The sequence below is a fragment of the Tenrec ecaudatus genome, chromosome 16, assembly GCF_050624435.1.
Source record: "Tenrec ecaudatus isolate mTenEca1 chromosome 16, mTenEca1.hap1, whole genome shotgun sequence".
In the NCBI taxonomy this organism is placed as follows: domain Eukaryota; kingdom Metazoa; phylum Chordata; class Mammalia; order Afrosoricida; family Tenrecidae; genus Tenrec; species Tenrec ecaudatus.
Window position 1 is genome coordinate 25,770,145 of NC_134545.1, and position 66,737 is coordinate 25,836,881.

The 66,737-nt window shown below is 52.3% G+C and overlaps 2 protein-coding genes, 1 non-coding gene and 2 pseudogenes across 3 annotated transcripts in view; all 5 read left to right on the forward strand.

Annotated features, from left to right (window-relative positions):
- The first annotated feature begins 1,826 nt into the window (after positions 1-1,826).
- Positions 1,827-52,820, forward strand: AP1B1 (adaptor related protein complex 1 subunit beta 1). Its single transcript, XM_075533823.1, has 21 exons — positions 1,827-1,985; positions 24,221-24,283; positions 27,424-27,529; positions 29,648-29,783; positions 30,390-30,635; positions 31,588-31,778; positions 33,108-33,329; positions 34,817-34,937; positions 35,312-35,407; positions 36,326-36,441; positions 36,783-36,948; positions 43,213-43,311; positions 43,439-43,698; positions 44,191-44,392; positions 45,565-45,705; positions 48,197-48,342; positions 49,394-49,523; positions 49,769-49,853; positions 50,476-50,562; positions 50,671-50,825; positions 51,978-52,820. Exons 2-21 carry the CDS (start codon positions 24,247-24,249, stop codon positions 52,050-52,052), a joined length of 2,817 nt encoding a protein of 938 aa, XP_075389938.1. The 5' UTR covers positions 1,827-1,985; positions 24,221-24,246; the 3' UTR covers positions 52,053-52,820.
- Positions 38,208-38,341, forward strand: LOC142429938 (U1 spliceosomal RNA; annotated as a pseudogene).
- LOC142430137 (small nucleolar RNA SNORD125) lies at positions 48,528-48,624 on the forward strand. Its single transcript, XR_012780604.1, has one exon. It is a non-coding gene; the product is annotated as a small nucleolar RNA SNORD125 (small nucleolar RNA).
- Positions 52,821-56,166: 3,346 nt separating the features above from the next.
- Positions 56,167-56,307, forward strand: LOC142430153 (U1 spliceosomal RNA; annotated as a pseudogene).
- A 9,762-nt stretch (positions 56,308-66,069) lies between these two features.
- Positions 66,070-66,737, forward strand: part of RASL10A (RAS like family 10 member A) — a 2,039-nt gene continuing 1,371 nt past the window's right edge. Inside the window, exon 1 of the mRNA XM_075534092.1 lies at positions 66,070-66,282. Within this exon, the coding sequence (XP_075390207.1) occupies positions 66,070-66,282 (213 nt within the window). The remainder of the gene's footprint in view (positions 66,283-66,737) is intronic.

The following is a 66,737-nucleotide window of genomic DNA, read 5'->3' on the forward strand; positions in this document are numbered from 1 at the left end:
CGAATTGGAGAGCATTGTAGTCATTCTGGTGTTCATTGTTATGAATTTCCCATTTCCCCCAACCCTTCCCTGCCGTACTCCCAAGAGACAGTTAATCCAGTTACTATCTCTATAGGTTTACACATCCTGGATTTCATATACAGAAAACATTTAAAAAAGAAAACTATTCTTTAAAAATGTACAACAAAGTAAAATAGAAAGACCTCAATCGAAAAGAAGACTGGAAATATTAAAAAGTAGAACAAATTTTAAATGGGTCCAAAGGAAGATGAAATGATATCACATTTTAACCTAACTGTGCCTGCCATAATCAACTATACAGTGCTCTCTGTCTGATACCAAGGATATTCACAACCCCCACCTATGGTCAAAGCAGATAAACTGGAAGCTGAATCCATGTGGGGACCCTGCAAATGGATTTGGGGTTTCCACTGTCATTCCTAGCCTTCTGCAAACCAGCTGTTTGCAATTTAAATGCTGCTAAATTCCCTCCTTTCTAGTTGGATTTTATTATTTACAATCTTGGGAATATACAGACTAATGTGCCTTTTCTATGTGCACTTACACTGGTGCCTGACTTAGATGGTTCCTTGTTTGAAGACACTAACTCTTTACATGAGTAGAAAGCCTCATCTTTCTCCCCAGAAGTGGGTGGTGGTTTCTAACTGCTGACCTTGCAGTTAGCTCAGTAGTCACCCACTTAGCCACCAGGGCTCCTTCTACAAGAATAGAGGTTAGGAATTACAAAACATACTTTGGCTGGCATTAGTTGATCAATAACATCATTTTACACCTTTAATAAACCTCAATTTCTTTTTACTTTTAACTTCGAAATGATTATAGGCTTAAAGGATAACTTCCTTTAAGCTTGTAATCATTTGTATATCCCCTACAGGAGCTCTAGTGGTGTAGTGGTTGTATGTTGGGCTTCAATCCACAGGAGAAAGACTGAGCTTTCTAGTCTTGTAAACAATTACAGTCTCAGAATCTCACAGGGGGTCACTATTGACTCCGTGGTAGTGAGTTTGGTTATGTATCCTTCATGATGAAGACCCCCAAAGGTCAAACCTAGAAAGCTGACATTGGTCTAATACTGTCAACTGAACTAGAGACCTTATAGAAATTTCAAATTCACTTTTGAAGTAGACAGGAAATAAGAAAGAGTAGTTTTATATTACATGCCAGGTGTGCTGCTCGCAAGGTTCCACTAGACCTAAAAAAAGGGGGAAATAAGACTTTATGAACTTCTCCTTAGATGAAAATGTCTCACTGCCATCCAATCAGTTCCAACGCACAGCACAGCATAAGATGGCACAGCATGGCAGAACTGCCCCTTGTGGGTCTGTCAGACGAAATCTTTTCTGAAAGTAGAAAACCTCGTCTTTTGCCCTCACAGGGGCTAGGGGTTTTGCACTGAAGACTAAGGTTAGCGGCAGAACGCTAACCCACTACAATTCCAGGCTTTCTAGTGTAAGGCTCTGGTTCCTCCCCAGGGACGCAAATTCTCTAAGGACTGCAATGGGCGGCAACCTAGTAAAAACTGGACTCGATTTACAGTTTTAGCTTTGCTTCTTCCTTTCACTAGTTAAGTGATCTATCGGGACCTCCGTTCCCTCATCGGTAATCCAGGAAGAAAGCGATTCCAGAATCGATCCGTCTCCTTCACGCCACATTACTGGGCGAGCTGGCCGCGGAGCAGCGCCACGACAGCAGCGGAGCTTCACACCCACGGCCCCGCCCCTTTCTCGGCCCCGCCTTCGCGCGCCACCCACCGCCCGGATAGCACGCTTGACCCCGCCCCCAGAGCTTGCGTCCACCGGAAGTGCCCGCACGCGGGCAGCTCACTTCCGCCCGGCAGGTGACAGCCGCGGGTCTCAGAGCGGCCAGCGGCAGGGACGCGCCGGGCGAGCGGGAGGCGGAGGCCGCGGACATTTTGCTGCCGAGCCGAGACGAGCTGTGGCGCCAGGAGCCAGTCGGTCTTGCCGGTGAGGAAGCGGGCAGCCCGGCGCGCCCGGAGAATGGGGTCGGGGGTCTGAGGTGAAGGGTTTGCGAGGTCAGAGGTCACGGGGAGGACAGGGCACTCGTGGAGACGCGAGGGGCCTCCCCCGGCCGTACGAGGCCGAAGGGCTGCAGGTTCATTCATTCGCGCCCCTTGGCCGCCAGCCCGCAGCGCGGCCCCCGAGGCCCGCAGCCGGACGGGGCCTCCAGACTCCAGCCGGAGGGGCCCACGCCCGGCTGGAGGGGAAGCGCCTCTCTGGGCCCCGGCTGTTCTCCCTGATCCCCATGACCAGCCTCAGGCCCCCTCAGTTCAGGGCCTTATCTCCTTGCCACGGCTTGAAAGGAGAAAAAATAAATAAATAGAAAGGAAGGCATGGCCCTGTGCCTCCTCCTGGGCATTTGGACATTTGGCTCTGGTGGCGCTTCAGGGACAACTGGACCGAGTGAAGACCCCACTGTCCTAATGCTAAGTTACCGAATGGTCGCCGGGATCACTGGAGGATCACCGTTGGTTATTGACCCCAATCCTGTGCCAGGGTCTGTGCTACGATGTCACATTCCAACCTATAGAGCGACTGTCGTTCTCTTTTTGTTGGTGAGGAAATTGAGGCACAGCGGTTAAATCAGGCAGGTAATACCAAAACTCCCATGGAGGCTTTCAGGGGCCTTTGAAGAGAGGTCAGAGCAGGGCTGGGGGGCAGGGGCAGCTTGATCCTTTCAGCTGCCATTTCATTTATTTTGGATTACTGTGACAACAACATGCGTCTGTGTCGCCTTCTTGCTTCTCACCCGACCTGTCATGGGATATGCTTTTCTGCCCCTGATCCACTCACCTTAGGATGAGTCCTACACCTTCCAGGGCAAGAGTGGAAGTTTTCCCTGACAGTTTAAGAACTGTGAGACATAAAACCGCCTACCCGGGGAACTAATTTAAGAAAATTAGGAGCATCTCTTATGGGTGGTTGAGCTGCTCGCCTCTCGGAACAGAGAGAGAAGCCAAGTAGACCTTTACAGGATCCTTGGGCCCTAGGTTGTAGAAGAATGTTGTTTGGCTAAAGGGTTGTACCTCTTTGAAAAGTGTGCCAGTCCCATGGCTTCTGGCCTGGGAGATAAAGAGGTGGTTGGGGACCAGAGCATAAGGCTCTGAGTCTGAGTCTTAGTTTTTATCGATTTGTAGTTATTCACTTACTTCAGTTCTACCTAAGTTTTCCCGGCAGTGCAGGAGAGAGGCCTGCTGCCTCCCTTTCCACGCCTGGGTGGTGTGAACCTTGCTGAGCCTGCAAAGAATTCCATCTTCTGCTTCTGAAGAAAGTTGTAATATAAATATTACTATAGTGCCTTTGCGGGGGGCGGGGGGTTGCTTTGTTTTGTTTTAGCCTCCCGGACCTGTTCCCCTAACTCCACAAAATTCCCAGAAACTTAATATTGACATTTTATCCTATCCTTCCAAGAGAGAGTTAGAGATGAAGCGATTTGCCAGGTGGTAGGAATATGAGCAGAACACCAAGCATCCGATTCCCTGCCCTGAACGGAGCCCACTGGACTCTCCTGATCTCTTAAACCCTGCCATGAGGCACAGAATCATCCCATCTTTTACATTGGTTGGCTTGGGCACCTCCTGACTCTTATGCCTTGGCCCTGGGTGCCATCCTCATCTCAGCTGCTCATTGCACATGTGATGTAAACTTAGGCCTTATTCTTTCACTCTCAAATAATCCTGCCCTCTTACCCCCACTGGTAGCTGTTGGGGGTTAAATGAGGGTGTCTGTGCAATGTGCCCAGCACAGAGCCTGCTGTTGTGATCAGTGTCTAGCCCAGGCCAGTTGATGCTGGGGGGTGGGGGTCAGGTGGGGTGCTGTGCTTGAGGAAGGCTGCCAACCCTGGTTGGTGGGGCGTTACTTCCTCTACAAACAGAGACCTCTGTGTATTCAGGACTTCTTCTTGGACCCTACTTGTTTCACTTCCTCAAAGTCTCTCCCAACAAGTGCCATCTGTTGGCCTGCTGGCTGTGGGCTTGGACGTTAATCTTTTTCTAGTCATCGTCTTGCATGCCTGACTGCTGACTTCCCCCAAAAAAACCATTGCTGGCACCAAAGCCTCGGTGGGCAAGCCAAGAGCAGGCGCTCTCTGAGTGTGTGTTTCTGAAACCGAGGGGGGTCCACTCCTTGATGGTGCTTCCTTTTCTGAACAGGTCTTTTTTGCCTAAGATCCAGCAACCCCACCCGGCTGCCCTAAAATAAATTTATCTGCACCCCCGCCCCCCCCCCCATAAAGTTTCCAAAGCTGGGAGTCTTTTCGGGAACAAGAAATGCCTCATCTTTCTTCCTCAGTGCAGCTGATGGGTTCAAACTGCTGACCTTAGAGTTAGCAGCCCAACACACAACCTGCTACGTGTCAGGGCTCATTTTGCTCAAGATAGGTGGTGATAAATTATCATCGCCCAGAGCTGATCTTTCTGTTCTCTGTCTCTTCACACAGAAGGGAACAGACTCCATTGAGATTTTCACATAGGGAGGTGGAGAACTCTCTTTTTGAAAGAAAAAAAAATCCTACTTGAAAAGCCCCCAGTGGCTCTTCATTACACTCAGGTGCAAACTTAGGCTTCTTAGTGTGGCATTCAGACCTTTTGGGAAGTCAGGCCTCTGTACTCTTCTGCCCCACATTTCCACCTCCTCCTAAGGCTCAAATTTAGCTGCTTGCTTCTTCTGCAAGCACCACCTTCATTCCGCTGTTTTTGTGCTGTTTCCTGTGCCTGGACATTGTGTCCTGTCTTCCCCACTCCTGCTAACTACCCCAACTTTTGCTGGACCACTACTAGTGCTTGCTATTTGATCTTCACTCTCCCTTGAAGGCCGAGGTGGCCCTCCATGAGGCCCTGTGACTCCAATCACAATGAATATGATGGTTTATTTGACTGTCTTCCAAGTAATCTACACCAAAAGCCACTGCCATCAAGTCCACCCTAACTCCTAGCGGCCCTCTATAGGGGTTCTGAAACTGTTAGTCTTTATCGGAGCAGATCGTCTCCTTGTTCTCCAGGTTAGCAAGCCAGCACGTACTCCACAGTGCCACGAGGACACCTTGACTTTTCGAGTAAACACCTCTAATTCCTGCGGGCTTGGCATGGACCTGTCTGTTTCTCTGGCATCTAGTGAAAGGTCTGGCACATGGTAGGTGCTCAGTGAATATTTGGTGAATGAATGAATACTGCACTGGATTGTGATCATTCCCTGGTCCATAAGGAATCCAAAGCACTTTGCACATGGTCCCTTGTCTGTCTTCCTCGTAGATTACTGACTGGAGAACTAGCCAGTCACCAGAGTCTTCCAGGGTCTCCAGAGACTTAGGCAAGGACCTCTGGTGGCACAGTGGGGTACGTATAGAGCTGCTAACTGCAAGGTTAGTGGTTTAGACCTACCTGCTTCTCTGTGGGAGAAAGGTGAGGCTGTCTGCTCCTGTAAAAATTTTTCAAGTCTTGGAAACCCAAAGGGGTGGTTCTTCTGTGTCCTATTGGGTCGCCCTGATTTACAGTCAACTGACTGGCAGTATTTGAGTTTGAGCTCTAAGAGCCTTGAGCCAGGCATGTGGTAAGCTCTCTGTAGTAATCATAGTGGCATTGATGAATACTTCTTACACAGAGCACTTTTAGGCACTTGCATACATTGACTCATTGTGGCTTTGCACACTTCGGAGGCAGGTACTGTGTTAATTCTCATTGTATACTTGTGATCTGGTCTTGCCCATTATGTTGTGTAGACCCTCAGTAAGGCCCTTTGGCCACTGCTGTGGCCACCCCCTTCCCAATTCTTTGTTCTTTGCTTACCTCCTGTTTCATAATGAAGCTGGACAGTGAGGGGGCACTGCCTTATGGTTCCAGGAGTTGGACTCCCAAACCTAACCTCATGCTTTCTGGGCCTTTACCCTTGGACTTCACTGCTGACCTCTATCTTGAGGGTCTCCCTGAAGTCTGGAGGCCGCCTCTAGTAAAGTGAGAACATGCTACCCAGAGTTCACATTCCAGATGTTAGTCCCTGCTTCTTCAAAGCCCTACCTCCTCTGGACTCTGAGCTGGAAGGTGGCAGATTTGAATATCAGATCTCAAAAGGTCAAAAACCCAAGACATTAATGTTTCCAGCCCCTGCACAGCCATGCTCTGGGTGGCTTGTGGACTTTACAATACTTAATTACTTTTAGAATCTTAAGTACACTGAGAGTGGAATGAAGGACTTTGATCCAAACCACCTCTTGGGTCTGCTTCTGAAGACTACACTCTCTGACCTCAGAGATCTGGGTGGCTGGGTGTCAAGGTATTTAGGAAGAAACTTAGTCCAGAATTTATTCACTCATTCATTCATGCATTCATTCATTCATTCATTATTTAGAGCCCTAAGTGTGATGATAAGTAAATAAGCCAAACATAGTTTATGCTCTTAGGGAGTTTATTATATTTTAACAGAGGAGAAAGATAAAAAAGAAATAGAAGAAATGGTTATAAAAATGTGTAATCTATGAAAGAAGCCAACAAGTATAGCAGCAGAGCCTGTTACAAACCTAAATCCGATTTAGAGATTCTAGTGCTCAGAATCCTACAGTGGCTCTCGGCTCCCTCAGTGACAGCCAGTCTTACCTTGATCTCTAAGGCCTGCTGCTCTCTGGCCTCTTAACTCACTGTCCCACGTAAGGAGGGGTGTAGGCAATCAGAGCAATTTTTTTATAACGGTTTATAAAACAAGTTTTTCCCAGAGGAGAGGTTAGCACAAGTCATTCAAGGATTTATTTGCATCTTCGATTTACCAGTTAATGAGCTGAGACTCTAGGACTGAATGAAACATAAAATCCATGTCTGTCTGGGAGTTGCATTATGGAAGCAGAAGATATTTGACAATATGAGTAAGCTTTGGTGTGTCCGTCATAAGTAGGAGTCGGAAAGATCAGCAGTGTGGGCCCACCAGTGGTGTGTGCTCATAGAGATTTCAGCCTCGGAAACACTATGGAGCAATCCTACCCTTCCCTATAGAGTTGCTGTGAGTCAATCACTGTGACGCCCCAACAACCGGTGATAAATGCGTCAGAAGGAAACAACGGGCAGAGAGGAGGGAAGAGGTGGGGATTGGTTGGCTTGTAAATAAAGTGGTCAGGAAATTCTTTATGAGAAGGTGACATTTCAGTCATGTCATAAAAAGAGTAAGGGACCAAGCCATGGGACTCTCTAAAGTCTATCTGAAGGACTAGCTAAATTGAATAGCTCATGCAAAGGCCCTGAGGCAGAAGTGTAGGGGTACTAGAGCTGTAGAGGGACATGGAAGGGGGCGGTGTTTGAGAACAGGGTATGCGTTTCTTAAGGACCAGATGGCCATGCCACCATGGCAGGGAGTCAGGCTTTGGGGCTGAATCAGATGGGAAACTGCTGGGAAATTTTTGAGCAGAGGCGTGACACTGTCCCCACCTAGACTGTAATGTGAGCAGGCATTGGCTATGGTTGAGAGTGGGTTGTCCAGAACAGCATGGAAGTAGGGAGGCTCTTGTAATCCTCTCAACAGGCGATCAATCACTGGTGGTGATGGAGCTGGTGTGAAGCCACTTTATGGACCGAGAATTCATTTTAAAGGTAGATCCACTAGAATTTGCTGATAAATTAGATGTGGGCTGTGAGAGACAGTATGTTGTCAAGGGCGCCACTGAGGTTTTGGCCTTGAGAACCTTGGAAGATTGTGGTGGCAGGAACTAGATACAGGCTAGCAGGAGGTTACATTTGCACTGTCTGTTAGCCACACAGACGAGCATGAGTGTGTCATCAGGCAATTTAGGCGTCTGAACTGGGGGTCCAGGGCAGAGATTGGTATAAGCGAGGCAGAGTTGTGAGTTGCCAGTCATGGTCCTGGGTGAGACCCCAAAGATGCAAGTGGGGAGCAGCAGAGAAGAGGTATAAGGCACTCTCCAGGGTGGAGAAGAGGGGGAACCAGCAAAGAAGAGGGACCAAAAGACTGTGGCATCCTGAATCCAAGTGAAGAGCACGTTTCAAGGGGAAGTGAGCCATCAGCGGGGTCAGTGTGTGAACTGTCACTTGACAAGGTCACTGGTCTTCTGCCAGCAGGGCTCTAACACACCGTGACACCAAGGCCATCCTTGAATCTCATCCAAATCCTTACCTTCAGCCAGGCAGGTGGTCTCCTAGACTCCTGCACACTCAAGCTTGTGTGAGTCTTGCGTTTCGTCTCCAACTCTTTGTTTGTAAATGAGTTATCAGGAGGATTTCATAAAGGGGCGACAAATCACACACAGGACAATGCTCATGATTATGGGGTTTATTAAGGGAAATTAACAGTTTATACAATTAGGTGGGAAATGCTCAGGATACAGTTTTTCAGTTCTGATAGTCTCTTCTGCTGTGCCTGCAGGCTGGCCTCTCCCTGACTCTCAGCCCCTTGTCCAGGTTGATGCCCAGCTCAGGCAGTGTTACAAAGCTCTTTGGGGGCTGCTAATAAATGCCCAGAGGGCATACCACTCTGCTATTAGCCTCCACCCAAAGGCACTCAGCTCCAGCTTCATGGATTAGCAACCCCAGCTCTCCACCCATTAAATGCCCAGAGGCACCCGACTCCACAAGTCAGCCCCGAAGCCCTCAGCTCTGCGTGCAGTGCTCTGTGAGCTGGGAAGGGTGCTGCTCTGTGTCATGCTGCTCCTTGCCTCTGGCACGCACTCCTCCAGTGTAAAAACTCTCGCGGGCATCGCGGGATCCAAAGGACACTCCACTCCTGGCAATTCTCTCTTGCTGGTACTGAGAATCCCCCTTCCTGCTTTCGAGATGTCATACCCAGGAAGATGGCCATCACACACAGTGTACTCGGTGAACAGTCTCCGGGTCTTCCTCCACTTTCTTTCCTAGTCCCTTTAGGAAAACAAAGGTGATCTGGGGGGAGGAACAAAAGCTGTGTTCAGAAGAGCCCTGTGACATAGCACTATACTGCTAATTCCTATTCTATTCCTTTGAAGTCGGGAGTGCTGCATTTGACTCATGCAGGGAGCCCTGGAGGTGCAGTGGTGAAACACTTGCTCAGCTACTAGCCAGCTCAAACTCACCAGCTACTCCTCGGGAGAAAAGACCCAGCCATCTCTGCTTCAGTAAAGATTTCAGCCCAGGTCGACACCGTCACCTAACCTGGCTGTGAGTCGGACTCAGGTCACCAGCACACAACAACCTTTAATGGATAGCTTGTTCTTTCATTATAGAACCAGAAGAAGGCTCTTGGAGAGCAGAGTCTTGAGGCTCCTGGTTCTGTGGTCTTTGGCCTCGTCCTCCTCTTGAGTAATCTACGTACTGCTCAGAAGCCTTCCTTTATTGTCAGGTCCAGAGGAACTTTTCTTTTCTTGGTGGCAAGCTTCCGACATACTGCTGCCTGTAGACTTGTTGCGAGGAGGCATATGGTTCTAGAAGTAGGTTCTAGAGACTTCTTGGTGCTGATACCTGAACATTCCACCCCCTCCCCCATGGCAGGCCTTCACCTGCTAGAGGGCCTCAGCTTGATTTTGACTAATTGGTGTTCACCCAAGTCCCAGGAGGTCCCTAACTCAACATGCTGACTCAGACTTTAGACTTTCCCCAGGCACCTTACAAACCTGACATTCCTGTCCAAACTGGAAGGGCTGGCTGCAGCTACCCAGTAATCCAAAATATGACGGACTCAGCTGGGTTATTGTGGCAACCTGTTTCCCATGCCCAAAGCCGGTGTGTGTGTGTGTGTGTGTGTGGTGAGAGAGAGAGAGAAGCATTGCCATGCTGGGCACAGTGGGATGGGAAGTATCAGCGCTTTACTTTCTAGCTGTGTGGCTCCAGACAAATGGCTCTCTTCATTTCTCTGAGCTTCAGTTTCCTCGTCCAGGAACTTGAGATTTTATGAAATCCCTTACGGACTCTTGTGAAGATTGAATTGAAAGCTCTTTACATATTGGAAGAAACGCCTGTCCAGCCACTCCCAGAAACTTAGCTATAGCACAGTTCTACACTCAGGGCTCCAGGAATTGGTGTTGGCTCGGTATCGGTTGGTTTAAAATCTACATAGCACTCTCTTTGCCTTTACCATGGCCTCTGCCATGCGTGTTCCAGGTTTTTTGCCAAGCCTGAAGAAGAGCACAGCTCTTGATTGAAGTGACTTGGAAGAGCTTGTCTGTCTTAGTCAGTGACCATGTTTCCTCAGGTGGACGTCTACAGGCTGGTTTCGTATCTGCTGACTCACTCACCTTTTCACTGCCAAGTTACCCTTACCTGTTACCCTGTCTGCAGAGTGCATTGGAGTATTTCCCTGTGTGACCTTTTTTTGTCTTGGAGGAAGTATGGCTGGAACACATACTTTGGACATGATGTCAGGAAAGACCAGTCCCTGGTGAAGGACATCATGCTTGGTAAAGGGGAGGGGCAGTGGAAAAGAGCAAGGCCCTCAAGGAGATGAATTGATACTGTGGCTACAAGAATGGGTTTGGGCACACGAACAATTATAAGGATGGTGCAGGACTGGGCAGTGTTTTGTTCTGTTTTGCATAAGGCAGCTAGGAACTGGCACTTAATCATTGGCGCCTAACAACAAAAACTACAACAGGTAGGCGAAACCGATATCTACGGTACACTCAGCTAAATTTATAATCCTTTAAAAATTTAATAAATAATTTTGGGGGGGCTTTTACAGTTCTTATAATAATCCATACATCCATTGTATCAAGCATTTGTACATATGTTGCCATCATCCTTTTCAAAACATAATCTTTCTGCTTGAGCCCTTGCTATCAGTTCCTCATTTTTTCCTCCCTCACACTCCCCCCTCATAGAACCCTTTTTAAAACATCAAGTTTAATTTTTTGTTCTTCACCCCATTGCTGTCTCTATTCCTGATCTGCATATGACCTTTGACTTATCTCGGAGGCCCAGTCCACTGATCCACCATCTTATGTAACTAGCTTGGCTTTTGCCCCAGGCTACTCCAGAAGCAGCTTTTCTTCCCAGCTGCTGTCTTCTTTCTTGGCCAAGCTTCCACGGTCTCCCCCTTGCACCTCTTGAATCCTGATGGGGCCCCTTTTCTGTGCTAGCACTGGTGCCTTTCTCTGCTCAGCTGGTGGCAAAGCATGGAGTGCCCTGGCACCGCTCACTTTCCCGAGACTAGAAAAGTCCTCTCTTTGGCCCTTGGCAGACTGCTTGAGGAATTACACCCCCTGTTGCTTGGCTTCATGTTGTTTCCCTCCCCACTGAATGAGGTCTTGGGGAACTGGCAGCCTCCTGAATTTGTTCTCCCTTTTGTCCCCTTGGAAATGTCTTAGGACATACTCTTAGACCGTCCTGCAGTACTTTATCTTATTTGGCACCTGAGGGAGTACACCCAAGGGTGGGGAAGTTCCCCGTCTTGCTCAGTCTCTGAGCCCAAGAGATGGGAGGGGCTTTGCCTGCCATTTGGACAGACTTTCATTGTGTTTCATGGGACCATGAGGTGTCGGATAGGAGGTTGTTCCTGGGTGGAGCAGAGATATGGTCTTAGTGGAAGGAGCTGGACTCTAGGCTCCCTACCCTTACTTTATTCGGAGTACATCCACCTTGATCTGTTCTACCCAGTTAGAAGGAAGGGAGGAATTTGAAAAGCCACTGACTGTCCTGGTTGAGTTCTCTTGTTTGAGACCATAAGGTCCAGTGATGGGTGGGAGTATCTTGCCCAGGGTCACACAGTTGTTGATAGCAAAGTTAGTGTCCAGGGCAGCCTCCTTTGACACTGAATCCACTGGCTGTATTTGTTGCGATTTTTTTGCAGAGCCTTATGCCACTCCTGGTCCCTCTAGTCGTCACTGTCTAGCACTTATCAGGGGGACTTCTTGTCCTGCTAAGTTATGGAGACTTAGCTTTGTAACTTCCCTGGGAATCAGGAGTTTTATTCATTTTGCTGGTGAACATTTGGTGAGCTCCTAAAATGTGCCAGGCATAGCGCCAGACACTGGCTGTGTACAGTGTCACGCAGGCTGATCCCAAGTTAGAGGTAGGAGGAGGGCTGTAGAAAAGTCCCGGGTAAGAATGCAGTGTTGAAGGTTGAGGGGCCTTTACTAGTGCTAACCCCACTTCCCCGGACTCGGTTCCACCGCATAACAACCATGTAGGACTGAGCCCAGCGACCCCATTAGGGCTTGCAAGGCTGTCCTCTTTCCATACGCAGACTGCCTCATCTCTCGCCTATGGACCAGCTGGGTGCATTTGAATCCTCAACATGTCAGTTGTGGTACCCATACAGTGGGTGGTCAGTGATAGTTCATTTACAATAGTTGGGAGTTGTGTTTCTCTTAGGAGGAAGCCTTTGGTCTATTTAATTTTCTATGAGCTCTCTACATTCTTTACCATTTTCCTATTGGTAGACCTTTGTACGTATTAAGGAAAATAAACATTTGTCAGTGATTTTGGTGCTTAGCATATATCATTGGAGTTCTAGTGTAGGGTTTTTTTTAAGCCACACGGGGAAAATTTGACTCATATAATTGAATTCATCCATCATTTAAGAATTCTAAATTGTTTTGTTTACCCAGCAAGGTGCTATTTCCGCTAGCTTATGAAGTGCTCCATTCTCCGACTTTGCATCTTTTTCTTGGGTTTCATTTCTCTAAGAAATCCTGATGGTCAGCATTGGGCTACTAACTGGAAGGCGGTGGTTCCAACCCGCCTGTCGATCTGTGGGAGAAAGACGAAGCCGTCTGCTCCCATAGAAACTCTGGCACCGCTCTCCCTTTTCCTCTTGGGCCCTTCTTCTTCATATGTGGGCTGCTACTCCGTAGAAGGGTACGGGATCGAATGCCTGGGTCCTGGAAAACTTGGCAACAGTGAAAGGATTTTGAGTGTGCCAAGGCCAAAAATGAATTAAAAAGCCAGACACATGATGAAACTGGGGTGTTTCTGGCTGCACTTGCCGGTGTTACAGATTTCTCAGGTAAAAAGGGGTCTCAAGTAGAAAAGTTTTAAGGAGCCCTGCTCTAGGGTATATCAGTCGGAATCAACTCAGTGGCCATGAGGTGAGATTTCGTTAGGAATTTTAAAGAAGGTTTAATGTTGGCATGATTTGCTCAGCTCTCAAGTCTATGGTTGGTCAGCATCTGCATCAAGATGGCCATCATCCCAGGCAAGTTCCCTGCACCCCCTTCCAGCCCATTCTCCCCAGCAGCAGCAGCCCCTGATCTGACAGCTGTTGCCTTAGGTCAGTGTTTGCCTCTTCTGTGAATTCTAGTGCTCTTCCTATAAGGCTGTTCACATTCACAGGTGTGCCTGCCACAGCACCCCCTGTCCACCTCAGAAAAAAAGATGAAACAAATAGCGCAAGCAGGTTGTGATCACCCTATTGCGAGTTGAGTTACAAAGCAAACCACAGCCCCGTCCAGCTCCCCTTCCTCAAGTCATTGCTACTGCAGTGCAGCCTGGGAGCGCCAGAATGTGTGTGAGACGGGGCCTGTCAGAGAAGGTAAATGTGAATGTTTCCCCTACTAGAGAGTGAAGCACCTGAGACCCTGGAAAGCAAGGTAGTTCCGCCATACTCACAAGGTTTCCCTGTGTTATCTCTGTCATCCCGAATGCTGAGATCTTGCAGGAACACGGAAATCTGTGTAGTGCTTGTTTTCTTACTGTATTTTTATAGATTTAAATGCATTTAACTAGCTGAAATGCAGATTTTCCAGCTCTCTTGTTCATGAAATTAGACTTAGAAATGTGAACCCCTCTCCCAATTTGAATAGTGTTGAGGGCTGTTTTGTTGTTGTTGTTGTTGTTTCCTTAAAGCCGAACCCTCCCTTTGGGGCCACCCTGAAATCTAGCCTGTGAAGTGCAGTGGCAGTGGGGAGCAGGCATGGCGCCGAGGGCTGGGGCACCAGTCATGGTGCTCTGAGCGTGGAGGTGGGGAGTGGACGTCAAGTAGATTCGGCAACACCAGCTCCACCGAGTCAAAGCCAGTGGCTCTAGCTGTGCCCTGCCTGTCGTGTGCAGTTTGGCTGTACCATCCTCAGCTGGAGGTACTTGGCCTGTAAGTCCTGAAATGGATAGGGGTCCCAACCCAGAACAGTGTTTCCTTAGCAAAGGTGCCATGTCACACTAGCCCGAGCTATTCCCGAGCCCTCCTATAGCCCTCTGGTGATAAAATCCCCTCTAATAGCTGCTTTTTATGCACCAGACCTTTCCAAACATGGACCCTGGCTTTCAAATGTGGCTCATGTACTTGCCCGGATTAGTCACAGAATAAGGTCTTATTCCCCTGGGCCCTGTGGGAACGGACACCTCAGAGTGGCATGGAAGCTACCCATCTTTCCTGTGCCGCCTGTAAGGTGGCCCTCCTCTCAGGCTGGCCTGCAGAGAGAATGGAAAAACTCTCCTGCACAGACACCCAAGCGACTACTAGAGATCTGGGGCTGCTCGAGGGGACTGGAACAAAGGACAGAGGGCGTCTTGGTGCAGGGGGTCTTTGACTACAAAGGAGCGAGCCCTGCACATGCGCTTGTTTTCACTCTATGCCCTGGGATGATGACTCTCCATAAACAATTCACTTCTGCTTTCCCTTCCTCCTCCACACCTGTGTCTCCAGTGCTGGCTGGCGATGGTTTCTGCAGTGTCAGAGCCCACAGGCCTCTGCAGAAGGCATTGTAGGGAAAAGGCACAGCCAACACTGAGCAGCAAGTTAAGCTTGTGAATCTGTGGCTTCCTCGCGCCTGTAAGGGGAAGAGTGTCTTGAGAAGTGCAGTACTGCAGCAGCATGGACAGCCAACCTCCTCTGCCCTCCCCTTCCTTCAGCTGCCTACAACACCAGTCTGCCTGCAATGCAATGTGTCTCTGGAATCCAGGGCCCTGAGGGTCGTGTTTTGTGGAAGACAGCTTCTTTGTTGTCTGGGCAGCCTTGCTTATGGATGAATTTCTGGGCAGCTCTGAGGTCAGGCATCTAAGTCATTGCTATTTTTGTTTTCCTTTCCTTCTAGATTTAACACTAAAGAGGCTTCTTTATTAGTTTCTGTAATTCCTTAAACCTATGATTTTTGCCCCCTTTACTGTGGCAATCCTCAAGGTCGGCAGTTCCGACCATTCCGAGGAAGAAAGATGGGGTTTTCTATTCCTGTAAACAGTCTCAAAAATCCACAGGAGCAATTCTACCCTGCCCTATAGTGTTGGCATCAACTCGATGGCAGTAAGTGAATGACTGTGGTGACTATGCACTGGGGCTACCAAGAAAGGTCAGCAGTTCAAAATCACTAGCTGCTCCACAGGAGAAAGATGAGACTTTTTAATCCCAGGAAAAGCTACAGTCTCAGAAATCCACAAGAGCAATTCTGCCCTGTCCTGTAGGGTTCCTATGGGTAGGAATTGACTTGATGGCAGTGAGTTTACCGTGGAGGTAAATTGGCTATAAGTATTAGGCTGCTAATTGCAAGGTCAGGGGTTCAAACCTACTAGCTACTCTGCTGGAGACAACTAAGGGTGCCTGCTCCCGTGAATGTTCTGTTTCAGAAAACGGAACCGTTCTACCTACAGGGTGACCTTGAGCCCTACAAGATTGCTGTGAGTCACAATCAAACTGACAGCTGGAGTGTTTGTTTAGTTGTCCTGCCAGTCATCCCTCTACTCAGACTGGACATGTAACTGTGAGAAAGAGCGTACTTTGATATTTTGGTTATCTTCCACGACTGTAAGGAGCCCTGGTGATGCCATGGGATAAGTGTTCAAACCCACCAGCCGCTCTCTGGCTTTCCCCGTGAAGAATGGCAGTCTGAAAACCCTTTGTAGAGCATTGCTATATGTCTGTGTCGGAATTGACTCACTGGCAGGGGGTTTCCAAGTTTGTGACTCCTGAATTCATGTCCTGTCCCAGGGTGTCATCCCTGCTTTTTCTTAGAGCCCCCAAGAACTAGGTTGGTGAGACCTCACTGAGAAAATTGCTTGATGTGTCTTTTAAAAAAACCAACCCATTTTTTAAAACGCAAATAAATCCATGTTGGAAACAAATGTGAAATAGTTGCGTAACAAAGCTGTCTGGTGGCCAGGCAGTGCCCTGGGAGTTTCAGTGGCTCCTTTTCATTTCTTTCAAGGACTATTAATTGAGCACTTGCCATTTGCCAAACCCTGGGCCCAGTGTGGAGGGGCAGAGAGGGGAGCCAGCCGTCCCTCCCTTTGTGACTCACACTGAGAGGCCCATGCAGCCATCAGATGTGACCTCCTTGCTGACTTTCTCTTGGCTCCCATTAGAACAGCGCCCTGGTCCCTTTTCAACTGTGCAAAGCAAAAGGAAAGTGGGATTGTGCCTTTCTTTTGCAAGTCCTTTATTCTTTTCTTCTACCGAATCCACAAAGGATTGGAGCAGCTCAGCGTCTGAACACACTGGCTTCCTACTGATTTCTATGCAAACTCGGTGGGCAGCTCTCAGCTTGGGAACATCCCAGGGCTGTCCTGTCAGGACTACAAGCATCCTGCCCGCTTCCTTTGCAAAGACTTCTGAAATGAGTCCTCTCACTTGTCCCACCAGTAGCTCATGTCACCACAGGACATTGGAAAAGCATGCTGATGGGTGACACATTGAGTCCCACAGAAGCCATAGAAGGGACAGAGTGGGCGGAGCTCTTCGTTTGAATTTCTCCTTTGTGGGGTTGTATATGGTATTCTATTTTAGCTGGAACTTCTGGAAGGCAGCACACTTTGGGGACTGAGTTGTTAGCCACCTCCCCTCTCAGGTAGCGGAAGCAGAGGTCCCTCAGCCCTAGACCAAGCTCTGAGTTCAGACAGACCTGGCTGGTCGCCTGGCCACTATAAGCCGGTGACCTTGGACAAGTTGTTTCACATCCTTGAGCCTTGGTTGCCTCGTCAATAATATGAGGTTAAAGGCACTTAACTCATTGGTAAGATTAGAGACCATGCATTAAATGAGGTCATGTGTATAAATGCCTTGGCTTCTCAATAGTTGTTAAAGCAGTCCCCCTGGGGCCTCTGCCACATGTCCAGAGTACTAGGCTCCTGGTGACATTTTTATCTGCCATCTGTTGCCCAGGAGGACCATCCTATGGCTCTCACTCATTTCTGACTCACAGCAGTCCCATGTCTCTCAAAGCAAAACTGCGCACAGAGCTTCCTTGGCTGTGATCTCAACAGAAGCAGATCGTCAGGCCTTTATCTGCAACACCACTGGGTGAATTCAAACTGGCAACTTTGAGGTTAGCAGCAGTCAGCAGCCCTTGTGCCACCTAGGGAATCTAAGAGGGGTACAGTAAAACTCAAAACTCAGTCACTGCCATTGCGGCAGTTCTGACTCATAGTTACCTTACGGGACAAGGTAGAATGGCCCTTCTGGGTTTCTAACACTAACTCTTTATGAGAGTAGACAGGCCTGAGGTTTACAGTGGGTGCTCAATAAGTGTTCATAGGCCATAGGAGTGTACCTACTCCTGAGGTCTTAGAACAGCACGGCTTACTGTGGGCGTTGCCCTGGGTGACCCCAAGAGGTCCCTTGAGGAAGTGGGGCAGGCGGGTTTGGGAAGCACTTTAGCATCTGCAGGGTATGCAGTTTTCACTGGGTCTCCAGAAGGAGAGGCTTCTTAGGAAAGCTTTGCAAGCTCAAATGGCGTCACTTGATGAAGCAGTGACCAGTAATTTACAGAAGACACTTTCCCCCATTGCTCCCAGGCCCCCCAAAATAACCTACCAAATCATCCCCCCCAAACACCTGCAACCTCAAATAATGCTAACACACAGGGGTCACAGCTCGGGTTCACAGCCAGGGCAGCTTGGTGCTGAGATGGAAGAAGGAGCTGCTGGGTCCCAGGCTGCCTCTTCAATGGGTCTCTGCAAAGCAAATGCTGAACGCTGGGCTGGCTTTTCATGAAAGCAAAATTCCTCCTCAGCTTTCTTCATTTAGCGAAAACAGTACTAATGAGAAACTAGAGAAGACACTTACATGGCTTTTTGCTTTTTGAGATATTTTCGTGGGTTTTTCAGTGAAATTTTAAGTTCTCCACAATGTGTGGACATTCCTACTTCTGAGAATGTGGTTACCCCATCGCTCCCTGACTTTTAAAACCCAGCATTTGCCCAACTCATTTGACGATACCCACGTAGGGAGCCCTGGTGGCACAGTGGTGTGGGTAGCTGCTGGTCCACAGGAGGAAGATGTGTTTCTGCGAAGCCCCATGGGCAGTTCTAGGCTGCCCTGTCAGGTCATTGTGAATCGAGGCAGGACTCCTTCCAGGCACCTCCTTGAGGCTCTGAAGGCTCTGCAACAAGTTAACCTGTGTAACACCTGGGTCAGGGTGGGCTTCATGAAGAGGCTGTTACCCTTCTACTCAGGGGGCGTTTCAAAATGTTTGAGGAAAAGTGGGATGAAAAGGTAATGGACTTTTTCCACATGCTTTTTGAAGCCCCTTTATGCCTGTAGCACTCTCCCTGTTTCTCTACCGATGTTTATCTCCGGTTGAGTCCTGTTAGAAGCAGAGGTACAGTAAAACTTTTAAACAGATGTCATCAGGCCAGGATTTTTGTAGATGTGATTCCTACAAGTAGAACTGCGGAGTCAAAGGCGCTTCCCATTCAAACACTGGGCAAGCGCAGCAGACCCAGGAGAGTGCACAGCGGCAGCACCTTTCCTTGGTCCTCACCCTTCTCTTAGCACAAGCACACTGACAGTAAAGACAAGTCTGAAGTAAGGGTGGCTGGCCACATCCTCGTGCTTCAAATGACACAGTCCTTAAAATCTGATGCGAGAGCATCGCAGTGAGGAAGAGGCAACACCAATGGGAAGAAGGGGTCATGAAAATTACTTTGTGCTTTGTGCCTTTGGGAGAAGTAACAGATTCATGGTAACTCTACATATGGTTTTTTTCCCCTGAGCATTGCCTTTTTTTGTTTGTTTTTTAAGATCATTTTATTGGGCTCTTACAGCTCTTAAAACAATCCAGACATCAATTGTATCAAGCATATTTGCACATATGTTGCCATCATTATTTTCTAAACATTTACTTTCTATTTGACCTCATGGTATCTGCTCCTCTTTTTACCCCCTCTCCTTCCCTGGTGATCCCTTAATAAATTATAAATTATTATTAATTTCATATCTTTTTGGCGGGGGGCAGAGCCATCCAGGTTTATTCTCCAGACAGACAGCATCAGCAGGTACAACGACAGGCTTCGCTGCAGCACATACATTCACAAGGCATCATCAACCTGCACAGCCTGTGGTGTGTTCACTGTAACAACACCCCATCCCTCTAATTTCTTTCTTTTTTTCAATTTAATCATATTATTGGGAGCTCGTACAACTCTTAGCACAATCCATATATACATGTATTGTGTCAAGCACATTTGTATATTTGTTGCCATCATCATTCTCAAAACATTTGCTTTCTACTTGAGCCCTTGGTATCAGCTCCTCATTATTCCCCTCCCTTCCCGCTCCCTCCTCCCTCATGAACCCTTGATAATTCATAAATTATTATTTTGTCATATCTTACAATGACTGATGTCTCCCTTCACCCACTTTTCTGTTGTCCATCCCCCAGGGAGGAGGTTATATGTAGATCCTTGTAATCGGTTCCCCCTTTTACACCCACCCTCCCTCCACTCGAGCTAAGTTCTTTTTTTTTTTTAATCATTTTATTAGGGGCTCGTACAACTCTTATCACAATCCATACATACATCAATTGTGTAAAGCACATTTGTACATTCATTGCCCTCATCATTCTCAAAACATTTACTCTCCTGTTAAGCCCCTGGTATCAGCTCCTCATTTTTCCCCTCTCTCGCCACTCCCCACCTCCTTCATGAACCCTTGATAATTTATAAATTATTGCTTTGTCACATCTTGTACTGTTTGACATCTCCCTTTACCCACTTTTCTGTTGTCTGTCCCCCAGGGTGGAGGTTATATGTAGATCCTTATAATCAGTTCCCCTTTTCCACCCCACCCTCCGGGTATCGCCACTCACACCACTGGTCCTAAAGGGATCATCTGCCCTGGATTCCCTGTGTTTCCAGTTCCTATCTGTACCAGTGTACATCCTCTGATCTAGCGGAATTAGTAAGGTAGAATTGGGATCATGATAGTGGGGATGGGGGTAAGCATTTAGGAATTAGAGGAAAGTTGTATGTTTCATTGTTGCTACACTGCATCCTGACTGGCTCTTCTCCTCCTCCCGACCCTTCAACCCTTCTGTAAGGGGATGTCCAATTGCCTACAGATGGGCTTTGGGTCTCCTCTCTGCACTCCCCCTCATTCACAATGATATGATTGTTGTTTTGATGATTCCTTGTACCTGATTCCTTTGACACCTCGTGATCGCACAGGCTGGTGTCCTTCTTCCATGTGGGCTTTGTTGCTTCTGAGCTACCTGGCCGTTTATTTACCTTCAAGCCTTTAAGACCCTAGACAGTATATCTTTTGATAGCTGGACACCATCAGCTTTCTTTACCACATTTGCTTATGACCCCATTTGTCTTCAGTGGTTGTATCAGGGAGGTGAGCACACAATGATATGATTTTTTTGTTCTTTGATGCCTGATAACTGATCCCTTCAGCACCTCGTGAGCACGCAGGCTGGTGTGCTTCTTCCATGTGGGCTTTGTTGCTTCTGAGCTAGATGGCCGCTTGTTTACCTTCAAGCCTTTAAGACCCCAGACGCTATATCTTTTGATAGTGGGGCACCATCAGCTTTCTTCACATTTTCTTATGAACCCGCTTTGTCTTCAGCGAGAGTGTCAGGAAGGTGAGCATCATGGAATGGCAGTTTAATAGAACAAAATATTCTTGTATTGAGGGAGTACTTGAGTGGACGCCCAATATCCATCTGCTGCCTAATACTAAATCTATACATGTATGCTCATAAATCTATTTTCACATCCTCATAAATAAATATATTTACATATGTACATGCTTGTATTTAGACCTCTATAAAAGACCTCCTAGCTCTTTCCTCTATTTCCTTTTACTTTCCTCTTGTCCCACTATCAGGTTCAGCCTTCATTAGGGTTTCAGTAATTCCTCTCAGTTACATTACCCTTGGTCACACCCTACCAGGCCTCCTACACCCTCCTCACCACCAATTTGGATCACTGGTTGTTCTCTTGTCCCTCAGTTTGTTAACACCACTACCTTTACCCCCAACTCCCCCTCTCCCATGTGCCCCCTGGAACTGTCGGTCCATTGTTTTCGCCTCCAGATTGTTCATCCAGCCTATCTTATTTAGACAGGCCTGCGGAGATAATAACATGCACAAAAACAAGATAGAGCAAAACCAAACAACAACAACACCAACATACCAATGACAAAGAACAAAACAAAACACAACAACAAGAAAGAAAAGCTTGTAGTTAGTTCAAGGACTATTTCTTGGCCTTTCGGAGTGTTTTCCAGTCGAGTCTGTTGGGGCGCCAACCCTGGCCCCAAAGTCTACTTTTGGTATTCCCTGGGGACTTCATTGCTCTGTTCCCCTTGATGTTCTGTTCCACACCCTTAGTGTTTTGCTTTGGTGTGGTGGGATCAGATTGGGCGGAATTCCTACACTGTGTCTCCAGTGTTGTCCCCTGTAGGGCTATGGGTCAGTGAGGGATTTCATGGGGCTGGCCATTTGGTCTTCTCTGTGGATTGACTGCTCTGAGCGGGATAATCGTCCTCAAGGGTTGGTGGGACAGAATGTGCTATACTCTCTCTTCCTCCCCCTTCATTTGCTCCCATGTACTCTGATCAGACATGTCTCTCTCCTGGAGCTGCAGATTCAGTGCTGTCCTCTGAAATAAATTCTTCTGGGGGGAGGGGCAGGTGTCTGTGTAGTTGGGATTGGGGCCAGCCCCTCAGACCTCTTCACTGGTTCCCTACCCCATGCTGGCATGTTGCATTCACATCTTGGAGCACTGGGTTGAAGTCTGGTCCCTCTTTCCCCATGGAGATATAAACAATACCCTCCCCTTGGGTTGGTTAGTGCCCTGTGCCCCTCTACCCATTTTTTTCCCCTCTCCCCCACTCCATTTTAGTTGGCTACCATATGCCTCCCTCTAATGTATCTTAAACAGACTGCTGTCTCCCTTCCCCCAAAGTTTCTTCTCCCCTCCTCTCCGTATCTTCCCCCTATCCTCCTGGTATTGCTTACTCCCATTTCTGTTCTTGAGGACTTTCTCTAACCTGGATTAAGTGCGTCCTGAGCTCTTATCTGTACCTGTGTACATGCACTGGCATAGCCTGCAGTGAAAGGCAGGCTCTCATGAGAGCCTCATGGCTGAGGTCATGAGAGTCGGGGGTGAGGAAGCCTCAAGGAACCAGAAGAATATTGTGTATTTCATTGGTGCTATATTTCACCCTGGTTGACACATCCCTTCCTTGTGACCCTTCTGTGAAGGGATGTCCGTCCCATTGTCTACAGATGGATTTTGTGTCTCTCCTTTGTGCCCCCACATTCTCAATAGTATGTTTTTTGTTTACTTGTTTTGGATCTTCTGATGTCTGTTACCTGATCCCAAAGGCACCTCATGATCACACAGGCTGGTATTCTTCTTCAATGTGGGCTTATTGCATCTCTGATAGGTAGATGGTCACTCGTGTAACTTCAAACCTTTAAGACCGCAGATACTATATCTTTTGATAGCTGGGCACCATCAGTTTTCTTCATCACATTTGCTGTGTACCCATTTTTTCTTTGATCGTGTAAGGAGGGTGAGCATCACAGAATGCCAGGTTGTTAGAACAGTGTTCTTGCGTTTAGGGAGGTCTTCAGCAGAGGCCCAAAGTCCATCCACTTCCTCAATGTATTGCCATATAAATATACGCACCTGTGCCAATACCTCTATTTTTATGAGTTAATATATTTACATACCTGCACGTCTATATCTACACCTTTATCCATAGTTTTGCTTCGTAGATCTGTTTCCTTTTACCTTTTTTTCCCATCCCGCTATCACACTTTCCCTTCTTCTGCCTCTTAGTAATTCCTCTCAGCTAGATTTTTATTGCACCAGGACCCCCAGGATCTCTATGTTTTCCTCATTGTTGATTTTAATTCCCTAGTTGTTCCCCTGTCTATGGCATTGTTTGCTCACCATTCCCTTCACCCGCCTCTTCCTCCCCATAGGTCCCTCTGAAAGCTTGGGTCCAATTGCTTTCTCCTCTGGCTTGTTTCCCATGTCTATTTTATATAGGCAGGCAAACCAACAATAACGTAGACAATACAAAAAGAAAACAAAAGAAACGGAATAAAAAGGGGGAAAAAGGAAAGAGAAAAAAATATATATTTAAAGAAAAATAATTACAAGCCAAAAGAAAACCCGAGAAAGCACAGATAATTTCATGTCTGTCTGTTGACCTTTATGTCTGTCTTCCCACTGGTCCTGGGGGGTTCCAGGAACTGCCCCTCCTAGCTTGAAATCTATTTTGGAGGCTCCTCAGGGGTTTTGTGGCTTTGCTTTGCTCCATTTGCTGATCTGTTAGGTTCCCTTCTTGGTTCGCCCCGTTTGGGGTGGGTTAGGACTGGACTCACTCCCTGCGTGTGTCCCCAGTATTGTCCTCGGTCAGGGTGTGCTCCAGGGAGGGGTCATCATGTCTGGAGCTCTTGTTGGCCGTACAGTCCTCTCTGTGCCTTAGCAGCTCCATGCAGGGACGCTGTCCTTATACATATATATGTCTTAATAAGCATATAATTATGTGGTTTCATGAGCAAATGTACAGATGTGTCCTTTCGCAGTTTATGGTAAATTTTACCTCCTTAACTATTTACGTAATACAATAAGACTTTAATGAATAGCCTTGAAAATGTGAATTCCTGCTTTTACATTTTTAAATTGATGTTAAGCTGCAATAAAATGTGCTGATCTTAAAAAAAAAAAAAAAAAAAACCCAAACGTGGGCAAAACCAGAAAACTCACTGCCATTGAGTTGATTCCAACTCGATAGCGACTCTACATGAGGTTTCCAAAGCTGTGAATCTCTACAGGAGCAGATAGTCACCTTTCTCCTGTGGAGCAGCTGGTGGACTTGAACTGCTAGACTTGGGGTTACAGTCCAATGCCTACCTGACAGCACCGTCCTCGAAATTTGCCTCCAGAATCTTACCAACCATCATCTAACAGGTGATAGTTGCCCAGCAAAGAGTCAAGAAGCCATCTCCATGGACATGCTGGGCTCCTCCCCCTCTTCCTCGGTGCCCACTGGACACGCTAACAGAAAATGGGAGTGACTACTGTTGAGCACCACCCTTTTCTTCTGTCTTGCAGAGTCTGGCCACCACTAAGGGACCAAAATGACGGACTCAAAGTACTTCACAACCACCAAGAAAGGTACTGTTTGTTTCATGGCCGGGCCCACTCCTTCTGCTTACCCCACTGGGGAGATGGTTCGGGGTAGAGACACAGAAGCAGGCACTAGGATGCCCCAAAGCTTCGTTAGCAGGAAAAATGAGCTGACGGTGGTGTGAGAAATTGCCCACTGTAGTTAGAACTCAGAAAGGGACCAACATTTGCATCAAGTCTGAAAGTCCCCTCCTCCCCGATCCCCCTCCCATGGCCTTTAAAATCGCTAAACATGGTGTTTGTGTTCTAGGGAAAAGAAAGCATGCTTTCTTCCTATTGGCAGCCCCACAGTAATTGGGGGGGGGGGTGCTTGGTCCTTATCCATGGTTGAGGAGATTACATACGACGGACATACGACGTTTGCATCCTGTTTTTCATTTACCATCAGCCTCCACAGCTCTAATGACTGCCCATGAGTCTGTTGATTTGCTAAACTGAACTTTGCTGACCTAGCTTTTCGGGGTATTTTGGACTTTCCTGTTTTTTAGGGAAATGAGGGGTCTTGTAGTGGCTGAGGAATGTACTTCAACCCTGTCAGCATCTTTTGGGCCAGCCTTTCCTCCCTCCCCCCGCTCTTCCATCCAAGGTTGAAAAACGCTTGCTTGCTGCCCAGGACATGAGTCTCTGGTTATTGACGGTAGGAGGCTGTTCGCCCAGAGGGCAGCTGAGGAGGCAGGAAGGAATGGAAAGGAGGATAGATGGAAACAGTCACCACAGGGAGGAAGTAGGAAACGTGTAATGGTATGTGGGGATTGCAATCAACATCACAAAACAAAATGTGTAGGCTTGTTCAACAGAAAAATAAATTTGCTCTGTAAACTTTCACTCACTTCACCATCAAAAATAGAGATGAAAGAGTTTACTGGGAGAGCCGTGGAACATTTGGTGTTTTTGCCCAACCAGTTGTTACGGAGCACTGCCACGTGCAATGCCGAAAATGGACAGAGTCGCCAGCCTGGCTCTTGGGTGCTGCGGTGAGGGAAGGGCAGAGAGCTGTGGCTGTGGGGTGTCTGGGGGGTTTGCTGGGCACATAATGGGAGTGTGGTGAGGAGAGGTGTGGAGCAGGAGTGGGAACACTCTCCAGGAGAAAGATGAGGCTTTCTGCTCCCGTAGAGGGACAGTCTTGGAAGCCCCCAGGGGCAGTTCTACCCTGTCCTACAGGGTTGCAGTGAGTGGCCATCGACTCGTGGGCAGTGTGTTTCTTGAGAGAAGACAACCTATGGTACAGTTCTACTCTGTGCCTATAGATTCGAATGAATCAGATAGACTCCATGGCAATACGTATGTTTTTGCTTGCTTGTTTTGTTGGGGGTTTTTTTGGAGGGGGTGTTCTGGAGAGAGATGCCCAGGTTCTTTCTTGAATCTGACATCAGTGTTGGGTTTAAATTAGGGAAGGCCTGAGGCAGATTCATCCTGTGGTTGGAAAAGTGAAATTAGAGAGAGGCCAGGGAGACCAGGACCACAGTTCACCTGGGAGATGATGCTGCTTGAAGTAGGGGGTCAGTACTGGGGGGTTGAGAGAATTGTATAATTTGAGAGATGACTGACTAGATTTGGGCCTTTAGAGAAGTACATTCCTCAGCCACTACAAGACCCCTCATTTCACAAGCAAGCAGACTCCAAGTTCACCCATCTACTTTCTCAGGGTTGATATGACCCTTTCATTGATGGGTCTGGTTTGACCAAATGCGGTGAGAGCAGCACAAGGGTGACCCTTACAGTGGGGCCCAGGGCAGGCTGAGCTGGTTTGTGGATCCCAGAGCAGGGAGACCTGGGCCCCTCGGTATCAGGGGAAGGAAGGGCGTGTGCCCCTTCAGCCTTGTAGGGCCACAGATCTGAGCTGCGAGATCGGCAAGATTCCTGGAGGCTGTGTTGAGCAATATCCTCCAACCGGCCTTGCCCCCGACCTTGCAGTGTGATTGATTTTAATCCCTCTTGTTTGCCGTCTCTGCCTCATGGTCTTTGCTGAAGTTGCAATTCACCTCAGTCGTGATAAAAAAAATCCTACATGTTTTCCTTTTCTTACTGTAAATCCACCAGAGCTGCCTCAGCACCCTGCTTCCCTTACCCCATGTGTCACCCCCAACCCAAGTAACTCATCCTGCCAAAGAAGGGCCCAGTGGCCACCATCAGTGTGGGCAAACTGAGTGCCAGGTGCTGAGATGGGGGGGATGGACACCTGGGGGAGCAAAAGAGGTCACTTAGCACCTGGGGAAAGGCAGAGAGTACAGACAGGACAACAGGTGCAGAGGCATGCGTGAGTGTCCTCAGCAGGCCAGAGCACCATCATTCAGCACCAGCTTTGGAACTGGCCAAGCTGGGTTTGAATCCTGACCCTCCACTGATGAACTATCTACTATCATCAGCAACCTCCTGACTCTTTCCTAAAGCCTCTTGATGCTCATCTGTAAAATGGGGAGAATGCAGCATGTGAGGGCAGACTGAGAACGTGCGTGGGAAGTCAGAGGGCTTGGGAAATGCCAGCTGCCTCTCTGGAGCCTGGGAGGCCTGCCCCCTCCCCATTCTAAGGTCCTGAGTCCCTCTCTGTGGCAGGCCTTGGAGCCACCCTCCATCCTCGCTGGCCTTTTCCAGATTATCAAGGTCTTGAGAAATGGAGCTTTCACGAGGCAGCAGAATTCCCGTCGTCAGAGCCTGTGCCCCGGCTCAGGAAGTGAAACCCTGAGCCAGCAGTTTCAATGAGATGTTCTAGGAAAACAGGAAGAGGCACGTGTGGGACTAGATCTAGTCCCTTCTTCCCCCTCATGCTGAAGTCCTAGGCCCCCGGGTCTCCCGTGGTGGTGGTGGTGGTGGTGGCCGGGTTGGGGGGCTGCCAGGAGCTTGTGTCTCCTCCCGGGGTTTTTGACAGCATCTTTAACAGTCACACTAAGCAGGACTTGCCAGCACGGTTTTTGTCCCTGCAGAACCTTGGTCACTGACGGTCTCTGCCTGATCCAATGGCCGTCCTAATGGTGTCCCTCTGCTAGCCTGTCCCAGCTGAGGACAGGGGCCAAGAGCAGCCTTCAGCTGGTAGCACTGTCTTGCTTGCCTTCTTCCAGTTCCTTCTTGGTGGGAGCGGGGCGCTACCCTGATGGGTGAGGCGGACCGCTCCTGACCATCTCCTTTTTTAGGGGAGATCTTTGAGCTGAAGGCAGAGCTCAACAGCGACAAGAAGGAGAAGAAGAAGGAGGCAGTGAAGAAAGTAATCGCCTCCATGACTGTGGGCAAAGACGTCAGGTGGGTACAGGGGTGGGGCCAGCTGACAGAGGGAAGGTTGGTCACTTGGGCTCAGTATACAGCTGTCCCTCAGGGTGTCCCTGGGGACCCCTGCCACCTCCTGTGCAGCTCCCTTTACCAGCCTGCTGCCCCAGCAGAAGGCTCTGTTGGCACCGGGCTCACAAGCCTCGATGCTACTGAGTAGGTGAAGGACACAGCTGCCTGCTGGGAACATGACAAGCCCAGGGTGGCCCCTCTTCTGGTTTTTCAAAAGAACTGGAACTCTGGATTTTAGCCTTCTTCATCTCTCTTTTGAAATCCCCGTCAAGCAAACAGACACGGTGAGAACCAAGGAAAACACAGGTGCAGGCTGGGCCTGGCCAGTTTTCGGCCTCTGGTGTGCACCTAATGCTGGAGTCGATGATGTGTGAACTGCTGCCACCCCTATGCACAGCTTTACAAACCCCTCAGTGTCTGCTTTCCCTGGTCACCCGCCCACAGGCACCTGTTCCTGCTCCGGGCCTCTGGCTTCCCAGAACCAATTCTATGAGAACATCCTATGTGAGGACATTCAGGGAGGCTGGTGGTGCTGATCCTCTGGGACTGCCTGGTTTTTCCCAGCTTCGCCAGCTTCCCACCTTTGACAGGGATGGTCTTACACTTTTCTAGCACCCCGTTTGGAGGGAAATACCAAGTTCTCCTTCCCTGACAGGCTTGCACCCCCGCTCCCCACCCCCACCCCCACCCCCCCAGGTTCCGGCTTTCACCCAGTGGCCCCTCTCCTCACAGGTCTTCTGTTTCCCTGCCCACGAGATCATAAAGTTCCCGAAGGCAGGGCCTGGGACTGCTGATTGCTTCCATTTGCACAGTGTCTGAGAGTTGGCAGAACTTGGGTCATCACGAGTCCCAGAGTCTAAGTAATTTAATTTAAGGAAAGGGTCACATGATTGCTCAAAGGTCATGTAGGCTAATGGCAAACTCAGGGCTCAAGTCCAGCACTTCCCAAGGTCTCCCGCAAGCCCACCCCTCTAGGCCCTCATGGTGTCCAACCCTAAGCTTCATGGGCTTGGGTGCTGGCAGAGTTGCCCCCATCTGGGTCCTGTGGCACCATTATTGATCCCTCCCAGTCCCTTGTGGACTTCCCTGTCTCATTGCCACCCTCAGCAAGGAAGCTCCCAACTCCCCGGGAGACTGAAGGAAGCACAACGCAGAGGCATCTGCCGCAATCAGAGTGGCAAGGGGAAAGCAGGTGCTCCTGGTGCCACCTGGTGACAAAGCCAGGACCGTGGTGTCACTTCCTCCTAGAGGAGGCAGCTTTGTTCTCTCACCTCAGATGAGCTGGTTCTGCTGATGCACCAGAGGAGTCAGGCCCCTCGGCAGCTCCTCTCTGCTTCACACCCCTCTGCCTGGGCCACACCCACCAGTCACAGCTTCAGCCCATGGGGACTTGGCAACGGCACCCACCTCCTTGCCCAGGAGGTTCACCTTGACCTCCTAAGTCCCTGTGGTACCATGTCCCTTCTCATAAAAGCCCAGTAGCAAGGAGACAGGAACTAGAGCTTCCCCAGGACTGCTGGGTGCCCCCATGTTGGGAAGGGTTCCACCGAGTGTAACAAACTGTCTGAGCGCCCAGGCTCTGGCAACAGTCTCACTCCTCAGGCAGGTGAACCTCAGGGTTACAGAAGATCTGTAACATGGGCTCTGTAAACGAGGCCCATAGTGTTCGGTACCCACATGCTGGCCTGCCCTGGGCTTTCATGGAAACAGCGCACCACCACCTGCAGCCCACCTCTCGGAAGCAGCAGGCTGCAGGAGGTACTAGGGAGAGTGAAGAAGCGCTCTCCTGAGGGGCCAGATGGCTTTTGGATCGTTTGATTTCAAGATCACAAAGTCCCGTGAAGTGGATTTTGTGACACCTGTCTTACAAATGAGGAAATTGAGACTGAGGATGAAGGCATTTTCCCAGCATCATACAGATAACCGGGGGCGGACAGAGTTGGGGCTGGATCATGTGTGTTTTAGAGCCACGGGGCATAGCTGGTGCCCTCCTATTTACTAGCCTTCTGTCTTCCCCGCTTCCCGCCCTTGAGGAATGGCCCGCCCCACTTGCCCCACTCCGACAGCTCTTTGGCTTTTCAGTGCCCTCTTCCCAGACGTGGTGAACTGCATGCAGACAGACAACCTGGAACTGAAGAAACTGGTGTACCTATACTTGATGAACTACGCTAAGAGCCAGCCCGACATGGCTATTATGGCTGTCAACACCTTTGTGAAGGTGAGGCAGAGTCGACAGGAGGGGCAGTGGGTACTCACTGCTCCACCTCTCCATCTCCCAGGGTTGGGGTAGTGGTAGTGGAGGACAGCAGTGGCCTCCTTCCCAGGCCCTCCGCCTACCTGCCAGTGCCTCTTCCTCCAGCACTGTGCCCCACTCTCTCTAGCTACTCAGGGGCTGAGAGTGCCCCCCCACTGGAATCTCCCCTCCCACCTTTCCTCTTTTCTAAACTGAGAAGTGGGTGGGGACGGGAATCAGGAGCTCGGTGCCCCTCTAGAACCCTCGCTTCCCCAGCCCTGCTGATGCTCACCCACGGGGAAGATTGCAGGGCGTGGGACTGAGTCACAGCTTTCCTGTGTGACTCTGGAAGCTCCTGGCCCCTAACAACCTTTGCTCCCTCATCAGTACAACAGAGCCAGTACTGGTGTCTCCTGTAAGGGCAAAAGGGGAGGGTGGGCAGAGCCCCTGGAGCCCTGTCTGGCAAATGCTAGGTGCTTACTGCTTGGCCTTGACTTTTGCTGGGGAACTCTCACCATTGTTGTTTGATGTTGCTCATGTGAGCAGGCCGGGAAGAATTTGACCCTCATACGATTCTTTCTGCCTCCTCAGGACTGTGAGGACCCCAACCCTCTGATTCGAGCCCTGGCCGTGAGAACCATGGGTTGCATCCGTGTGGACAAGATCACAGAGTACCTGTGTGAGCCCCTCCGGAAGTGCCTGAAGGATGAGGACCCCTATGTACGCAAGACAGCAGCTGTGTGTGTGGCCAAGCTCCACGATATCAATGCCCAGCTGGTGGAGGACCAGGGCTTCCTGGACACCCTGAAGGACCTCATCTCTGACTCCAACCCCATGGTGAGCCTCTACCACCTCCAGGGGGATCTCTGAGAGACTTGGCTTGACCTTCTTCAGTTCCCGATGGTCAGGGCCCTGCTGAGTGGCTGAATTGAGCTGGTGCCCCTGTCATGGAAGGAGCCAGGCCTGGAGCCCCTTCGCTGTATCATCTCGAACTCCGTGCATAACCTTGCAGAGCCCTTTGCTCCCTCCGCCAGACAGAGCTCAGGGTGGCTGTGATGGGAAGGGCCTGGCCAACATAGCTTGGTCTGTGGTGGGTGTGTGGTCCAGATGAGTTCCCTCCTCCTGCTGTTCAGTCACAGTTGACAGCTATCTTCTCACCAAGACTTCCGGCTCTGAATCTCAGGAGGGGTGACCCTTCTGCCCACATTTCCCAGGTTTCACAGCCTGGAAGATAGGCCTCAGGTCTGTGGCCTGCGAGTTTCCTCACACTCAGCACTGGCAATGTTTTGGAAGCAGCTTGGCCTATTCCATTAAAAAGGAAATGTGCAAACCCCTCGACCCAGCCATTCCCACTGCTTCCTACAGATGTGTTGCTCTCATGTGAGGGCCGGTGGCCAGGACAGGGGGGCACTAGCTCTTGGTCAGTGGGAACCATGCGGAGAATGCAGACCTGGCAAAGCTCTGGGATCCCTAGCCCCTGCCCCACACTCACTCCAGCAGCCTTGAGGGGCTCCTGGGTCATCCAGCACGGACCAGCTGGGTTCAGTGGTTGGGAATGCGCTCCACTGCTCCGTTTGGTCTGCCTCTTCCTAAGTGCCAGGTGCAGTTATTTTCCGTCTGTTTACAGAGGAGTGCTAGGATGGGGCTTAGCTGTTCCACAACCTTCCTGTCAGTCATATTGCCTTCAGGTGATTTGCCTTCTGGCCTGCCAGCATCCGTGGGGACGGGCAGGGCAACATGGGCCCCGACACTGGTACCCAGCCTCTGCCCCTTACCCCCTCTCACCCAGGTGGTGGCAAACGCGGTGGCTGCCCTCTCGGAGATTGCCGAGTCTCACCCCAGCAGCAACCTGCTCGACCTGAACCCACAGTCCATCAACAAGCTGCTCACTGCCCTGAACGAGTGCACCGAGTGGGGCCAGATCTTCATCCTCGACTGCCTGGCCAACTACACGCCTAAGGACGACCGTGAGGCCCAGAGGTGAGCGGCGTGCTGCCCATGCCCAGCGGCCTTGAGCGGCCTGGGCCTCAGGCCTTGTGTTGTGCACAAGTCCCTCAAACCCAGCTCAAGGGTGGCCTGTAGCTTCTCAGCTCCCCAGAGCCAGGCTGGCGGCAGCTTGTACATTGGTTCAGACTGTAGGCTCTGACAAAGAGCAAGGGCTTCTGAGCTGCTGGGGCCAGGTCACCCATGGCGAGTAAGGACTGGGCATGTCAGAGACACCAGGGAGAAGTCACCTTGAGGCTCTGCTACTTAAGTTTCCCTGCGTTAGCACAGGTTCCCCAGCCCTGCCAAGAAAAAAAAGTTATTGACCGTGCCCCTCCCCGCCTCCATTAAAAACTATTGTATTGCCTGTGATCCAGGATATAGTGTAGGTATCTCTTTTGGCAGCCCCATAGCAGTGCCCTCTAGGTTATCGGGGGGTGTGGGGGGTGCATCTTATCAGATAATCCCCAAACACCACCCCGGGAAGGAGGTTGACATCCCTCACCTGCTGGTTTAGGAGAAGGAGGAGAAGATGGCAAAACATGCGCCAATTTCAGCCAATAAGACGTGCCATCTAGTGACACTGGTGACGTTCTTTGAGCTATGCCACCATCCTCACCCTTCTTTCCTGTGTCCCTTCTCCCCCATTACCACAAACTCGTGGCTCCACGTGCTTTATCCAATCCCGCAGGTTGCCGTTTTCACTTTGATCCCACGTAGCTGGTTCTTAAAAGAGCATAATGCTCAAAGCAGGCACTTTTTACCAGCTCAGCAAAAGATTTGGATTTAAGAAGAATTCAGGGGATATTTTGATTTCAGGTTAAAAGGTGATCTCCGGGCAGTCGTTTCAGGAGTTCATCCAGCCTCTTGGCTCCAGAAAGTCTAGAGTCCATGAGAATTTGAAATGCTAGTCTGTTTCACTCCCCTTTGGATCAAGAGTTTTTTATAGAATCTTTGACCAAAGTGTTCAGGAGTGGCAGCTGGGAACCCTACTAGGCAAAAGGCAGGTTGTTCATGGAGGCGAAGCATTTCCATGTCCTCCTGTTCTTCCTGATTCTTCTTATGCCTCTGGTGCACCAGGAAGGCAGAGGCCAGGTGCCATGCCTTGGAAGCGTGCTTTACCCATTTATCTCATTTAAGTCTTCAGCAACCCCATCAAGTGGGGAGCCCCCGTTTTATAGAAGAGATGAGGCTCAGATAGTTGTGGCTCGAGTGGGAGGACCCAGGATCTAGGCTGCCTCCTGCCACAGGCATGATAGCTTGACAACTGAAAACAGGGTCTTCTCCCTTCTCTGTCTCCTGCTTGCCCCGATGGAATGGACCCAGCATCTGCGAGCGGGTCACCCCCAGACTGTCCCACGCCAACTCCGCAGTGGTGCTGTCTGCGGTGAAGGTGCTGATGAAGTTCATGGAGATGTTGTCCAAGGACCTAGACTACTACGGCACGTTGCTCAAGAAGCTGGCCCCACCCCTGGTCACGCTGCTCTCAGCAGAGCCTGAGCTACAGTACGTGGCCCTGCGCAACATCAACCTCATCGTGCAGAAGAGGTAGAGCTCCCCCCGCCCCAGCAGTGTGCACCTTGGCGGGGCGGGCAGTGCTGGTGAAGGGCAGCACCCATCACTGGGCTGGACGGCTCAAAGAACAGCTCATTCCGTTGGGTTTCAGCTGGGGTCAAGTCTGCTCCCTCTGGACATGTGGCAATATCTAGAGACACTGTTGGCTGTCACATATTAGGGAGGAGGTGCTGCTGGCATCCAGGGGTAGGGAGACCAGGGTGCAGCTCCACATTCCTCCAGCAAGGACAGCCCCACCACCTGGGCCTCTCTGGCCCCACATGCTTGTCATGCGGACGCTGAGCAGCCCTAGCTGCCACTCACCAGGAAGCAGGCTGGCCAATGGCCGGAGTTGAGGGTCGTACCCAAGGACACAGGATGACTTCCACACCCACCAACACTCTTACAGTGGTGGGTCAAACTCGGTTGGGTGTGAAGTTTTCCAATCTCTTGAGGCTGGAGAACCCAAGATAATGGAGCAGCCTAGGGTACAGGGCATGGGGGAGGGGAGAGCTGAGTCCCTGGAGTGGGCACAGGCACACGAGTGGAGCAGCACTGACTCTGAGAGGCCGAGGGAGTCCTGCCATGGAGTGGGGTTGCCCTCAGGTGTGGCGCCTGCCCTGGTCATTCTCTCCAGGAAGACAGGGCATGCTCCCCTCTGGGAGCTTGGGGGCTCTGGGCTCTGGGGTGAATGTGGGAATGCTCTCTGGAGGCCTGAGTGAGGGATTCGAGTGAGTGCTCCCGGGGCTCTGGGCTCCATAAGCTGCAGTGACCTGCGGAGCAGCCGCTCAGGTGACAACATCCCTGCGCGCTCTGACACGATAAGCCTCTTAAGAAGGGATCGGTGTCACTGGGGCATGGTCTGACCTGGTCCTGACAAATCCTGATTGCAGAAGTTCTGCCTTACAGCAGCACAGCTTGGGGTCTTGCCTCTCTCGCGGGCACACCAAACAGGGCTTTCGACTCCCGTTAAGAGCCACAGTCTTGGAAACTCTCAGGGGCAGCCCCACCCTGATGCTAGGAGTCCCGTTTGCATTGATGCATTGATGGTAGTGAGTTTGGTTTCAGTCCGATGACATAGAGATTCTCTGCCCGGCCTGGAGAAAGCAGGGGTCCAGAGTAAACTACCTTGACTGTATGAGGGATCTAGGCCCAGTCACCCACCCATATCAGTTAGCGGGGGTGGGGTACTACTCCCTAAACCCAGGCCTTCCTAAGGATGAGGGGCTGCTTTTTGCACACTGCCATTCCCATATCGTGGGCATGGAAGCAGAGCCTGGAGTTCACACCTTTGCCCCTGCTGCCTCTGGTTTGTACCCACGATGGTCCATCACACAGTGATGGCCACTGGAGCCTTGCTCAGGCCAGTCAGTGGGTCCTTAGGCACATGTGACTCAGGCCCCAGGAGAAGGGGCCCAGCAAATTCGGAGTGTTCTTCAGCTCATGCTGGCTCTTGTCCCCCTGGGAACCCCCACCCCCAGGCCTGAGATCCTGAAACACGAGATGAAGGTTTTCTTCGTGAAGTACAATGACCCCATCTATGTGAAACTGGAGAAACTGGACATCATGATCCGCCTGGCCTCGCAGGCCAACATCGCCCAGGTTGGCAGCATGGACTTGGGGGTGGGAGGCGTGGGTTTGGGGTCCAGTAGGCCAGTGACTGCTGCTCAGAAAGAGAACTGAGCCCAGGGGACAGCGCCTGGGAACTCTCAGCCATGGTCAACTCTCGGGTTTTGTACTAAGGAGTTTTCTCTCCCTGTCACTGCCTTTCCTCCTTCCATGTGAAAAGTGGGAGTGGGTCAGCCAGCTCAACCGGAGGAGCACGGGGCCCGCCTGCCCCACCGGTCCTCTCCTGCTTCCCACTCTGGGCACCTGGAAGCCCCTCCTTCCCTCCGCTGGGGGGTCTGCATGTGCCCAGTCCAGGCAGGTTGCCAAATGCTTGCTCCCCAGCCCTCCCTTCTCTCTCTGGGCCGCAGGTGCTGGCAGAGCTGAAAGAGTATGCGACAGAGGTGGATGTGGACTTTGTACGGAAGGCTGTGCGAGCCATTGGCCGCTGTGCCATCAAAGTCGAGGTGAGGCCCTGGAACTCTGCCTGGTACCAGGAGACCACCCACTTCTAGCAGAACCCGCTAGCTGCCCATGTCTAGGAAGGCCTGAGGGTCACCCCAGGCCCCGCCCCCCTTGTACAGGCTAAGCTCCTTCTTTGGGCTTTACAGTCACACCACTTAAATTTTTCCTCATCTTCCTGTGCACTCTGCTAGCTGAGATGATGGAGCAGTCACTAACCGGGGGCTCTGGTAGACGTAGCTTTCACTCCCGGAGCTTTCTGGCCAGAGCATCACCAGGTAGACACTTGAACATGTGTCATGTGCTGATTGTCAGTTGACTATGTGCTCTTTCCCTCCACGAGCTACTCTAAATCCATCATTCCCTGCCCCCAGTTTTCCACCCATGAAAAGATTCCTTGTCTGTCTATCCAGATTCTCCCTAAACCAGTCTACTGGGGCTAACGGCTCTGGGACAGCCGGTCACTCCTAAGGAGTCTCCCCTCCGAACATTAGGATAGTGTGTTGGAATGAGAGGAGGAGAGAGGGCCCCGTGGAGACTTTCCGTGTGGTTTTGGTACCGGGAGCCTATTCATGAAAGAGGCCTTGTAGTTGCTGCCCTCAGGCTGCCCCCGAGGAGGGCTGGAAAGACTCACCTGGAAGGAGGACTTGAGACCTTGCCCCCAGAAGTTTGGTCTGTGGCCCCTCCTCAGTCTGTTTTTAACACCTCTAGCCCGGAGCGCTTCCCTGCCACCTCCCCGGGTCTGTAGGTGGTCCTTCTGTTCCTCCTCCTGTCATCTGAGGAGCACTTCTGATCCCTGTTTCTGACAAGGAAGGTGAACCAGGGGTGACTCTGAGCCCTGGGCTAAAGCTGTGCTTAGGGCAGCCCTACTGGAAATGGGTGCAGGGGCCATGCCCACTGTCCTCCCGCCCCTCTCCATGCAGCAATCCGCAGAGCGCTGTGTGAGCACGCTGCTCGATCTCATCCAGACCAAGGTCAACTACGTGGTCCAGGAAGCCATTGTGGTCATCAAGGACATCTTCCGCAAGTACCCCAACAAGTATGTGCCCCACCCCCGTCCCAGGAGAGGGTAGTCTGGCTCAACTTGGGGTGAGGAGCATGAGGAGACTTCACAAAGTTCTCGGGAATACGGGATCCAAAGATAAGAGAATTTGCCTAAACCTTCTTGAAGTCACTTCATATTTCCAAAAAATAACCTGTCTTTTCTTGCTTTAAAAAAAAATCCTCCTGAGCTGCCCCTCTACTACCTAGGCCAAAATAAGAACAAAGATGTGACAGCTAGACCTCGTATCCTAAACTTGCCACCTTTTGCGGGGCTGGAGGGCGCTGCTGCCTCTCTGGCTCCTGCCATGCTCTGGTCAGCTGTGTGTGCTCTCCCAGGTACGAGAGTGTGATCGCCACACTGTGCGAGAACCTAGACTCCCTGGACGAGCCCGAGGCCCGGGCCGCCATGATCTGGATCGTGGGCGAGTACGCCGAGCGCATCGACAATGCCGACGAGCTGCTGGAAAGCTTCCTGGAGGGCTTCCACGACGAAAGCACCCAGGTGAGCACCCCGCCCGAAACCCGCCCCTCCTGATGCCCTGGGGACACTGTCCCTGTCCCCCAGCCCTCAGTGGGAGCACCCTGCCCAGAGAGCACACCAACCCAGGGGAGGCTCCAGACCCCAAGGGCAGCTCCACTCTGGCTATACCACCACCACCACCACCACCACACAAGGTTGTCCCAGTCAGTACATACCTATCCAAGGGTCTGAGACCCCTGGGGCCCAACCGCTCTCCCATCGAGTACGTACATCATGGGCATCTCGTTTTTGCTTTTGGCACCTATATTTGGGACATGTTATCAGGAGAGACCAGTCCCTGGAAAAGGACATCATGCTTGGGAAAGTAAAAACAAGGAAGACCGTCCACAAGATAGCGTGACACAGGGGCCGCAATGCACCCAAGCATAAGGATCGTGAAGTTGGTCCATCCAGTGTATTGTTCTCTTGTGTATGGGGTCGCTATGAGTCAGAGCCAACCCAACAGCATCTAACAACAACAATACTTAACTGGTTTATATAAAAAAATTCTTTGAAGGTCTGTCCTGAAATACAGTGTTGTCGATGATCGAACAATAGCCATATACCTATAGGGAAGACCAGTTACTGTGACTATTACTCAGATTTACACACCCCAAAGATGAATCAAGTAAAGATGTGTACCAGCTTCTGTAGTCTGAAACTGATCAAGCATGCGATCACGACGTGATGGTAATCACTGGTGATTGGAATGCAACTGGTGGAAACAAGGTCGAAGGCTCAGTGGTTGGAAGATAAGGCCTTGGTGACCAATGTTGGCGATTGCGTGCTAGAATTTTGAAAGATCAATAGCTTGCTACACCTCTGCATGTGATGGACCTCTTCAAAACAAACACACAGGAATCATGTGGGAAGAGTGTGGAGAAAGAAGCCCAGTGTCATCAGTCAGAAAAAGACCAGCAGCCAACAGCCGAACAGATCATCTGTTACTCACCTGCAAGTTCAAGTCCACAAGAGCCAAGGTACAACCCTGAGTGTTTCCCACCTGAATGTAGAGACTATCTCACGAGTAGAATTGATGAAGTAAGCTGTACTGACCAAAGACCAGATGACTCATGGGAGCGGAGGCCATTAAACATGTTAAAAACAAAAGCCAATCAAAAGGGATGGCAGAAGAGACTCTGAAACTTTTTCTAGAATGTAAAAAGCCAAGCAAAAGGGTGAAAGGATGAAGTAAGAGAGCCAAACAGACTATTTCAAAGGACAGCTCAAGGAAAGCATTAATACTTACCTGGCAGGGGCGATACCATGAGGGCGAGGCTCACCCATTGCACTCCGGATGTGCTGAGCCCTGTGCTGTCCCCAAATGTGGCAGACTCGACTGTATAATCTGTGGTAGTGGGGGACTGCGTCCATGAACAAAAGAAGAAAATCATGAAAGTGAAACGTGCAGAGCCCTGGACCTAGAACCCAAACAGAAAGAACACACGCAGCATGTCCCAAGCTGAAAGAAACTGAAGGAAACCGTCAAGTCTGGAGTCCAACAGTGGATGATCCTATGGGCAACATAGTGAAGGGCGCAGGAAGAACCAAAAGAAACACTCACACAGTCAGTGCGCTGCAAGGAACTGACACTGAAAGTGGGAGTCTACGCTGCACTGAAGGAAGGAGTGGCAAAACCAGGCCCCTGGGGACGTGACGGAGTACCCATTGAGATGTTGCGGTGAGCCCGTGCACCACTCACTGTCCACGCCAAGGAAGTTAGAAGGCAATTACCCAGGCGGCCAACTAGAAGAGAGCCATCATTATGCCTGTCCCAAAGAAAGGTGACCCAACAGATGTAGAATCATCAGACACTATCATCATGTCACCCACCAGGGAAGCTTCGATGACAGTAACTCAATCAGTTAGCACAGTGACAGTCAAATACCCAAAATACCAGCAGGGTTTGGGAGAGGATGTGGAATGAGTGAACTCATTGCTGATTATCAAATGGATCTTGACTGAAAGCAGAAAATTCCAGGAAGATATTCATTTGTATTCCACTAGCTACGCAAAGGTATTTGCCTGTGGATTATAACAAATTGCAGATAAGAATGGGATAACTGCAGATGAGAATGTGAGAATGGGAATTCCGCAGCTCCTCATTGTGCTCCTGCAGTGCCTGCACAGGGCCACAAGCAGTCCTTGGAACAGAAAAAGGAGAAGTGGTGGCATGGTTGAAAATGAGGAAAGGTGTGTGTCGGTGGCAAGTCCTTGCATAATACTCATTCTGTCTGTATGCTGAGCAAAAATCCAAGAAGCTGGCCTGGGAAGAATGCAGCATCGAGGCTGGAGGAAGGCTCATGAACAGCCCTGTTAGGCACGTCATGTAGCCTTGCTTGCTGGAAGCCAGGAGGACTTGGAGCCTCTGCTGATGAAGATCGGAAGTACCGTTTCCAGTATGGATTATAGCTCAACGTAAACAAACTTCACCCAACTGGGCCACTAAGCAACATTATGAAAACAAAGTTAACGTCCAGGATTTCCTCTTACCTGGGTGCCCTGCAACCAGTACTCCTGAAAGCAGCACTCAAGAAATCAAAAGACAAACGGCATTGGGCAAAATTGCTACAAAAGGAAGGTGACCAGACGTCCCGCTTTTCACGGGACAGTCCTGATTTTTAACAATTTTTTCCACGTCCCACGGCGTTTGAAAAAAGTCCTGATTTTTGGAAAGAATGCATGACAAGCTATGGTAAACGGTTTTCAGCTGCCATGTGGCTATTTTGCCTGGATATGAGTTTTATCAATGGTGTCCCTCTGGTTTCCCACTTTACCGATGTTAAGATCTGGTCACTTTAATAAGGCCTCTCTGCAATGTTAGAAAGCCAAGTGGTTGCTTTGAATAGGGAAGATCTGAGAAGAATTTATTTGTTTGAGTGATATGTTGGCAAAAATATTGAATGTACCATGAACTTGCAGAAGAATGGACAGCTATGTCCTGGCAGGAGTAAGTCAGAATGCTCTGTGGAAGTGAGGCTACCAAGACTGTCTCACATGCTTTGGACATACCAGGTGGGACCAATTCCTGGAGAAGGACATCATGCCACAGTGAGATGACACAATGGCTCCTATGATTGGCTCCAACATAGTTGTTAAGATGTGGGACAAAGCAGTGTTTCGTTCTAATGTACATCAGGGTGCTGTTGGTTGGAACTGACTCAATGGCACACACCTAACGACAACAAGAGCCCCCAGGGCACCACAAGGCAATTTCATTTCTGTTAGGCATGAGAGTGAGCCTCTTTTGGGTGTTTGCTCTTCTTGAGGAACCCTGGGGGCAGAGTGGATGCAAGTTGGGCTGCTAACAGCAAGGTTAGCAGTTTGAAACTACCAGAAGCTCCAAGGGAGAAAGACGAGGCTTTCTACTCCTGTAGATGGAAACCCATAGGGGCAGTTCTATCTTTTCCTGCAGGGTTGCTATGAGTCGACAGCGTCTACATGCCAGTGGGTTATTCTGCTTTCTATGAACTGGGAACTGTTTTGCTTTCGTTATTTGTAAACACAGACATCTTAGCGGCCAGTGGGGGCAATGTAACCTTGTGAATAAGAGTGTGGGCTTTGAAATCTGAGAGATCCTGAGTTCAGGCCCCTCTTCTGCCACCCCCTCCTGGCTCTGTGGCTTTAGGCTAATTTCTTTACTGTCAGAGCCTAGTTCCTCGTTTGTAGACTGAGGGGTAACAGACCCTCCTCCTGTTGCTATGGGTGTTAAATGGAGTTCTGTTCATAGCACGGGCCCCGCCCATAAATGAGCCGTGGTGATCCCTGAGCTGAAATCGTTGATTTCCAAAGCAAACTGGTCCAGTGTCAGAAGAGGACTGAATGGTCCCTGTAAGTGGCAGCACTGGGGAGCACCCTCCTTCCTGTGCTTCTGTTATCGGACTGCCTCTGTGACCCCTGGTGGCTTCTGCTCAAGCCCACTCCCATCTGCAGGGGCCCTCAGGAGTCAGCAGTCCCAGGCTGGGTGCCCCTTAGCTCAGCAGCACCCTTAGAAAGAGCTGGTTCCTTCAGTCCCAGCAGGAGTCCAGGGCCTGTTCCCACACCTCGTGAGTTATCCACCAGGCTCTGCTCCCCATCCTGTAGGTTGACTGGGCAGAGGATGAACCTCCACAGGAAAGCCAGAGCTGCTGTCCTCAAAGACAGGGTAGATGCTCCAAACCAAACTCCCTCCTGGCCCACTCAGAACAGCCCCTACAGGACGGGGTACGATTGCCTCGATGAGCGGCTAAGACTACGGGAACAAGCGGAAAGCACTGTCTTTCTTCCGAGATGCTAGGTGGACACAAACTATACCTGCCCATCACAAATACTAGTAAATCTTTTCCTGTGACACTCTCCCCTCCCCCCCACTGTCACCTCCCACCCTGCCTGCTGCCTGCACGGGCAGCACCAGCCCCCTCCCTTTGTGGTGTCTGAGAGAAGGAGCCTGACCTGTGATGGCCTCCGCCCCTGGTTGGCTCCTGCCCATAGGAAAGAGGATGGTCTGTAGTCTTTTTCTCAGCCAGGCTCAGGCTGCCTGGGCAGCTATGGAGGGCAAAGTTGGGGATCCAGGCTCCTCCTCTGGGAGGTGAACAGGAGCAAGTTACCTAAACTCCCACGCTATATCCTCACCTCTAGGGCAAGCTTATTGTTTCAGTTGAGGGGCTTGGTTCCTATGCCTTCATGGTTCATAGTACTTTAAGGATCCCTCTTTAGGGGTTTATGTTTGGGGGCTTACTTTGGTTGTCTCTTGGACCCCTTCTTGCTAGGCTCTCCTCATGCTCTGTATGGACCCACACCCACTGCCATCAAGTGATTCCAACTCAGAACAACCCAATATAGAGCGTCCCAGGCTGTAAATTTTTATGGGATGACACAATGGATAGTGATAAGAATTGTACAAGCCCCAATAAAATGATTTTTAAAATATGTATTTATGGGAGTAGATAGCCTCGACTTTCTACTCCCAAGTGACTGTTGGGTTTGAACATCTGGTCTTCTGGTTAGCAGTCTGACGCTTACCCAACACCACCCCTAGGGCTCCTGTAGCAATGGGCAGAGGTCCCGAAGGTCTTGGGCAGGTGGTATTTCAGCCCAGGCTCCGCTAGGCCCTGTCTGACCAGCCTGTCCTGTGAGGATGGTGGGGAAGTACATCCCTGCTGGAGAGCACATTGGTTCATGACGCATTATGCCTCAGGTGGAAGATGGACCGCTGGACTTGTGGCCAGGCCCCCTCTAGAGCCAAGCCAACCTGGCCGTTAGGAGTGAATCCAGGCGAGGACACTTGGGCTGGGGAGGAGCCAGAAGGACAGTGATGACTCACTCAAAAGAACTCCGGTCCATGGAGTCGATGCCGACTCAGAGCAGTCCTAGAGGACAGGCCGAACTGTCCCTGCAGGCTTCTGAGTCGGGACCTCTACTGGAGTCAAAAGCCCCATCTTTCTCTCCCACGGAGGCTGGTGGTTTCAAACTGCTGTTGGCAGCCCAATGTGTCACCACATTGCCACTAGGGCTTCTGTTGTATATTTGAATGTGGAGACTCAGGAGGTTCTGTATACGTGTGACCTCATTGACGACCCACAAACCCTGTGCGGTTCCGTCATCATTCTTGTATGTTTACACACAAGGAACGTTCAGTAACTTCTCAGCCAGGGTCACATTAAGAGGGAGCTGGTTCTGGCTCCATGTAAGCTGCTGTGAGCTGCCGTTCTCCAAGTTCACAGGAAGCTGTTCCCAGCGCCCTCCAAACAGAAGTCGGCGCCTCCACTTAGTTGTGCAGCCAACGTGTGTAAACAGCTGCCCCCTGCCCGTCTGCCACTGCTCAAGGGCTCAGGACACTTCATCCCAGAAAGAGACCACGCCTCCACTCTGCCTCCCGCTCTCCACTTCCCCTGCAGGCCACTGTTGCTGAGTGTCCCATGTCCACCCTCATCCAGGGGCTCGGCCTGGCCATGGTCATGTTTCTGGCTCCCTGGGCTCCCTCTAATCCTGCCCCCGTCTTTGTAAACCATGAACTTCTATGGCTCATTGGGCTCAGAACGCTGAGGAGTTCCCTGACAGACTTTGAGGACCCCAGGGCTGTGCAGTCCGGCCCGCACCAGCGCCTTCTGTTGGCACAGCCTGGGCCCCCTGACCAACCCAGCATCCAACGAAGCTGCCTCTGCTTTGAGGATGTAGTGGGGTGGGGTCCCTTTCTATCACAAGGCCCTCGTTTGTCTTTCCTGGCCCCCCACAAAGCCCCTCTCCTGCCCTCTCTGCCTCCCCAAGGTCCAGCTGCAGCTCCTGACTGCCATTGTCAAGCTTTTCCTAAAGAAGCCCACAGAGACCCAGGAGCTGGTGCAGCAGGTCCTCAGCCTGGCCACGCAGGTCAGTACCCAGCCACCACCAGGGGGCACTTTGCTTCTCTCAAACCAGACCTCCCGGTGCCACTGAGGTGGGCACATCTGGGAGCCTGGCGCCTGTGACACCCTCCTGCCTGGGTCACCCCTACCAGGACTCAGATAACCCAGACCTGCGGGACCGCGGCTACATCTATTGGCGTTTGCTCTCCACCGACCCAGTAGCCGCCAAGGAGGTGGTGCTGGCCGAGAAGCCGCTCATCTCTGAGGAGACGGACCTCATCGAGCCCACACTCCTGGATGAGCTCATCTGCTACATCGGCACGCTGGCCTCTGTCTACCACAAGCCACCCAGCGCCTTCGTGGAGGGCGGCCGGGGTGTCGTGCACAAGAGCTTGCCCCCGCGCACTGCCTCGTGAGTGCCCCGACCAGGGCTTTGTCTCAAGTGCTGACTGCACACTCGCCTGAGAGGTCCCCTGTGGCTCCTCTCAGCCCTTCCAATAGCTCTCAGGGAAATGTCCCCTCTGACAGAGCAGGACAGCAGTCCCAGAGAGCTTGAGAGGCTGGCCCAAGGCCCATGGTCCCCGGCTTGAAGAGGGCAGAGCTGGGCTCAGACGCGCTTCCATCTCTCTCCAGAGCCTATCTTTTTCTTCCCTTCCTCCTTGACCATAGGGAATGGAAGTAGAGGGACCCCAGCGAGTCAAGTGGTTGGCGAAGCTTGCCTGCTCCCTTGTCTAGGGACTCACATTCCTTTGCCTGGGACTGGGATGAAGGAAGTATCTTCCTTCATCCATCAAGTGGATCTCATCTCGTAGAGCCGTGGAAACATGGCTCTCATAGCAAGTGGGGGTGCTGCTGGCGGGCCTGAAACCCCTCCACTGACCTCTCCTTCCCATGTCTCTGGCAGGAGTGAGAGCACAGAGAGCCCCGAAGCAGCCCCCACTGGACCCCCTTCTACTGAGCAGGCCGACGCCATCCCCCCTCAGGGCGACCTGCTAGGAGACCTTCTCAACTTGGACCTTGGCCCCCCAGTGAGCGGCCCACCCCTGGCCACCTCCTCAGTGCCGATGGGACCTGTGGACCTTCTCGGCGGGGGCCTGGACAGTCTGGTACGACCTGGGCCCCCGCTCTGAGTGATGTTCCTAATGAACTGCCAGCGCGCTGTGCTGGCCACCTGCCGCGCCGCGGTCCCAAGTCCTCTGAGGTCACCCTTCCCTCTGCCGGTCGAGGCCAGTGCGCGACAGGACTCGGACTCCTCATCTGACTGCTGAGTGCAGGAGACCTCGGGTAGTGTAGAGGCACCACCCCCCCCACACACCCCCAGTCCTGCCCTAGAAACCCTGATTTGGCCAGGTCTGTTGAGAGTGGTCAAAAGAGGTCTTCACAATGGGAATAGAAGTAGACATGCCTAGCCAGTGTCTCCCAGAATTCTTCAGGAAGATGGTAAGGCCAGGGGTGGCAGGATGAACCCCTGAACCTCAACCATGGCCTCAGATCCCCGGGGAGGTAGCTGATGACCCAGGGACAGGATGGGCGGGGGCGGGCACAGGGAGCATCCCTGGGGACCACCATGGGGAGAGTGGTTTGGCCTCTCCCACACTCACTTCAGATGGCACAGCCGCTGACTGACTAATCTCTTCCCTTTCCCTCTCTCTCTCTCTGACTTTCCGGGCTTTTCTCTCTGCATGTGGCTGCCTGTCTTCTGCACCTTGCCTGCTCTGCTTGGAGATGGGGGATGAGTCGGAAGGGGTATGGTTCAACCCTTTTGTGTCGCCAAGTCTTATCCTTGCTCCGCGGACGCTGGCTCAGCCTTCACAGAGCTGGATGATGGCCCAGCAGCCCCTCAACTACTGCTGAGCCTAGGCCACCTGTCCCAGGGTCAGGCTACCTGCACATCTCTTGGCCACCTGCACATCTCTGCTCAGCTGCCATGGGCCCCCATAGGCATTACCACTCATGACCTGATGCTTGTCCTGAGGCCACTGGTCCCTCCTGTCCTCATAGCCACTCTGCCCTCCCAGGACTGAGCTGTTCTGCCTAGCCCCTTCCAGCAGTGGGCCACAGGCCCCTCAATCCTAAGGGCTGGTTTGAATGTGCCTCCAGCCCCTCCCTAGGGGCTTTCCTTTTCCCCACACAGCTGTCTTCCTTCTGGGGTCTCAGGGAGAGGTGGGTGGCAGCCTGTAATCCCCCTCCTGTTCCACCCCTTTAAGAGGCAGGGCACTCCTGGGATCTCTCCAGGCCCTGCTGCCTTGCCACTGACGCCCTTGCTCTCCTGTCCCAGATCACAGGCACCAATTTCACGGCTCCGCCAGCAGCAGTGCCAGCCACCCTGGGAGCTCCCATGGGCAGCGGCCTGAGTGACCTCTTTGACCTGAGCAGTGGCGTGGGTTCCCTATCAGGATCCTATGTGGCCCCCAAAGCAGTAAGTAAGACACCTCCCCGATGACAGGAGCAAAGGAGGCTCCGTCAGGGATGGCTTCCAGGTGTAGTCCTTTGCGAGCCCTGGTCAGGACACCAGGGGCTGTGTGAGCCTCAGGGAGGGGGTCTCGGTCAGTCTTCGCAGAGCCAGCCTAGGTTGAAGGACAAGTCAGAACCTGCCGAGCCACCGTGGGAGAGGGTCCCTGCGGAGGAAGGCCTGTGGGTGTAGGGGAGCCGGCTCCCGTCCAGTGAGGGCATGGCTCTCAGGGTTGCCTTCGTTCATGGGAATGAATGTCTCCTGGCCCTTGGTGGCACTTTGGATGACATAGCCTGCCCTCTGTTTAATTTCCAATAAGAGGCTCTCACAAGAAGACACAAAGTCAGGCAGGGGAAGCAGTCTGCTCCTGGCAGCCACCATGGGTGTCACAGTGAAGCAGGCAGCGCTGGTGCTGGGGTCCTGGCCAATGGCGCCCTGAGCAAGGTGGGAGCAGCCCTGCCTTCATTTTCTGGAATCTCGGCATGTGGTGAAACGCTGCAGAGTGGGTGGGTGGGTGTCGGCAGGTGGCTCTGATGAAAACTGATGGCTCTAGGGCGGAATGTCTTCCATCCCTGCCTCCAACTCGCTGGGGTTGTGACCCCTTTCTGCCACTGAAGCAGCCCCCCAAGTGCTCCCTGGGACTGGACTGGAGAAGAGAGCAGACTGTGCAGTGGGTGTCCACCCTCAGCAGGGAGTGGCGATCAGCTGTGAGGGTGCTGGTCTGCAGGGAAGAGGGCCAGTGGTGGCCTGGGGGTGAGCTCCCAGGGAACTGATGTGGGGGGAGGGATGGGTTAGAGTACAAGTGAAGGGAGTTGCCATTTGCTGAGGTTGAAAAGAGGTGGGCTAAGGCTGGGAGGGCTGAGACACGGGCATAATGGGTACTGCTGCCTGGGAGTCAGCCGGTGTCCTGCAGCTCTCGGGTCCCAGGCCCGTGGGGTCTGCCACTTCCTTCCCACAGAGCCTCTCCCCACTGGGCTACACTCCCCAGAGAGGGTCACATCTGGGCCTCAGGGAGGCAGCAACTTTAGCTGAGGGCTGGGTCCTGGACTAGCCTCACCTGCTGTGACGAGTCATCCAGCAGCTGTTGCGGTGGAGCCCCTGGTAGGTGGCCTGACAGGACCTGGGCCCTGAGACATGGCATAAGCTGCTGGGCACTGTGTGCCAGGGCTGCATGAGCACTTCACAGCCCTCACCCCAGTGACACTCCCCCACATCTGAGGTCCTAGCTGGTAAGTGACCCAGCCTACCCCCGAGTGCCTGGGAGCCAGCCGGGTGCCTGCTGCAATGGCTGCAGTGGGAGCAGTGCCCTGGGCAGACTGCTGCGGCAGGCATGGAGTGGGCACACACTCAGACCGTTAGCTTGAGCAGGGGCCCTTGAAGTCTTGGTAGCAACCCTGGAGGTGCTGTAGAACACAGCAGGCTCAGACCTGGTGTGGACATCTTCACAGACCTCCCTGTTGAGGTCAAAGGTCAGGTTTGTACCAACAGTGCGGACCGTCGAGCCTGCACAGACCGTCTCTGCGGCCTTAAACAGGGAGGGTTCCCCCTTCTGCCCTCACAGAACCCTTCAGGACCAGGACTGCCAGGAGTTAGGTGTCTGCGTCCCTGACTCCCTTCTCCAGAGAGGGAGGTCCTCAGAGTGAGAGCTCCCTGATTCCCCCCTAGGTCAGTTCTTTGTTGCCCCCCTGGCACTCTTGCTCTGCATTTTGAAAGAAGACTTTAGTTGCCAGGCCTATTGCCCGCAAAGCTCTCCTGAGGCTCTATGGTGGAGGAGCTGCCCAACTGTGGGACCATGTGGCTCTTAGGTGCTTGTCCTGGGCATTCTCTGGGGTGCACCCTGAGCTTCTGACCTGCGGCCTCTGAGCCACTCTGTGAGATTAAAGATCAGGACGAGCTTCAGTTCATGTTCTCTGCCAGCCCACAGCCCTGCAAGCATGCTCTGCAAGCCAAACACAGCAGGGCCTTCCCTCAGAGAGCTCGCTGGGTGGTGTAGGCATGAGACAAGTTTCTTGGTAGGCTTCCTGGAGGAGGTGGCACTTGAGCTGAGACTAGTGACAAGGACGGCCAAGCAACAGAGGCCCTGTTGGGTGAGGGCTCCACTTAGTCTATCATTGGACAGACAGTCCTGTCTCTTGTGAAGGGCAGGCTGACAGCCAGGCAGGTTCTGGCCGAGTCCCAGGATGCAATTGGTCTCTGGGTTCTGGGCCTTCACTTGTCAGGAGCTGGCAGGTCTCGCTGCCAGCCGCCTCAGCACCATTGGGCAAAGTGTCTCCTCTGACTTTGAAGACTTGAGTCAGCCCCTGTGAGTTGCTCCCCTGTGTGCACCACCCTGAGCCCTCTCATCCAGGGTCATCCCTCTGTGAGGGCACATTTGGTGATCAGGAAGTCTGAAAGGGGAGGAAGAGAGCAGACAGGCCCCGCCCAGTACACCCCAGCTCCTCCCACCTCATCCTTGCAGGTCTGGCTTCCTGCCATGAAGGCCAAGGGGCTGGAGATCTCCGGCACCTTCACCCGCCAGGTGGGCTCCATCACTATGGACCTCCAGCTGACCAACAAGGCCCTGCAGGCCATGACCGACTTCGCCATCCAGTTCAACCGCAACAGGTGGGCCCCCAGCTCCCCACCTTGCCCACAGGCAGGCCTGCACCAGGTCCCAAAATGCCTAGTGGAGGGGGAGCATTTTCCCTCCCTCTTTTTCTTGTTGTTGTTGCTACTTCTGTTGCTGCTTCTTCAGGCAGTGCCCCTGACCCCAGCCTTGGACGTCAGCACCCAGGCCTGGCTCTCTGGGGAAGCATGGCAGCCTCTCCTGATGATCCTTCTTCCTGAGTGGCTCCAGTGATGAGCAAACCGAGCCTCTAAGAAGTTGACTGAAGGGGCTGCTTCCCCAGGGAGAGCCTGTGACCGTGCCACCTGGAGGCCCCAGGTGCCTGTGGTCATCACATCTGAGACACCTTATATGGTAGCGCTTTCTGAGGGGCAGGCCTCTGTGCAGGCTGTACAAACAAACGCTGTCTTGCTCAAGCCATTATCTACCTTTAGTAGATAAAGGTAGCTGGGCTCAGAGACTGAGGGCAGGCAGGCGAGTGTTCAGAAGCACCCACAGGCAGGGTGGGGCTGCCAAGAACAGCCACACTGGGCCTGCCCCTCGTTGCTTCTTACATGTCATCTGGCAGGTGGGTGGTGTGGGGACAGGAACAGGAGTGGGGTGACTGTCAAAGGCCCAGGCTAGACACATCTTCCCAAGCCTGCTACTGAGGCGAGTCTCCCTCATGGTGACAGCCTCCCATGCCCAGGCCTCCCAGCTGGCAGGGCTGCGCCGTCCTTCTGTGGCCCTGGTGTGTGACTGGCCACCTCCTGCATCTCACTTAGCCTTCTTGGAGCTCTCCTGAGAGCTGGTGGCTGGCAGCAGAGAGACAGCATCACCCAAGGTCCCCATTGAAGCAGCTCCCAGTCCAGGTCCGTGGTCACATCTGCCCAGTGCCTAGACCAGAGGGGAGCAAGGGGGAGAGCAGCTGTCCACTCCTGCCTGCGCAGCCAGAGCGCATCCTGCCAGGGAGGCCAGCACGCTTCAGAGGCTTATAGGAGCCCCAGAAGTCGGCTCCCCACATTTCAGCACCTGCTCTCCCACCATCCCCGTGGGGGCTTCTCTCCCCAGCTTCGGCCTGGCCCCCGCCGCCCCCCTCCAGGTCCACGCGCCACTCAGCCCCAACCAGACCGTGGAGATCTCCCTGCCTCTCAGCACGGTGGGCTCAGTCATGAAGATGGAACCGCTGAACAATCTCCAGGTCTGTTGTCGCCACGTGCAGCCCAGTGTCATCCCCCGACGTCCTGCCCTCCAGCAGTCAGGGGGAGAAGCATGTGGCCCAGCCAGTGTCGCCCAAAGGCAGCGACCTTGCAGTCATACTCTGGACCACAGATCAGAGGGAACAAAGGGGCACTGTGACCGGGGAGGACATCTGAAAGAACCTGCTCAGAGCCAGTCCTTCCTGGGGCATCAGAAGCAGGGTACCAAGCCCCTCATTGTCCCCAGGTGGCCGTGAAGAACAACATTGACGTCTTCTACTTCAGTACCCTATACTCCCTACACATCCTCTTTGTGGAGGATGGGAAGATGGGTGAGTCTTGAGACATCCCTTGCGGGCAGGGACACAGGCCGAGGAACCTGGGCCAAGGAGATGTTCTTTTGGGCCACCTCAGGGCCTTGCCCAGCCAGCCATCCCGATGTTCACAGGACAGAGTCCTTAGTGCCTTACACGTGTGCTCCGCCCTGCTCCTCAGCCTTGCCTGCAGCCTCTAGCCCAGGTTCTGCCACATACCCCACCCGTCTGCTCTGAGCCAGGGCCTCACTGGAGCCCTGAGATTGAGACCCTGCCCAGGCCTCATGGAGCGCTTTGCTCCTTGCGCCCCCAGTGTGTCTCGTTTCACAAAGTAATCCAGCTAGAGAGGTGAGGTCAAGGTCCGCGCCAGTCAGCTGACCAGGGCGTTCCCTGGACCAGACTCGGGGGTCTGTCTGAGGCCCAGTCCAGGGGGTTTCCTTGGTCACGGAGGTGAGGTATCCCCTGGGTGCCCTGATAACTGCCCTAAGTTCATGAGGGGTGGAGAAGGCTTGCATGGCTGGCGAGGTGTGATCCATGGCCTAGAGGTAGGGAAGTTGTGCAGTCAGGGAGGCCTGCCTGCCTCTGCTTCACAGTGGCCAGAGCCACCTGGTGCTACTGAGAGGCCCCTCTCTCTCTCCAGACCGCCAGATGTTCCTGGCCACATGGAAAGACATTCCCAATGAGAATGAAGCCCAGTTCCAGATCAGAGATTGTCTCCTCAACTCAGGTGAGGAGCTCAGACCCTCCCTGCCTTATTCTGGTCCCAACCCCTGTGGACCCAAGCCCCCTCCCTGACTCAGGGCCATTTGCCATCTGCTGCCCTGTGATCCCACAGAGGCTGTGAGCACCAAGCTGCAGAGCAGCAACGTCTTCACCGTCGCCAGGAGGACCGTGGAGGGCCAGGATATGCTCTACCAGTCCCTGAAGCTGACCAATGGCATCTGGGTGCTGGCCGAACTGCGGGTCCAGCCAGGCAACCCCAGCCTTACGGTGAGATCCTCCATGCCTGCCCAGGGCTGCCCCCCCCCCCGCCCTGGGGTGGGGGTGGGGGGGCACAGGAACTCACTCCCTCATTCCTGGCCTTGGTGGGCTCTGGTGTGGGAGACACTGGCCCAGCTGTGCTGATGGCAAATCCAAACCCTGTCCTGGGGAGGGGTCTTAGAAAGCCTCCAACTTGGCTCCGTCAAGTGACTGAGACACCATATGGGGCCTGAGAACATTCTGTAGCCCTGGCTCCTGTGAGGCCTCCCTGGCTGGGCAGCAGCTCTGCTGGGTCCTGCTGTCCCTGCAGGCCTCCCACAGCCCCCATGCTGGGGCTCCCCTGACGCCCTGGCCAGCATCCCTGCTGACACGCAGGCATGGGTTGACATGCCGGCATGGGTGGGTTGGGGCTCTGGTGGCAGCGGTGGTAGTGACCCCCATCTCCCTGTGTTGCTGCATGTCTACCCTCCTTGCTGGGCACCGCGCGCAGGACCTGGAGGTTAGCGGATTGCTTTTCTATCCTCCCTCCCCTGCCACGTTGCACTCACCTGACTCATGGCTTGGCCCTGGATCGCCCCTAAGCCTGCTGGCCTCATTCTGATGCTCCCCTAAACCTGCAAACGGGCGAGGGAGCCACTCTACTTTGCAGCACCTAGGGGACCCCCCCAGAGGGCCCTACTGTTCTCTCCTTAGCTCTACTCGCCCCGCCCCTTCCTAATTGTACCTTCAACACCAGTGATTTTCAGCAGGAGGGCACATGGCGCCTCCCGCCTATAATCTCCAGGCTCCCCTTCAATTAGAGCCCAGTCCAGTCTCCCTCCACACAGCTGCTACTGCCCCTCCAGCCCACCCCTGTCTCCTCGGAGTTCCCTTGGGCAGGGCCCAGGAAGGTGGTGGGCTCTGGGGGTGCAGGGTGGGGCTGGCAAACCCGCTGACAGCCGCCTCATGAGTCATGCTTGCCAGCAAGGATCTAGCTGGTGGCTGAGCCAACAGCTGGTGTGGGCTGCAAGCAGGTCGGGCCCACACCCGGCAGTGGTGGCAGGCACCCCAGTGCTTTCCTTCACATCTGCCCCAGCGGAGCTTGCCGCCCACCCTCTGCGCGCCTTCATGGCCTGCCTGCCCAGACCCAAGCCCAGGATGGCCCTCCTCTCTCTGCCACAGCTGTCCCTGAAGTGTCGAGCGCCAGAGGTGTCCCAGCACGTGCATCAGGCCTATGAGACCATCCTCAAGAACTGAGGCCCGTCTGGTGTCTGCTTCGGCCAGCCCTCCCGGGGGGATCTCACGCACTCCGTGCCCATCACCCTCTCTCAAGTTGCTGCTGCTGTTCAGGGTCAGGTGAGGAGGGACCAGGAGCCAGAGCAGCAGCAGAGCACCAGAGACCCCAGAGTCTCCTCTCCCTTCTTCGTGCCTGGATGGCAAGCGCAAACCCTCCTTGGGCTCCGGTCCAGGAGCCCCACTGTCCCTCGTGGTGGGGCTAGAGGCCTGACCCTGCCAGCCATGAAGGGCCGCCTTGCTACAGGAGAGCTGTTGTCAGGGTCACCTCCAGGGTGAAGGTGCCCGTGGGGCCAGAGCTGTTCTCCTGCCCCCACACCTGGTGCCCCGCAGGCCTGTGCATGCACAGCCCAGCCCTGTCCTGAGGACCGTCACTGCTCCCCACATCCCTGCTGTCCTCTCAGCAGAGTCCAGCCTCGCGGGACCCACAGTGTCCCTTCAGTTGGGGTTTCTCAGCATTCCCCCCCTCCCTCCCCCCAGTTCCTGCGTCCCACAGGGCATTCGGTTGCCCTGTCCCTGCTGGTGAACAATAAAGAAAGGTTGTGCTTTCTGGCATTCGCAGACACTTCTTTCCCCACTCAGCAAGTGTCGGGCCTGGAGGCCAGCCCCCGGGGGTGGGCTGGTTTCCGGGCCCTGCAGCCGCTAGAGCTAATAATATATATAAAGAGATTCTATATTGTATGTTGACTCTTATTTTCAAACAGAGAAAGTGAATAAAAATGATGACAACAAGTGTGTCCCTGGGCAGTGTGTCAGGTCCGGGGTCCAGGGCTTGGGCCCCAGCTAATCCCTGCATGCTCAGGAGGGATACCCCTGCCCTGTCTGGGAATCTGACTCCACACCCTCCTGCCACTGAGCCCCTCTTCCTGCCCCAGCTGAAACCCCCTTGTGATGTGGAAGGAGGACTCAGTTCCCTGGCCTCCCTTGCTCTTCGCCCTCTGGAGGTGGCCAGAGGGACAAGGGTAGAGGGACAAGACAGGCTGTACCAGCCCTTCTCCCAGCTGTGAGTGCCAGGCCTGGGGCGGGGTGTGCTCCTTCCTACCCACTGCACTGTCTCGGTGCAGGCACTGAGCTGGCAGCCACTGGCCACCACCAAGGACACCCCATCTGGCCAAGATCTGGGGCTGCCAGGTCCCCAGGAGCGACAGTTGGGCCCAGAGCAGAGCTGCTGTAGCTTCTTGGCACCTCCTTCAACCTGGAGCAACCTCTGGCCCCTGGGTCCTTGAGCCTGCTTGCAAGGAGTAGCCCGGGTGCCCCCTACCCGTACCTCCCCACTCCAGACACTGCCCTCTCCCGTGGGAGCTGGGAAGGGGCACTGGCCTGGGTGTCCCCATGCTGTGGAGACCCCTGTTCTCCCCCTACCTTAGTTTCTGGAGGGGCAGGGCTCTGAGCCCACATGGGAGGCCCAGGACACATAAGATCGTCAGGAGCTAGAAGAAAAGGTCTCTGGCCCAGCCTTTTGGGTGACACCTGTGGGGTTTCCGTCCTTAGTTAAGCTGATGCCTCAGGCGATCATGGCCGACTGGCCAACCCGGCATACACAGCGAGACCCAGTGACAGGGAAACCTAGCGCAGAGGGCCTCGTGCTCCCTTCCTCAAGCCTGGAGGGCTGCAGGTTCAGGAGAAGTGTCCCAGGGGACAGGACCCGTGTCCAACTCCCTTTAGAGTCCCTGTCTGGCCTTCTGTCTGAGGGCCCACACAGTGCCCCCACCACCTCCCTCCACAACGGGCCCACGCATCCTACCTCTCGGCACTTAGACAACATGCAGCTGCCTCACCCTTGCTTTGGTTAAGAAAACAAACATTTGCCATTTCAACATTTTTTGCACGTACGGTTCAGTGCCTGTGTCCATCAGATTGTGCAAACCTCATTCCCACCAGTGCCTGGTGCTCCCCTCACCTTAACAAACATGAAAGCATAGCTCCCCTCTCCTGGCTGAGGCCGGAAGACCCAATAAGCCAGGCAAGCAGGGTTTCCAGCCGCCTCGTTCTCCATGGAGCAGCTGGGTTTGAACGGCCATCTTTGATGTTAGCTACCCAGTGCATGCCCCAGTACCCCACCAAGACTCGTACAGATAGGTAAGTTCAAGGGAGCTTGGCTTCTCCATCCCTGCCCCTGTTGGGGACAGTACACTGGAAAAGAAACTTGGATTCTCTATGAAGGGACTGGGGTTGGGAGAGAGGCAGATGCCAGACCTTGAATCAGAGTCTTTGATGCGGTGTAAATACGTGAAATTGTTCCCTGAAATTAGCAAATAAGCACTAGTCAGCCCACACTCACCTTGCTTACAGGATCATCCACCAGTGCCTGGTTAGCACTCATGAACTCCAGCTTGCGGATCTGCCTCCCTTGGAGAGCTCAGAGAGGTGGGATGGACAGCGTTTGTCCTCTGGTGTCTTGTATCCCAGCGACACTGTCACGGTTTAATCGTGAAGCTGGCATCAGACTTCGTCTCAGCAGCTGCATAACTCCCGTCGTATGGACCAGCCACGTCTTGGCCTAACTGCAAGGGCAGCAATTGGAAGCCACCAGCTGCTCCTAGGGAGAAAGATAGGGCTTCCTACTCCCATAAAGATTTACAGCCTTGGAAACCCACGGAGGCAGTTCTGCACTGTTTTATAGGGTGCCCTCAGATGTTTATTAACCAACTCGGGTATTCCCCTTAATGGACATACTCGTCAATAATGCCTCCCAACAGAGTGCTCGAAGGTTCTGATAGACCCGTGTTACTGCAAAGGCAACCACGCAGACCATTTCCACACGTAGGTAAATTCCTGAGGCGGAGTCATGAAGTCCGAGGTAGGTGCATTTGTCAAGAGCAGTGGATGCGTGGGGGAAGGATGAGGGGATTGGGGGCAAACAATGAATGCGGGGGAGGGGAAGGGAGCACTAGCACTGAATGTGGTGCTGTAGATACAATTCTTTTTTTAAAGTGATTGTACTGCAGATGTGGATGATATGCCAATTTTTTCTCAAAACTATTAAAAAATTAAAGATTTAAAAGGCAGGTACATTCATAATTTTGATAGCCTCTGCTGAGCTACCCTCCAATGACATCCCACTCCACAGCAGCACTGGGGCCCATGGTTCTACACCAGCCAGGTGATCTGACCCCATAGCTATTCGCCTTTCCAAACTCCACCCATTTATTTGCCTGCTTCCTGAACCTTGGCCAAATTGACGGGTGGGAAATGGCATCTTCATTGTAATTTATTTGTTTTTACTTTTTTATTGGTAACGTATTTTATTGATTGTTCTGAGGATCGGTACAGAGAAATTATGAACAATTTGAATATAATTATTATCATTTTGTTGTTCAGGGTCACAAATACTGGCTGTACTTCTGATGTTTGGGGTTGGGAGGCGATGCCAGGCGAGGGCAGACTTTTGCTGCCACTGGCAAGGATGTATCGACAGCCAAGGGAAGACGAGCTCTGTTCCGGATCTCCCGTCTTCTCATGGGTCTTTGGCTGCTCAGATGGTGTACATTTCTTGCTAATTGGACTGGCAGAGTTTGGAGACATCTCTGGGAAGAGTCAAGGTCTTGTTTGGCGAGCCGAGTCGGGAGATGGAAGAGGAGAAGGGGGGTCTTCCCCGAAGTGTCCTTGATATGTGTATGTTGATCAAGCCTCAATGGACTAGATAAGCCCGTGCTCTGAAGTCGCAGCGTGAGAGGGCAGGCCTGCTGCAGACAGCATGGCAGAGGCTGCTCCAGTCACAGGAGCCCCTTTCATGGACTCAGGACAGAGAGAGAGCTGACCTACCGTATATACTCGAGTATAAGCTGACCCGAGTATCAGCCGAGGCACCTAATTTGACCAGAAAAACTGCATTTAAAATGTGCCGAAAAACTCGGCTTATACACGAGTATGTGCGGGAACTGTTTTTATGAGTCCTCCGACATGTTGTGGTAAAATATCACCCAAAAACGTGTCACTTTAACCACTCTCCAGGAACAATTCAGTGTCATTAACTACAATTCATAGGTTCTCAAACTTAAGTGTCTAATTTTCCTTTTTAGGGGAACAAAAAGGGGGGGAAATTCACTCAGTGTCTCACTGGCAATTAAAAACATTAGTACTTACCTTGCAGGGGAGAGACCATGATCAGGAAGGTGGTTTTCCCAGGGCGAGGCTCATCCATTGCACTCCGGATGTGCTGACCCCTGCGATCTCCCCGAATGTGGGAAACTCGACTGCATAATTTGTGGTAGTGGAAAGAAAAAAAGAGAAAAGAAGGGGAAAATGAATAAATAAAAACATTTGTACTGTCACCCAGGGTCAAGGGTAGGTAGGTGGTTTGGCAGGCCCCGCCCACTTTGGGAAACGCTGCGCTACCCTCACTGTATCGTGAGACCATTCACACCGTCTGTTTATAAAAGGATTCGAACACCGACACTCTAAACAGAAACTTGGGACCCCGGATGCAACAGTCCCCCTCCCTCCCACTCCCAGCCCCTGGTCTCTCTGAATGTGGCCGTCTAGAGCACGTTCTTCCATCTCTGACTTCTGCCTCTTTTCAAGATCCATCCGTGCCACAGGCTTACATCAGGACTTGATTTCTCTTCAGGGCTGCATACTATTCCATTTTGTAGTTCCATCACCACCTTTATATCCATACAGCTGCTGGGCTGTTTTTGCCTTTGGCTGCTTCACACAAAGCTGCCTGTGATGTCTGATTGTCCCCCGGGGCATCTATTTAGGAGTGGAATTGCTGAGCCAAATTTAATTTTATTCTATGTGTGATGTGTAGAGAAACTGTCAAACTCTCCCCCTCTTTTCCTATGTCTGACCCTTGGCCTGTCATTTTTGTGAGCTGTCTTCTCATTCTTTGGCTTTTTCATACAGGCTTGTTGTTTACCCTCGTTTTGTGACTGCTTTGCACGCTGCCTCTCTGAAGCTGTTTTTGCTACAGCTTTCCTTTCCTTTCCAGGACTTGAACCTTTTTTGTTGTTGGTTTGGTTTTGGCACTGCCGTCCTGATCCATCTGGGCTTCAACGAGGTAAGGCTCCAACTTTCTCTTTCCAACAGATGGGGACCCAGCTGCTTGATCAACACTTCTTGACTAAGTCATCTTTTGCTCCACAGATTCAAAATGCCACATTCATCATCTATTTGGGTGTAAGTTTTTATTTTGAAAAAAAGTATTGTACCTTTTGATACTTCATCATTTTGATCATTTAGGTTGGCCGCTTCTCTCTCCTAGGTACTCTGCTCAACAGAATGAAACCCTGCCTGGTCCTGCGCCCTCCGTCCTCACAGCCGCTCCTCGGGATGTTTAAGTTTATTGTTGTAGATACTGTGTTTCTCTGTATCTCATTGAGTGGCTTCCTCCTGCCAGCTGATCCTCTATTTTACCAAACATGATGTCCTTCTCTAGGGACAGGACCCGCCTAATGACATGTCCAAGTATGTGTTTCTAAGGAACATTCTGACTATACGTCTTCCAGCAGTAATTCTCCCGCCTGGCAGCCCATGGCGATTGAATGCTCTTTGTCTACACAATTCAGAGGCACGGATTCTTCTCTTCTTGCTTGCCTTGTGTTCCATATGCGTGTAGGACCACTGGAAATACCTCGTGCTTGCTGACTCCTCTGGATTGAGTCAGACACGTCTTATTCCTTAAAGTGACTTTTTTTTTTTAAGCCAACCCTTTAAAGAGCCTTTGGCTGCATATTTGCCCACTGCTTCAAAGGTGCCATTTGGCTTCCTGTCTGCTGTTTCCATTGGCTGTAGATCCCAGTGAAATAAAGACGTTGACAACGTCAGTCTCTGTTCATCATGATGCTGCCTCCTGGGCCGGTGGTGAGGAGTTTTGCTGTCTTTATATTGAGGTCTCAATCCATATAATAAGCTGTAAGCATCTTTCTTCACCAGCGAATTCTTCCATCCTCTTCATCTTCAGCGAGCAAGGTGCTGTCATCTGCATATTACAGGTTGTTCAGGAGTCTCCTCCCATCCTGATGCTGCGTTCTTCAGCTTCTCCGGTGATGTGCTCAGCATGCTGACTGACTAAGCCGCGGTAAAGGATACAATCCTGACACACTCCCTATTTTTTAAAATTTAAAAAGTATCCCTTGGTTCTGTCCTACGGACTGCTTCTTGTTCCGTGTGCAGGGCCCGCCTGAGAGCAGTGAAATGCCGGGCATTCCCATTCTTCACCACGCTCCCCGTAGTTTGTTACCGTCTACCCAGTTGAATGCCGTGGCAGAGCCAGCGAAACACAAGTCAACGAAGATCCAGCTGATGCCGTCGGGATCTTTCTCGATCTAGACCTCTCTGAAATCTGTCAATATACTGCGGCAACCGTTTTAAAATGACCTTCAACAGAATCCCACTTGCGTGGGCTGTTCATGAGTAACAATGCAGGAAGTAATTCAAGGGTTTCTGCATTCTATTGGGTTACCTGTGTTTGCAAGGGGCACCTCTTTTGCCAACTGGAACTTCAGGTGGTATTGTTTTTAAATGGATGGCATTTTTGTTTGGATCACATTCAATGAGAAAGAATTGACGCTGTTACACAAACGAAACCCACTGCCACAGAGTCGATTCCAACTAATAGTGATCTCGTACGGGATTCTGAGGCTGTATATCTTTATTGTAAATCTCTACGTTTTATGGGGATAGCTTCTTTTTCCTCCTGTGGAGCAACTAGTGGAGTTGAACCCCTGACCTTGAGGCTGAGCAGTCCGCCCCACGTGGGAGTGCCCCACTCACTGCCATCGAGTTGATCCGGACTCAGTAACTCTGGCAGCCCGACACTAGCTGTGTCTCTTTGTCAGATTTTAAATGTTCTTCACTTGAAAGTTCTTGCGTGCATATTGCTTCCCACATGGATGCTTGGATGTTTCCCCATCTCTTTGGTTCCTTTTGTAAATGGGATCATTTCCATTTCTTATCCATATGCTCGGAATTGTATAACGTAAGGTAAATATGATGAATTATATATCACTTGAACCCCAGATTTTTTTCAGGTTTCACTAACTTTCCGCTTACTGGCCTTGCTCCATCCCGCACACACCACACCACACGTCCCCTTGCCGCCCCTCGGCAGTGACAGGTTCTCAGACTCTCTTTGTTTTGACAGGTCAGACACTTTGCAGAATGTCCTTCCGTTTGGGTTGTCTGATGTGTTTCTTGTGGTTAGACTGGCTGCCGGGCGGGACAAGCCCCCCGAAGATCCCACATAGGCTGAGCTCATCACATTAAGTCGGCGTCCCCTCTGACCAGCTTGCCTATCACTGATGGCGTCAGCCTGGCACACCTGACCCGGACAGGGTGCCCACACTTCTCCATGGCGTGGTAACTTCCCCCGTCCCTCCTCCAGCCTGAAGCTCTTAGAACAATGCCCTCCTCCAGTCTCCAGCCCTTGGAACAAGTCACTAAGTGAAGCCAGCACTGGGACTAGTCCCAAAGCCTCAGAGCTGTGACTGTTCACAAAAGTAGAAAGCCCAGTCTTTCTCCCTCGGAGCAGCTGGTGATTTCAAACTACCAACCAGGCGGATTATGGCCCAGAGCATAACCACGACACCACCAGGACTCCTAGGGACTAGTAAGGGGATCTAGTGACAAAAGTTCTTTGGAACTCTTTATTTTTTCCTTTGGAACTCTTGTGTAGGAAAGATGTGTTTATTCTTCCTCGTGTATTTACTGGTCCGGTCATTTATATCAGGATTGACTCGGGATATTGATTTTATACTCTGGGTTTAACCCAACGCAGTGTTATGTAGGTTGTTGCTCATTTTGTTCCAACCTGAGCCACTGGGGGATCTTTTCAGGTAGGCCCCTGTGCCGGGCCAGGCTCTGCAGAGAAACACCCCCAGTGGGGATTGTATGGGTCCGTCTCTAGAAGGAGATTTAGATCAGAAATGGGTCAGTTGTAGACATTCCCTGGGTCAGATGCCAGCTGGAGGCTTCTGTAGCTGCAGGGGCTGCCGAAGGAACGGGGATCAGGAAGGTGGAACAGGAAGACCCAGGCTGGGGGATGCCAAGCTGAATGAATGCCAGATCAGCTGATGAATCTAAGGTGGCTCTCCTGGGATCAGCAGGCAAAATAGTAGGAGGTTGATGAGCCAGATGCAGAACGCAAATGCACCAGAAGTGAGTTTGTGTCAGCACACCGTCCGTTTATACTGCGCGTGGACCACACCCCAAATGATACTTTCCTCAACCTTTTTTTTTTTAGAATATTAAAACTTTATTTAAAATCCAACCTAAACAAGGCTTAAGGCATATTTTACAATAAGGTTTATGTGTATGATGTAAGTTTTCCTCAATCTGCGACCAGATTCAGGAGATCTGTCTTCCCACAATTGTGAGGATGGCACGGACCAGGCAGTGTTTTATCCTGCCGACCACTGGGTCACTCTGAGTCAAAAGTGACTAACATTGTTCCGTAACTGCTTGGCCGCTTCAGAGAAGATCCCAACATGGAGTTGAGCACACTACATTAGCCCCTGCCATGGGGAAATCCTGCCTCACCAAGTTGACTAAATACCTCCCTACTTTCTGACGCCCTCCAAAGCGTCCGGCTCATTAGTTGTTTCCTACCCCAAACCTACGAGCAGCCATCTCTTAAGGAGCCCTGGTTCCTTGGTGTTAGAGACCAAGATCTAGGGACTGGGGTGCTTGTTGCTGCTGGAGAGCTCCCAGTGGACACAGCCTCATGTCTACACCCATAAACCAGTTGTCTGCCAGCGGTTCTGATTCATGGCAGCTGCACATGTTTAGGGGAGAGCTGTAGCCCAGAGGTTTTCTGATGGCGTTGACCTTGTAGAGACTCCAGACCCTTCCTCTGAGTGGCTTCAAATGGCCAACCTTCAAGGCATCACCCAGGAATTCCACACGGCTCTACATTAGACACGGGTAACGGGCAGCAATTTCTATCTAAAATAGGAATTGTTTTACAACTACCAAATCTCTCTCCGCAGCACTAACCGAAACCATCCTGTTCTCCTCCTCCTGTCCTCTTCTTTCATCATACAACAATCGGAAGAAGTCTGGCCCTCAGAAGGTTGAGAAGGAAACAGGCTCCCAGAGTTGGTACGATGTACAAGATGGCCCAGGCCTGGGCGGAAGCTCCCTTCCAAGGCCAGCCCTCACTGGAAGCCTTGCCCTTTGCGGCCCTCTTGCATCTGGATCACCCAGCCAGCCAGAGGCCGCCCAATCTTAAGTACAGCAGAACCCTGGACTTTGAGAATAATCCATTCTAGAAGGCGCATTGAGATGCAATGCAGTTGACTTCCAAGTCAATGTTTCCCATAAGAAATAACTGAACATGGATGAATCTATTCTTGACCACCAAGTTTTTACCCTAACCTTGCCTCTATACAAAACATGACACAGAAATTTCAAAATAAATAAGTTCAGGATTAAATAATATAATTTAAATAAGAAACCCAACATTAAAGTTTTTAACAACTACAGTATGGCCCATACCGTGAGATGGATGAGGATCTGTATCTGTGGACGAGGATGTGGAGAGGAGGCATGGATAGAGAGTCAGTGTTTGGAAGCGGAGTCCCCTTCGATAAATAGCTGCTTTCCTGGAGTTTTTTCCCCCCTTCTTTGCCTTTTTTCACTAGGACCTAGCTGGCTGGCTTTCTCTAAAAAAAAAAAAAAAATTTTTTTTAATCTGTCTCATGTGGTCTGCTGTTGGTGTTTCCTTAACTGTTTTCTAAAAGGGCTTATTACTAAATTATCATCCACAATATCGATAACACGGTTAACCAGTTCCGTATCATGATCTTTAAAAAAAACTCTTTCTTAGGACCCATGTTTTTTTTTATCTAAAAAACAATACAAAAACCACGAAAACTAACACCCCCCCAAAAAAACCCACAAAAACTAAGAAAATTCTAGCAAAGCACTTGGGACACAGCTGCAAAAGGTTTAAACAACGCACACTAACAACGCCCACTAACACAGAGTGACCAAAACACAAACTGCTTTGTTAATGAAAAATCGTGTCCAGTCGGATTCCAATGTTTTGTTTGAGCTCCGATGCAAAATTTTCTCGACACTTAGCATAGAAATCAGATTATACTGAGTACTGATTCGGTCGAGTCCCTATGGGAAGTCATGTGGTGATTCCTGAGGCCCCTGAGCCAGGCACCCGCGGGAGGACTCGGAATGTTATGTTGAGCTGAGATTCTTGATCGGAACAGGCCTTGGTGAGCTTGCCCCAGACTGCTGGCCAGAGGCAGCCGGAGCAAACACTCCCTTGGGAGCTGGAGGAAGTCACTACAGTTAAGTCGACTGGACAGAAGCCCTGTGAGTGGACAAAACCCAGGCGGTGAGGCAAAAGCCCCGCTAACATGGGGGAGACCAGCTGTGAATTGGGGGGAGCAAATTCACTACCTGCCCCAGGTCTTCTCAGTCGGCCCCCAGCCTACCCTAACCTTTGGGGCTCCATTTTGCTGTGTCCTCAGGCCTTTCCTGAGCCCCCTCCCTTCCCTGAATCTCCAGACCCCCAAGCGTGAACCAGCCCTGTCTCATCTGTCAGTGCCTGGCTGAGTGTCCGACTCCCAGTGTCCCATACAGCCATTTGTGTCCCCAGCCCCCCGTCCCATCTGCTGGAGAAGCAGGTGTGGGGACACTTGTGGTTAGGTGTGGGGACCCGGGGTTTAGGGAGGGACAGCAGACAGCAACCCAGACCTCACGGAAAGAGCGAGCGAGAGACGCTTCAGAACCCCCTCCCCCCCACACACCCACACCAAGAACGCACACAAAAGTCCATGCTTATGTTGCTTACTGGGTCCCCTGCGCCTTTCGGGAACTGCACATTTGAAAAGGGGCTTGGATTCTGTAGGAAGGGGCAGGATGAGGGACAGATGCCAGTCAGACCTAGAGGCAGAATCAGTGATGTGGTGAAACAACAGTGAACATGTGAAACTTAGCACATGTAAGGCCATGCTTACCGGCTCATCTGGCAGTGGCTGCAAGCTCCTGAACACAGCTCAGCTCAGCTCCCAGGGGAAAGGGCCCTTCCAAAGCCCCTGCTGGCAGGGCCTCCGGCTCCTCCTGCTCCATACCTTGGAACCTGGCCCCTGAGAACGTAGGATTTCTCAGAAGGCTGGCCCAGGGGGTTTCACACCCGCTGCTTCTGCAGGACCCTCGGGGCCAAGCATTGCTTCCTTCTGAGCCTCACGCAGAGAAGGGGCAACTGGTGCCCATGCTGGAGGGGGTCGGGCATCAGTGAGGGTGCCCCTGCGCAGGGCTTGGTGTGCCCTGGTCTTTGTGAAATGGAAGCAGCAGCCAGTGATGGGGCTGCCAGGACTTGCTGAGGAATCTGTCACCCTGCAGAGTCACAGGACAGCCGGTGTCCACCACTCCACAAACACGTACCCAGAGCCCACACAGGTGCAGGGAGGCCCTATACCATCCCAGAGGGGCAGCCAGCCCATTGTGTCTGAGAGGGCAGCAGCAGGAGCTTCCTGGATCTGGCTCCAGAGACTGGGGTGGGGCTCCCCCAACATGGGAAAGAGAGGGTGCTCCAGGTCTGGCAGGGGAGTGGGCCCCACTGAGGAGCCATATGGAAGACCACCTCCCCTCAGCAGCACACCCTCTGGCGTGCCAGTGCCAGGAGGGAATGGACCTTGTGCCCTGAAGGAACTGAGGCAGCTCACAGAATCCACCAGAAAACCCTCATTGCCATCGAGGGGATGGCGACTGAGTTTCCCAGACTGTCACTCTTTTTTTTTTTTTTTAATTTTTTATTTTATTTTAACAATTTATTGGGGCTGATACAATTCTTTTCACAGTTCATACATATACATACATCAATTGTATAAAGCACATCTGTACAGTCTTTGCCCTAATCATTTTTTTCTCTTTTCTTCTTTTACATTTTATTAGGGACTCAAACAACTCTTACCACAATCCATACATATACATACATCAATTGTATAAAGCACATCCATACATTCCCTGCCCCAATCATTCTCAAGGCATTTTCTCTCCACTTAAGCCCCTTGCATCAGGTCCTCTTTTTTTTCCCCCCTCCCTCCCCATTCCCCCCTCCCTCATATGCCCTTGGTAATTTATACATCGTTATTTTGTCATATCTTGCCCTATCTGGAGTCTCCCTTCCCCCCTTCTCTGCTGTCCCTCTCCCAGAGAAGAGGTCACATGTGGATCCTTGTAATCAGTTCCCCCTTTCCAACCCACTCACCCTCCACTCTCCCAGCATCGTCCCTCACACCCTTGGTCCTGTACCTCCAACCCTCATATGTACCAGTGTACAGCCTCTGTCCTATCCAGCCCTGCAAGGTAGAATTCGGATCATGGTAGTTGGGGGGAGGAAGCATCCAGGATCTGGGGGACAGACTGTCACTCTTGACGGCAGTAGAAAGCACCCATCTTTCTCCCACGGAGCAGCTGGTTGTTTCCAGCGGCTGCTCTTTTGGTTAGCAGCCCAAAGTGTAACCACGAGGTGTCAACCACTAGCCACCAGGGCACCTATCACAGACCTCAGCACCGCCGGTGGGGGGGGGGGGTGGGAGAACTGGGTAGGAAAGGAACATGAAGCTGTGGGCCCACCCTTGGGCCCAGAAGACCTGGTGTAGGGAGAGTCTGGCTCTGAGCTCCCTAGTGGGCTGAGGAGAAGTGCAAGCGGCTGGTCCCAGAGATGGAAGATGCACACCCTCCCCTGCTCCGCATCGCCTTCTGGCTGCATCAGCTGCTCCCTGGAAGATGCACCCCCTCTTTCGCCCACACGCTCTCCTTTGCTCCTGTCAGGCTGGGGTAGGCATGTGGTCTGCTTTTACAGTGCCTGCATCCCATGTGTTCTAGAACCTTCTCTCCTAAGGACAGAAACATTTCCCTCCACCTCTTTTTAAAAAAAATCCATCTTGGCATTCTGGCAGGCAGTAAGATTCAGAATATTTGTTAAAGAGACGCATAAAGGAACTCCTTGGTTGAAGCAAAAATGTAGAGGTGCCTTCACCTGGACAGCCCCATCTGGAGGTTGGGGACACAGGGAAGGCCAGCCCCGGGAAGTGGGGTGTCGGCTCTAGAAGGCTGATTTGGGGGGCTGCACCACTTTTAGGAAGCCACAGGTGGAGACCCACCCAGGTGAATGTCATGGTCGTGATTTCTAAAGTTTTCTGTATTTGTCTACCTCCAGTTTTGTTGGGGCGGGGACTGGAGACTGAGCTGCCGTGACCAGGGCTGCTGGCTCAGCCAGGGGCTGGCCACTCACTTCCAGGCCAGCCACGTGGACTATTGTCTGGTAGCCACCCACCAGAGAGCAGGTGGGCTGGGCCTCAGAGGAGCCCACAGGAGGGCCGGGGCACCTGCTGACCTTCCCAGGTGGAGAGATGCACATGGGACGCCAGGCTGGCCCCGGCCTGCGGCAGTTTCTCAGGACAGGGCCGGGCAGTGACGCATCCAAGGTCACTGTGGGCCGTGGCTGTGGGAGTGAGCGGGGAAGAGGTGTTTGGAGGAGCAGGCGTGGGCGAGTAACGCCTTCTATTTGGAAGTGGGGAGAGAAGCGCGGCGCCAAGGGGAAGGGGGCCTTCCGGGGCCACCTGCCCCCATCACCTTCCCGCGACCCTTCCCAGGAGGGGCGTCCCCGGGTGGGGGAGCAGGTAGGAGGGGCGGGCGGGCGGTTACCTCATCGCCTCCTGCCTCCCAGAGGCTCCGCTTGCTCGCGCTGCGGGCGGCGGCGGCGGCGACTCGGGGACCAGGCGAGAGGCAGCGCAGCGCAGCGCAGCTCCGGGACTCGCCCCCCGCGCCGCCGCCTGCGCCTCCCTGCGCGCCCCAGGGCGGAGGCGGTCCCCGCGGCGGGCGCCGTTGGGTTCGGCACTCTGCGGGCTCCGGCCGCGCCACGGTCCCCTGCCCTGCCGAGCCGGTTCTGTCCTCCGCCAGGCCGCTCCGGGCCGACGAGGGACTGGGGGCCCGAGACGCACGGCGGACGCGCGGGGCGCACGGCCGGGGCGCCGGCCCATGAGGCTGCCGGGCGGGGCGGCGCGGGCCGGCCATGGGGGGCAGCCTGCGGGTGGCCGTGCTGGGTGCCCCGGGCGTGGGCAAGACTGCCATCATTCGCCAGTTCCTGTTCAGCGACTATCCCGAGCGCCACCGGCCCACAGACGGGCCGTGCCTCTACCGGCCCGCGGTGCTGCTCGACGGCGCGGTCTACGACCTGAGCATCAGCGACGGCGACGGCGCTGGCCCGGGCACCCAGGGCTCCGAGGTAGCGCTCCGGGGTGGGTTGGGGTGTGTTTTAGTGTTTTGGGGGGGACCGCCGATGTCACCAAGTGGCTTTCTCTCACTCTCGGGGGGTGCCTGCCTTTGCCTGGGACGGGTGGTGGTCCCGGGCGAGGCAGAGCTGGACGGCGCCGCGGGGAGATGTGGTGGGGTGCTGAGCAGAGCCGGCCCTGGGGTGGGGTCAGACACAGGGAGTACTTTCTACTGGGGTCCTCCGCACCCTGCGCTCTCATTCCTGGGACCTGGCGCAAAGCCTCCTTTAGTCCTTGGTGCCAAGCCCAGAACTGCGCGCCAGTCCTTGGAGCTGGATGATTCCCAGAGATGAGGGGGAGTCGACCCGGGGCTCCAGAGGGCGAGGCACTGGACCCAGCCAGCCGGCAGCAGGGGAAATGCGTGGAATGTTCATGAAAAGAAGTAGAAAGCTTTAGCGGGGCGGGGGAG

Bases quoted from the DNA above. Each gene is read 5' to 3' on its own strand.
- AP1B1 (XM_075533823.1), top strand. From the start codon at position 24,247: ATGACGGACTCAAAGTACTTCACAACCACCAAGAAAG. The intron at 35,408-36,325 runs GTGAGGCCCTGG...CTCTCCATGCAG, and splicing joins GCTGTGCCATCAAAGTCGAG to CAATCCGCAGAGCGCTGTGT. The intron at 43,699-44,190 runs GTGAGTGCCCCG...TGTCTCTGGCAG, and splicing joins TTGCCCCCGCGCACTGCCTC to GAGTGAGAGCACAGAGAGCC.